Raw genomic sequence first — 72089 nt, 5'->3', positions numbered from 1 at the left:
TAATGTGTCACTACTGAAAGTTGTTTAATCATTTCAGTATTGTAAGCTGTAAGATCCCATAAAACAATACCACCGCCTTTATCGGCTGGTTTTATGATTGTCTCTGATAGAGATCGTAGATTTCTTAGGGCCTGATGTTCCTCATGAGTCAGATTAGGTCTGATGTATGTGGGCTTCTGGAAAAGGTTCTCTATCTCTGTCAAGATAGCGTTTTCAAAAGTGATAACTTCTTTTGCTATCATTGTGTTAATCGGGAAGAAGGTCGACGGGTGGTGTAGACCTGTGGTGTCTGAGTCATGTGCAATGTTCTTATTTGCATAAAATTTTTTAAGTCTAACGGAGCGAAAAAACTTATAAAGCTCCAGTTTCGTTTGAAACAGATCGTTTCTATTGGTGGGTACAAAAGACAGCCCTGTTGAGAGCACCGATATTTCAGCTTCAGAGAGTTTGTGTTTTGATAAGTTAAAGATGGGAATGGTTTCGTTTGAATTTACCATTCGTAATACTGATTCCGGGTTTGTCGAAAGCCCGGTGTGTAGTGATTGCGGGACCAACCTCTCCTTGCACCTCGTTGTCTCCGCGTTTGACCGGATCCTCTCCGGTCTTGCCCTAAAAAAGACTGCCTTGATGTTGAAGGCTGTTGGTCAAAAACTTGACGATAGCTGTTTTCAGATGTCTGATCACTGTCCGTGTCAGAGTTAGTGTCTGAAAATGTCACTTTTTTACGTTGATCTTGCCTAGAGTTATGATTTAAACCTTGCGGTTGGTAGAAGTCTTTCTGAAGATAGGGGTAGGTTCTCTCTTTGCTATATCTTCGGATATCTTTGTGTAATTTATCTGTTTTTTTGTGGGAGTTGAACTCTTCAAAGTCTTTTATTGTCAGTGCAATTTTGTCTAGTAGTGCTTTTGCATTGACTATATTCGAGTCGGTGTTAATTTTATTCTCTAGGTTCTCAATTTCTTTTGTGAGCTGCTTGATATGTTTGATGGCTGTCTCTATGCTGAGCACCATCCATGTACGTGAGCATTTATTGGATGCAAAACTAAACCCAATCTTGAATTCTTCATCATCGACGAAGATAATTGGAATGTTTCTGATTTGCAAACCGCCAGGTATGATGTTCTCATTTAAACAGTCGGTTAAGAATTTTGCATGCAGCTCTGTTCGGACCAATTTCTTTTTCAGTCTCTCTAGTTGATTAAGATCTGATTCATAAGGTAAAGACGCTACTGAGCCTTTGGTGCCTAGCAAAGAAGGTCCTGCAGCTATCTTTGAAAGATATTCATCTGTATAAGACAATGTCTCTGCTTCAGACATGAATGTCAGTGAGGTTAAGTATTGGAGCAAAAAGAGAAAGAAGAAAAGGGGAGACTAAGACGCAATCTAAAGTTCTTTCTAACAACCACTTCAAAGAAGTGACCCAAAACAGACAATCGTCTGCGCAGTAGTGGGATTGAATAAGGGACAAACCCAATATACCCTTGAGGGCTTGGGCAGATAAATTCAGAAGGGTAAACTTGCCAACAAGGGATTTTATTTGAAATAAAAAAATTATTTGAAAGTTTCAAAGAGCTTAATTTATGAATGTGTTGAAATGAATTAACACCACAGTGAAATCAATCAACTTATCTAATCATCAGTCATTAACAACAACACACAAGGGGATTTTATCTGTGATTTAAACACAATGATCTTTATATATTCATCAAGGATAAAAAGGAGTACAGATGGAACAAAAGTTTGAGCAATGTTTCATGAAAGCAGGGAACGATATTAAGTCCACATTTCATCAAGAAAACATCTATTCCAACTTAGTTTGAACAGAGACAAAACTCATTGTTGAGAAGATAGTCTACTGTGCATAACAAATATACTGGAAGTAGATGGTATAGTCGACGTTTCGGTCTTGGGTGGTGTCAATCCGTCAGACCATCTTCAGGACAATAATTGCATAAACAAGACTCCTAAATGAACATAATACAAACAGTTACATCCATGTAAACATAATTTGTGCTGTCAGACTTAAGTACATAATCTAAAACATAAAATCCAACCCATGTGTGAGAGATGGAACTATAAATGTTATCATCTAGCAAATCTGAGCTATGTCCAACACCTATTGTTGGCAAAGCAGTTATTATTGATTTATATTAAAAGGTTACATTTTGAAACAGAGAATTTCATTGAAGAAATAGAATGTGCTTACTTTTTGAATCTTTTTAGTGTTCTCACGAAACTTTGATTAAAATCGTGAAAATATTTTCAGTGGTACTGCAATAGAGGAAGACGAAAACTTAGCATGTACTTACAAAGTTTCATTATTATTTCAAAGAAAAAACGAATTTGTATCCTACCAGGTAGTCTTTGACAATTTTGACTGCCAATTTGTTTATAAATGGGAGTTAATCCTCCTGTAGTTTCGCAGCTGTGTAATAAAGCGAAAAGAAAATATTATACAGTGACTATCCTCTACGTTAATTGTTCTAATCATAGCTGCGCTGTTTATCACCAAAGTCTGAGTTTAGCTTGCGGTCACGATTCACTTGTTCTGCCTCTAGTATCTAACCATACACATTAATGTGCAGTGTTATGGTAGATATATTTTTGTTTTTGGGAATGTTAACTAAATCTGAAGAAAATCTACAAAACGTGTGTTTACATTGATAGTTTTGAGCCCAGAAAAACAATGTTAATACCGCAACCTGAGCATTAATCTAAATATAAGTCTATTGCTGGTCATAGTGTAATATGGACCATCAATGCTAGAGTCATCACTGCATAATTGTTTATTTTAAAATGGAGCCAACATTGCCGAGACTGAATTGAAGCGTCATTCGCTTATGTAAAGGGACAGCCTGTGAGGGTCAACCAATTGAATTAAACGGCACGCTCGGTTGAAAATGTTCTGGCTAATCCTTGCATTCAAACAAACAAGCTAGGGGTCATAGAGTTAATTTAGCTCGTGCAGCAACATCAGTTGATCCGAATCACACAGAAACTTGCGAACAAGGCAGGGGCCAAAGTCTACTTACATTTCTGACGTCTGTATCAAAGTACGTATAGGGGTCCGTCCGAGTCCAAAAAGCCTAATTTTACTCGCCGCAATCGGTTGCTTATAAAGGCTGACCGTAGCTAAAACGGGGAAGTTAGTGCAACTGAGGCCGGAAACGCATCAATGGTTTTGGCATTGAAATGGGGCGGCCATCTTGGAGTGCCCTATATATAATGGTTTCGTATGTTATTGTTACAGCATTATTGCTGCATCCTGTCGATTAAGACCACAGCTTTAAATATTAGAGCTATATTGTTGATAATCATGTATCACTAGAATTAAAAACACGAGAAATAAATCAGCTCGTAGTTTTTAGATGTGGGAGAACATTCGGGTCTCTCTGAATCAGAGTCTGTAATTGGTGATTGTGCTTTTAATTATACGCCATCATGTGAGGGAGGCTTCCGGATATTCTAGGTACTTTCCAATTACTCGAAATTTGGACAGTGCCATTTACCCTAATGTATGGTTATATAGTAGAAGATATGATCAGTGTGTGTCAACATTACTTAAAAACATTTGCCGACCTATACATTTGTCAGAGATCGTGTACACCTTGGACAGGTTGTGTGTTACATTAGTGAAGATTAAAAGAGGTATCCGGTGCAATGCTTTGAATTTCCTTCCTATATACATTCTACTTAAACAGAATTGCTTTGATCTAGTTTGGACCTTGACAGCAAATCTTTATATAGGCGACATCGCAGCTATCTCATGGATTATACAGTGTACATTTCAAACGACATCTCAAAAAACATTACCAATCATACATTAGAGCATAAGGTAAATGTTGGTTATAGACATCCTGATCACATAAACATCAAATAATGAGCAATGTATATGCAAGAAAAAATATTCACATTATCATTTTAGGAAGGAAATCACCTAACCCTGGTGGAATTATGCGTTCAATGATATGCATGATGTATAGTCTAACAACAGGGGTCTTGGGAATACAAATCTGCAAAAGCGTTTTTGAAACCTCACTTTACAATAAGGACCAGTGTATATCTAACTAAGACATCTTAAGGTTGAGGAAACAAAACGGTCAACTGCTTATAGGTTAAGTATCAAAAATGTAGTTAGTGTATGATTCTAACATCAACGACTTAGGCAGGCCAAAGAATGCCATTCAGTGGCAGAGTTCAGGCCATGTTTGATGTTGTCAGTGCGACAAATCCAGCGATTTTCCCTCAAGGTCAGTATGTGATCCACATTAGTCTGTCTTATCGTGGGTTTAACCACTCCGATAACCCACCAGAGCAAAGCCAAATCTTTCTCAAATTGTAACACCAGCAACGTGGTCTACTGTATACAATGCCCGTGTAGCTTAAAATATATAGGCAAGACTACACAAATGGTGAAAAAACGGATCCTACAACACCAATCGAGAATCAGATGCAAAGTGGAGAATGCACCACTAGTAGAGCACTATATTAAATTGAAACATACCGAGAAAGAAATGCTCTGGTGGGTTATCAAAGTGGTTAAACCCACGATAAGACAGACTAATGTGGATCACATACTGACCTTGAGGGAAAATCGCTGGATTTGTCGCACTGACAACATCAAACATGGCCTGAACTCTGCCACTGAATGGCATTCTTTGGCCTGCCTAAGTCGTTGATGTTAGAATCATACACTAACTACATTTTTGATACTTAACCTATAAGCAGTTGACCATTTTGTTTCCTCAACCTTAAGATGTCTTAGTTAGATATACACTGGTCCTTATTGTAAAGTGAGGTTTCAAAAACGCTTTTGCAGATTTGTATTCCCAAGACCCCTGTTGTTAGACTATACATCATGCATATCATTGAACGCATAATTCCACCAGGGTTAGGTGATTTCCTTCCTAACATGATAATGTGAATATTTTTTCTTGCATATACATTGCTCAATATTTGATGTTTATGTGATCAGGATGTCTATAACCAACATTTACCTTATGCTCTAATGTATGATTGGTAATGTTTTTTGAGATGTCGTTTGAAATGTACACTGTATAATCCATGAGATAGCTACGATGTCGCCTATATAAAGATTTGCTGTCAAGGTCCAAACTAGATCAAAGCAATTCTGTTTAAGTAGAATGTATATAGGAAGGAAATTCAAAGCATTGCACTGGATACCTCTTTTAATCTTCACTAATGTAACACACAACCTGTCCAAGGTGTACACGATCTCTGACAAATGTATAGGTCGGCAAATGTTTTTAAGTAATGTTGACACACACTGATCATATCTTCTACTATATAACCATACATTAGGGTAAATGGCACTGTCCAAATTTCGAGTAATTGGAAAGTACCTAGAATATCTGGAAGCCTCCCTCACATGATGGCGTATAATTAAAAGCACAATCACCAATTACAGACTCTGATTCAGAGAGACCCGAATGTTCTCCCACATCTAAAAACTACGAGCTGATTTATTTCTCGTGTTTTTAATTCTAGTGATACATGATTATCAACAATATAGCTCTAATATCTAAAGCTGTGGTCTTAATCGACAGGATGCAGCAATAATGCTGTAACAATAACATACGAAACCATTATATATAGGGCACTCCAAGATGGCCGCCCCATTTCAATGCCAAAACCATTGATGCGTTTCCGGCCTCAGCTGCACTAACTTCCCCGTTTTAGCTACGGTCAGCCTTTATAAGCAACCGATTGCGGCGAGTAAAATTAGGCTTTTTGGACTCGGACGGACCCCTATACGTACTTTGATACAGACGTCAGAAATGTAAGTAGACTTTGGCCCCTGCCTTGTTCGCAAGTTTCTGTGTGATTCGGATCAACTGATGTTGCTGCACGAGCTAAATTAACTCTATGACCCCTAGCTTGTTTGTTTGAATGCCAGGATTAGCCAGAACATTTTCAACCGAGCGTGCCGTTTAATTCAATTGGTTGACCCTCACAGGCTGTCCCTTTACATAAGCGAATGACGCTTCAATTCAGTCTCGGGAATGTTGGCTCCATTTTAAAATAAACAATTATGCAGTGATGACTCTAGCATTGATGGTCCATATTACACTATGACCAGCAATAGACTTATATTTAGATTAATGCTCAGGTTGCGGTATTAACATTGTTTTTCTGGGCTCAAAACTATCAATGTAAACACACGGTTTGTAGATTTTCTTCAGATTTAGTTAACATTCCCAAAAACAAAAATATATCTACCATAACACTGCACATTAATGTGTATGGTTAGATACTAGAGGCACAACAAGTGAATCGTGACCGCAAGCTAAACTCAGACTTTGGTGATAAACAGTGCAGCTATGATTAGAACAATTAACATAGAGGATAGACACTGTATAATATTTTCTTTTCGCTTTATTACACAGCTGCGAAACTACAGGAGGATTAACTCCCATTTATAAACAAATTGGCAGTCAAAATTGTCAAAGACTACCTGGTAGGATACAAATTTGTTTTTTCTTTGAAATAATAATGAAACTTTGTAAGTACATGCTAAGTTTTCGTCTTCCTCTATTGCAGTACCACTGAAAATATTTTCACGATTTTAATCAAAGTTGCGTGAGAACACTAAAAAGATTCAAAAAGTAAGCACATTCTATTTCTTCAATGAAATTCTCCGTTTCAAAATGTAACCTTTTAATATAAATCAATAATAACTGCTTTGCCAACAATAGGTGTTGGACATAGCTCAGATTTGCTAGATGATAACATTTATAGTTCCATCTCTCACACACGGGTTGGATTTTATGTTTTAGATTATGTACTTAAGTCTGACAGCACAAATTATGTTTACATGGATGTAACTGTTTGTATTATGTTCATTTAGGAGTCTTGTTTATGCAATTATTGTCCTGAAGATGGTCTGACGGATTGACACCACCCAAGACCGAAACGTCGACTATACCATCTACTTCCAGTATATTTGTTATGCACAGTAGACTATCTTCTCAACAATGAGTTTTGTCTCTGTTCAAACTAAGTTGGAATAGATGTTTTCTTGATGAAATGTGGACTTAATATCGTTCCCTGCTTTCATGAAACATTGCTCAAACTTTTGTTCCATCTGTACTCCTTTTTATCCTTGATGAATATATAAAGATCATTGTGTTTAAATCACAGATAAAATACCCTTGTGTGTTGTTGTTAATGACTGATGATTAGATAAGTTGATTGATTTCACTGTGGTGTTAATTCATTTCAACACATTCATAAATTAAGCTCTTTGAAACTTTCAAATAATTTTTTTATTTCAAATAAAATCCCTTGTTGGCAAGTTTACCCTTCTGAATTTATCTGCCCAAGCCCTCAAGGGTATATTGGGTTTGTCCCTTATTCAATCCCAATATTTAAATCAGGCCCATAATTCTAGAAGCATATATAGAAAAAGGACAAAATGAGCAAAAACAAAAGAAAGCTCCACTCCCAAAGGGCTATTTCTTGAGAACACTTCTAAAAGGGGTAAAACTGGCAAATAATCAATGATCAGACACATACACTGGTTTCACAAAACTGTGAATGAGCACATGGCAAAAAAGGAAGAGGCATGGAGAACAAAGGCAAAATGGACGCCTGAAACACACACAAAATTGTGGACTGGCACTTTTAGAAGGAAGAAGGAGGCGTTTTCACGTGGTTACTAGAGATATTATTGACATCTTTAAGTTAGCATGAGCCCTGTAGCCATGATGCTGTTTTTGCACACAACACTGCTTGTCTTTTTTTTGCATGATTCTGTTTATGCTCGTTCTGTGCCTGTTCCTGGAGTTTAGCTTGAACATAGCGAGCAAGGTCGATAAACACTGACTCTTGTTATTCTGTTCTGGTCAGGCCCAATCACTTAGACAAAACATAATAACGCAGCTGTTTTTGCTGGAGACTCATACTTCGATATTATCAAGATGCATGTTTAGGTAACAGACACTTGGGGAGAGACCTTTCCAGGGAGAAGAGCAATGCGCACCTGTGATGTAGAAATACTATCTATATCCTGAGGTATGGGGTCTGCTGACAAAGCCCAGAGATCTTCTATTATATAATAATAATTTTGCTTACCAAGGGGAGGGTGGTTAGGCCTTTTAGTCCTTTATCTACTGTCTTTATAAAATGATATCTCCCTTCATGATATATGGCCTTGCTGCAATGTTAACTGTATTGATATTATGCATTTTTCTGCTGGTGGTGGCTCGTATACTGCATTTTAGAGCACGTTAGTTAAAATAAACATTTTAAACTAATTTTATGTTTCTTTCAGATCTTCTTGTGGACAAGTACGAGAATGTGAGCGAAAAGGTGTGTCTTGTTACCGCGATTCCTGAGAGATATGGGAGTGTTGTGTTCTAGGGTGTCTAAACATTGGTGTCTCCATTTGTGAGTAGGAGAGCAAATGAGACACTATAGCTAAACTGTCCTGGGTTTGTGGGCACTAAGGTGGTGGGAAGGCTTAGCCCCTATACACCAAGGTCCCATTTTCCTGCGCATAGTTCTGTGTATGTGCAGAATCCCTGCAACATGGTGCCGCCAATGTTTGGTCTGGTACTTATTCGCGAGACCCCTGAGTAGTTCTTGTGCTTGTCCATAATACCCTACCACCAATTACCGAAGACGTCCGTTGTGCAAGGGAATAACCTCCTTTATTAGAGTTTATAGGTTTTCGAAGCTTGGAAATTGAATAGGTTTTGCTTTTCAGTTTTACTACCCAGTATTGCGTTACAGTTTTCCTTCTGTTCCTCTCTGCTGGATAATGGCTATAGCAGTCACTGCTCATAAAAGAGCAGCGCTGACTGCTCATTTGACTAATCAGGGAGTCCCAACTATGGGGGCAGACATTATCTTTGTAGTTAAAGCGAACGCTGCTTTTCGCTTCCAGTATTTTTTGACTCAGTATTTCTTTACTTTTGCATAGTTAACTAAAACCATTTGCAATATTAACACTTAACAGAATAAAATGTTGACAACATTCAATATAATTTCATCCACCCTTGCTGCCTTTTTAGTTGTTGTAATTGTAAAAGAAAAAAAACTTCGAATAAAACCAGTTAAAATCCAAAGATAGAGAATTTTTTATAGTTTAATTTCAGAATTATTTGTAGTCAGTAATGAATGCCATTAGCTCGCTGGATACTGTAAAGTGCCATCTCAGGTTTTTTGCTCCAACCATGCTTGCCAATTTATCAAATCGTATTAAGTGTGTTGTTCAAATTGTCTCTACTTATATTAAGAATTATCCCTGTGCTGCTGATGGTCTATCCTTAACTTAGTCCAACCAAGGCCTCTCCCCGTCAGCAAGACAGCCTGTGGCGGCAACGCTTTGTGGCACAATTTTTTGTATTTTGGAAATTTTTTGTTCAGCCAACATGAGGAATTTTACCAGTCTGCAATTCAATTGTCTATTTTCAGGGTTTAAGCAGGCCAGCACTGCTTGCCTCCTGGTGCGGTTGTCTTTCTGTTTAAGAGGTTCTTTTAGAAGCTTTTGCCGTACTTGGTGCAGTTCCTTACATAAGCAGATTAGGTGTAAAATATCGCTGTTCTTGGTGTTACACAGCCTGCACATGTCCTGTGCTGTTGTCCTCAGCCATGGTGGAAGATTCTGAGCACATAGAAAAATCCCCAATCTGTGCCTTAAAAAGTTCATATTTATGGCCTTAGGATAGCCCTGATTAAAGAATGATTGTGGGACAAGTGATTTGTAGGAGTTGAGGGTCATCCAGGCGTGAGATATGTTTGAAAAGCTTGCCTTGTCCTCCACCAAGGAAATTTGTTTTATGGTTTTCCAAACTAGTTTTTAAAGTTAAGGTAGCTGAGTTGCGCATCCCAATGTCCCGTTGGTAGATTCCAGGGCTAGCTGAAGGATGCTTCTAGCTTGGGAGAGCTCCCTGTACTGTATGTCGTGCCACAGCAAATAATTTAGCGTGTTTATAGTGGCACTTCTAATCCTATGCCAACAGATGATGTAAGCGCCATACCTTGCTAAGACTTGTTGTAAAAGACCAAACTCCAACCTTATTTGAGCAGGTGATGTGTAGGGCGGAACGCAGAACATAGTTGTATAAGCTTTGACCTGCGTCTTGTCCAGATCCTTAGCGTCTCTTCCCCGCATTGCCTTGCTGCCATAAGCAACCGAGGGGAGAAGTTTAGCCTGGACTACCTTCAGGAGCGGGGTCAAAGTCGGCCCCATCAATTTATTTGCAAGGTTTTTCATCGTTAGAGCAATTAGCAGACCTTTCCTTCTTATTTCCTCTTTCTGACGCCTAAACGATCCCTCCTTGTCGAATGTGACTCCTAGATACTTGTACTCGTGAGCTGGATCGAGTTTGGTACCGCCCAGGAACCAGTTCCTCTGTAGGTTCTTTTTTTATTTATTGACATTGTCCGAGTGTTACTCAGATTTATTTTTAAGTTGTTTTCTGTTGCATAGTTCTGCATTTCCATCAGTAGATGTTGGAGGCCGACATAAGTATGACTGAGCAGAACTACGTCATCTGAGTACATGAGATTGGTCAATGTTTTTCCTCCTATCCTGGGTGAATGGGAATTGCAGACATCAAGCCCCTTTGGAAGATCAGCCATGAATAGATTGAACAGGGTTGGGGCAAGCACACAACCCTGTTTAATCCTTTTGTTGAAGGGACTTTGGAGGAGAGGTGAGTGCCGCCGCCTAATTTCACCTGCACCCATGTATCTGTGTGTAGAAGCGACAGCATATTTAAAATAGGCTGTGGTATACCCCATCACGCCAGTTTTACTCACAGTCCACCCCTCTCTACGTTATCAAAGGTAGTGCTAAAGTCAATATAACATAGATGTAAAGGTAATTTAGAGGCTTTTGTTGCGTCGATTATTAGAGAAATTGTGAGGATGTTTGTTGTTGTGCTGGCCATTTTGCGAAACCCGGTCTGGATCAATGGTATTACCTGATTCGCCTCAGCCCAGGATGTGAGCTCCTCTAGTATGATGCCGGCAAAGTATTTCGCTTCATTATCTATCAGAGCTACTAGGCGGTAGTTGTTGGGCTCAGCCTTGTCTCCTTTTTTGTAGATTGGCACTATTGTCGAGCCCTTTCAAAATTCCGGTATTCTATTTAGCAGTCGGACTTCCAGAAAGAAAGGTTGCAGGATATCCGCCCAGTCTTCACACTTTGCTCTTGAACAGGGAAGGTGGAATGCAGTTCGGTCCCGGAGCTCCTTCCTTCCTCCCTTTGGCGATCTGCTTTTTGATTAAGAGTGACAGAGAGCAGCTGGCTTCACCTGATGGTATGTTTTCTGTGGCTGGAAGCTCCTGATCTCTTATCTCAATTGTGCTTGCTCCAGCTTGTCCTTCTGGCGTCCAGCTGTTAATAATTTGTACTCCGGCATTTTCTATTTGGTCATTGGAATGAGTAGTAAGAAATTTTACCCAGTTTGCTTCCGAGACATGTGACCCAATGCCCTTATCATGTGGGCGCATAATCCCATTCACAGTTTTCCAAAAACGGGCACTGTTGTTACAATTTGTGTTGTATAAGAGTTTTGCCCAGATTTCATTCTCACGATCTCTGTTGGTCCTTCAGAGATAATCGTTCGCTGGTATTCCCTGGGAATCTTCTCAGCCTGCGCAGCGTTGAATTTATTGATTTTTTAAGGAACTTGAGCTGTATTCTTTGGCCTTTCCAAGTTTTATTTTTTACGCATGCTTTCTGAGCGTTGTCTTTTGTAGGGAGAGTATCTGCAAGTTGTTCTAGTAGTATGGCAGTAAACTGACCCCAGTAAGCAATTTGGTCTTCTGTGCTGGATGCTTGCAAATTGAAAAGTTGAATTGCAGATTCAGCCTGAGAATTTGTGTTATTTGCTGTACATTTGATCCTTCTTAAATTGGAGGTGTAAATAGGCCCCAAGTTTACATCTGACCTAAATAATCTAGGTATAGTGTCTGTTAGTTGAAATTCCTGGGGGCGATGGTCACTATCACCCTTACCCCCATTCTGAACCCTAGAATGTATGGGAACAGAGCGAGGCTTGCAATGGTGTAGTCTAATATGGAGCTTGTTGTTGCAGACTAAAATTAATCGATTGGAGGTGAGTCATCCGGGAATCTTCCGTTTAATGCTCAAAGGTTTAGATGTTCTAAATCATCAAGAAAATGGCTATTGCAGCATTTCTTTTTTCCTTGCAGTAAAACACAATGTGTGGGGATATCGTAGATTCCAGTTTGAGCAGATACCTCCTCCTCTTCTGCTGAACCGATGAGATAGTGGTTTAAGTCCCCTGTCAAGATAAACTTTGGATTTTCCATCTTTGTGAGGTACTTAGCCACTTGGTTAGTACGTTTTTTAAATCTTTCGCTTTGTGTTTGGGATGGACATACGAGTTGATTAGGCACACCTCCGTTTCTTCTTCCTCAAGGGAGATAATAATTGTGACTGCTATTGTTACATTTGACGTCAAGTCCCTGAGAGTTCCTGAAGATAGCCTCGTCATGGAAACGTAGGTGGCCAGCCCACCAGAGCAATGGCCAAATCTGCCAGTCTTTGTTGCTAAGGTGAAAAAGCATGTATAACCCTCAATGTGCTGAGGATCCATGAGCCAGGTTTCTTGCAGCAGGATTATATCGAAGGTTGTAACGTAGTTCAAGAAATCTGGGTCCTCTTTTCTAGATGCTAAGCCATTCGTTTTTCACTTCCAGGTGTTTTATTCCTGGGTTAAGTTCTCGGCGGTAGATAAGAATGATAATTTCTTTCATGAATATGAGCAAGCCACGGTTCCCCAGGATTATAGACCATATCAGTCACTTGAAGTTCTGTTATCAGCGTGGGAGCACACCATCTGGTTTAATAGCGCCCTACCTCACCCTGTTACATGGGTCCGTTTAGGCCCATTATCGGTCTATGGAGCCACAATGGCCCATGTTGGCAGGTTTTTGCACCACACCCAAATTATCATGGTGTTACACATGCAGAGCTGCGTCAATTAAATGAGACTTTAGTTCATATACATAGAAGTGTGATACAATATTTGTCTTGCATGGTACAGGCAGCTCCGGCTGGGGCTCCTCCTCAGCAACCAGGTCATGGAGGAATGGTAATCAGCCCAATCATGATTAATTTAGTGATGGGGAAGCGTCCTCAAAATAGAGATGAATTACCATTCTGGTTGGCTGAGCAGTTTGAGCAACTCGAAGCTGTATTTCCCAATACTACTTCATTGGATAAACACAGAATCCTAACAATGAGTTTACCAAAGGTCTTATTGCAAATGTGGCTGATTGCACCACCCGGGGAAGGTGTTTGCAGCGCTGTATTCTCTATGCTTTGGCACCCCCCTATGACAGTGCTTCTGACAGTGCTTAAAAAAGTTCAGGAAGAGCATGGGGCGGAGGCTGCCCTGGAGTTAGGGATGAGACTGTTGGAGGTATTCCCTATAGTCTCAGATATGATCCTAGCCAATATAAAAGGTAATGCAGTGAGTTTGCAAGTCAGTCAGTGCCTTTAGGCAGTCACAGATATTGATAAACAATGCAAATTGCCTAAGATTATTGCTAAAGTGTATAAAGCGTTAGGGCGAAAACATTTGGGTAAGAAACCTATTCCTCAGCCACAGAATAAACCCCCTCCTGGGAAGGAGGGGCTTCCTTTCTTTCCTAAAAGGAATTGGAACAAGAATAAACAACAGCAACAAACACAACAACAAATGCCAGGTTTGGGTGCTGGTTCACCGACCCCTGATGCTTCAGAGCGTAGGTATGATATGCGTGACCGCTCTAAGCTTAAGGCGCCCGAGAGATTTCAAGTTCCTGATCCCCGTTCTCATCATTCCTTGCATGACTCGTCAGATCAACAGTCCGGTGGAGGGGAACGTCAGAATCGTAGAAAAGGCGAGACCAGGCATCAATGACGTTACCCGCCGCACCAGTTTGACATAAAAGCCAAACCGGTGGGACAACTGCCATATCGTGCACCGTTTCAGAAGAAAAACGTTGTCACTTTAATTGCGAAGTATGCCTCGGACGGTGAGAACCCTGCTCCTGGATTGGAGATTGGCTGTGACCCTCCTTGACAGCGTGGCGGAAGTTACCGTAGTACAAGAGGTTTTCCATACTTGTCTGGAGGTGAGAGCAACTTACACATTCATTATAGTGGAAACAGCTGATACACAAGTTTCACCCCCTGATAGACTTTATGAGATAGTCCTCCAAATTGAACAATTAAGGGTATCTTTTGGGATAACCTTACCTCATCTTATGACATTTTGTTGGCAGAGGTGGATTGGCTTCCTCCATTTGTTTTAGCTTCTTCTTGAGGTGAAGATGTGATACTCCCGAGTTTTTTTGTGTTATGTCCCAGAGGAGACTAAGCAGGTGTATGCATCAGAAGGGGCTTTGGCCCTAGCGCCGGCAGTGTATTGCAATCAGGTGGGCTGGGATAGAGATTCTTTGGCACATGAAATTCCTTTGCATTCAATGCCGCAGCCTCAGGCGCAGTATCCGATCAAACACGAGGTGAAATCGTCTGTTAGTGACTTTTTGACTTTTTGGCCCAGTTGTAATATCAGGGTGTAATTGAACCTAGTGTTTCGTCAATGAATAATCATCTCTTTCTGATATCAAAACCGGATGGTTCATCTTGCATGGTTTTGGATTATTGAAATTTGAACAGTCATGTTCGCACGTTTGCCGTACAAAACACTCACAGCTCTGCGTTAATAAACAATATTGTCCGTAAAAAGTATAAAACAACTTTAGACATTTCCAGTGGATTTTATAGTCACAATTTGGCTCCTTAGAGCCGTAACTGGACCACAATTACAGTAGTCGGCAATCAGAAAAGATTTAGAAAGATTACCTATGTGTTATATGAATAGCCCTGGTGTGTTTGCTGCGCGTGTTGTGTCACTTTTACATGACATAGATCCTGATGCTTTCTCTTATGTCGACGACATTTATTTGACTGACGACGAATTGATGCTGCATCGGATTCGCGTTGACTGCCTCATCTTGTCCTTTGCAGACTCAGGGTACAAATTTAATTTTGCTAACTCGCACATCACCTATTTGCCCTTTCTCTTTTTGGGTTACAAACTCAACAATGAAGAGAGGGGGTTAGCCCCCCACTTTCTGGAAATATTTGCTCAATTGCAGCCTCCTTTTACTCTTAAGAAGTTGCAATCTTTGCTGAATTTTTTTTATTTTAGGAGGACATACAATCTTGATTATGCCCAGCATATCAAATCGCTTTCCGTGTTGATACAACCTTCTTTTTCATCTTCCAGCTGGCTTCCGGAACATACAGAAATTCTACGGTCCTTGCAGTCTGATCTGCTTGCAACCAACTTCTTGTTAACTCGTGACAACACAACTAACTTAGTCATACAGATTGTACCGGGTACAGTGGGATTGACTCACCTAACTTTCAACGAGGGTGATACGGTCCCCATTGCCTACAAATCGCATTTGTACACCTCAGCAGAGATGCGTTTTTCACCAGTTGATAAAACTCTCCCAGCAGTACAGATGACGATCCTTAAGGAATGCTCATTGGCTCAGGGTAAACGCATTCTTATGGTATCGCCTGTGCCTGCTCTAAAGTGGTCACAAAGGCGAGTGTATCGAATTCTAAAGCCTTACACCTGCGTTGGATTCAGATTGCAAGTTCTTTGACATCGGCTGATGTCACTTTTAGCTTTTAACCATCCTTGCAGATGCAGGAATTTTTACAGTACAATCAGGTTCATCCCGCACTGCAGTTTTTGCTTCCTCTTGACCAATACAAATGTATAGTTTATACCGACGGATTTGCACAAATGACCGTTGGTTCCAAACATGCTTACTCAGCCCCCTGTGCTATTGTGGCGGGATCTATGGTGGACGGTGTGTTTAAGTCTTCCTAAGTTCACACAGATTCTCTTGGAGACTGCAGAGCTCAGTTGGCTGAGCTGCGGGCTTTAGTATTGGCTCTTGAATTCGCTGATCCAGATGTACCTACAAGTATAGTGTACAATTCTTTCAATTATGTACAGTCCTTTAATGACACTCTGTTCTTTTGGTCTCAAAATGATTATCAAGACTCTAAAGGTAGCGCAGTTAAGCATAAAATGCTTTGGGTTCGAGTGGCATGGTAGCTCTTAAGGAGAGTCTGCCACTCACACATGTTGTTCAAAGCGTTAGGGCGAAAACATTTGGGTAAGAAACCTATTCCTCAGCCACAGAATAAACCCCCTCCTGGGAAGGAGGGGCTTCCTTTCTTTCCTAAAAGGAATTGGAACAAGAATAAACAACAGCAACAAACACAACAACAAATGCCAGGTTTGGGTGCTGGTTCACCGACCCCTGATGCTTCAGAGCGTAGGTATGATATGCGTGACCGCTCTAAGCTTAAGGCGCCCGAGAGATTTCAAGTTCCTGATCCCCGTTCTCATCATTCCTTGCATGACTCGTCAGATCAACAGTCCGGTGGAGGGGAACGTCAGAATCGTAGAAAAGGCGAGACCAGGCATCAATGACGTTACCCGCCGCACCAGTTTGACATAAAAGCCAAACCGGTGGGACAACTGCCATATCGTGCACCGTTTCAGAAGAAAAACGTTGTCACTTTAATTGCGAAGTATGCCTCGGACGGTGAGAACCCTGCTCCTGGATTGGAGATTGGCTGTGACCCTCCTTGACAGCGTGGCGGAAGTTACCGTAGTACAAGAGGTTTTCCATACTTGTCTGGAGGTGAGAGCAACTTACACATTCATTATAGTGGAAACAGCTGATACACAAGTTTCACCCCCTGATAGACTTTATGAGATAGTCCTCCAAATTGAACAATTAAGGGTATCTTTTGGGATAACCTTACCTCATCTTATGACATTTTGTTGGCAGAGGTGGATTGGCTTCCTCCATTTGTTTTAGCTTCTTCTTGAGGTGAAGATGTGATACTCCCGAGTTTTTTTGTGTTATGTCCCAGAGGAGACTAAGCAGGTGTATGCATCAGAAGGGGCTTTGGCCCTAGCGCCGGCAGTGTATTGCAATCAGGTGGGCTGGGATAGAGATTCTTTGGCACATGAAATTCCTTTGCATTCAATGCCGCAGCCTCAGGCGCAGTATCCGATCAAACACGAGGTGAAATCGTCTGTTAGTGACTTTTTGACTTTTTGGCCCAGTTGGAATATCAGGGTGTAATTGAACTTAGTGTTTCGTCAATGAATAATCATCTCTTTCTGATATCAAAACCGGATGGTTCATCTTGCATGGTTTTGGATTATTGAAATTTGAACAGTCATGTTCGCACGTTTGCCGTACAAAACACTCACAGCTCTGCGTTAATAAACAATATTGTCCGTAAAAAGTATAAAACAACTTTAGACATTTCCAGTGGATTTTATAGTCACAATTTGGCTCCTTAGAGCCGTAACTGGACCACAATTACAGTAGTCGGCAATCAGAAAAGATTTAGAAAGATTACCTATGTGTTATATGAATAGCCCTGGTGTGTTTGCTGCGCGTGTTGTGTCACTTTTACATGACATAGATCCTGATGCTTTCTCTTATGTCGACGACATTTATTTGACTGACGACGAATTGATGCTGCATCGGATTCGCGTTACTGCCTCATCTTGTCCTTTGCAGACTCAGGGTACAAATTTAATTTTGCTAACTCGCACATCACCTATTTGCCCTTTCTCTTTTTGGGTTACAAACTCAACAATGAAGAGAGGGGGTTAGCCCCCCACTTTCTGGAAATATTTGCTCAATTGCAGCCTCCTTTTACTCTTAAGAAGTTGCAATCTTTGCTGAATTTTTTTTATTTTAGGAGGACATACAATCTTGATTATGCCCAGCATATCAAATCGCTTTCCGTGTTGATACAACCTTCTTTTTCATCTTCCAGCTGGCTTCCGGAACATACAGAAATTCTACGGTCCTTGCAGTCTGATCTGCTTGCAACCAACTTCTTGTTAACTCGTGACAACACAACTAACTTAGTCATACAGATTGTACCGGGTACAGTGGGATTGACTCACCTAACTTTCAACGAGGGTGATACGGTCCCCATTGCCTACAAATCGCATTTGTACACCTCAGCAGAGATGCGTTTTTCACCAGTTGATAAAACTCTCCCAGCAGTACAGATGACGATCCTTAAGGAATGCTCATTGGCTCAGGGTAAACGCATTCTTATGGTATCGCCTGTGCCTGCTCTAAAGTGGTCACAAAGGCGAGTGTATCGAATTCTAAAGCCTTACACCTGCGTTGGATTCAGATTGCAAGTTCTTTGACATCGGCTGATGTCACTTTTAGCTTTTAACCATCCTTGCAGATGCAGGAATTTTTACAGTACAATCAGGTTCATCCCGCACTGCAGTTTTTGCTTCCTCTTGACCAATACAAATGTATAGTTTATACCGACGGATTTGCACAAATGACCGTTGGTTCCAAACATGCTTACTCAGCCCCCTGTGCTATTGTGGCGGGATCTATGGTGGACGGTGTGTTTAAGTCTTCCTAAGTTCACACAGATTCTCTTGGAGACTGCAGAGCTCAGTTGGCTGAGCTGCGGGCTTTAGTATTTGCTCTTGAATTCGCTGATCCAGATGTACCTACAAGTATAGTGTACAATTCTTTCAATTATGTACAGTCCTTTAATGACACTCTGTTCTTTTGGTCTCAAAATGATTATCAAGACTATAAAGGTAGCGCAGTTAAGCATAAAATGCTTTGGGTTCGAGTGGCATGGTAGCTCTTAAGGAGAGTCTGCCACTCACACATGTTGTTCATACTCTGGGCCATCAGTGTGTGGGAGCACATGCTGTTGGCAATTCTTTGGTTGACGAAGCAGCCAAATCTGCAGTTGCCACATGTTCAGTAGCAGCAGTTACAAGGTCCATGACTAAAATTGATAAGGAAATTCTGGCAGATATAGCTGCTACGAGGGATGGGACGGCATTCCCACAAGGGTTCCCTTCTAAGTATTCTTATCATTTATCACCGGAGCAAGTTCCCTTTGCTTCTATACCGTCCATTGGGGATCGGCTGATTCCCAATGAGGACCTCAGGCTTCCTTTGATCATTGCCGAGCATGAAGCCATGGCTTCTGCTCATGCTGGAGTTTCAGCGACAGTGTCTCTTTTAACAACAGCGATATTGGTGGCATGGTCTGTATAGACAGACACGTAGTTGTGTACTTTTTTGTGATATTTGTAAGCAGAATAAACCATCCACGGTTGCACGTCCACCTCACACACAGCAATACATCTCAAATCAACAATTTGGATGTATTTATCTTGATCACCGTGATACTTTGATGTCTGACACTGCCTATAACATATTTTGGTTGCAGTGGATTTGTGCACTAGATTCCTTTGGGTTTGGGCGCAACGTAGTGCTGATGCTCAAAATGTCATTAGAGATTTGCGTGTCTTTATCGGAACATTTGCTTGTGACACCTTCCATTATGACCAGGGTCCAGAGTTCACCTCTATGACTTACAAGGATGCTATGAGGTTGCTGGGGGTGCTATTGCAATTTTCATCGCCATACATGGCTGAGGGCAATTCAATAGTGGAACGAATGAACCATGACTTAAAGCAATCTTTAACATCTAGAGTCTTAGGTACTGGCAGGGGTTGGCTAACTCATTTATATGGGGTTCAAGGTGCACTTACTAATCTCCCACGAAGATAACTGGGTGGGAGGACCCCATACGAAATGCTCTTTGGCATCAAAATGTTTTTGCCAGACCTTGATGGTCTAGACGTTGTGATGGCTGCCGCAATGTTTGATGTAGATAAGCATTGTGCTATGTTACAGGATCTACAAAAGACTCGAGACCCTCTTGCTAGAGCTGAGTTGCACTCATCCGAAGACACAGCGGTGGTGATCCCGGTCACAGGGTGGCACCTAAAGTTGGAGATCTGGTCCGGGAAAAGATAGAGAACAAAAAAGAATTTGGTCCCTCTTACCGTACGCCAGTCCCTGTTCATGGATTGAAGGGCACTCGTACTGTGATTTTGCCTCCACTACCTGGACACAAGGAGATTCGCTACATTTCCATTGAACATGTCAAGTTGCACCATTTGGCCGATACTAAATAGTATGCTCACAGCCGTCCCAAGGAGAGATGTATCTCTTCCTGTGACGTCTTCAACGACAGCGACCGTGAAGTAGAAACCTCAATTGACTTGCTGCCTGTTTTGTTCTCCTCTACGATGGCTACACCTCAACATGTTGACTCACCGTCAATGGAGCTTACTGTGGACATTCCTACACGTGCGCTCCAATCATCTTTTAATGCTGACCATCCGCCTTTATATTGACTTGGAACTGTGGATTATTATATGGATGGAGACAATTTTTCTTTGCCTTCATCGTCTTCTTCATCAAATTCAACTACGGAGGAACCCCCCAGTCGATTCTACATTTCCTTTTCCTGGTTTCGCAAAACTTATTTGGTTCCTCCTTGGACCTACATTTGGATAGTGCTTACAATGGTATTTCTTTTCATGTGGATTGGATTTGTCACAGTTTTTTCCTTTTGATTAATGGTCATTTCTTACCTAAACGCTCTGATGTACATTTGGTCGATGGTGTTTTGGCCCCACTCACCTCATCTCATATAGTGAAAAGGGATCAATCCCACTTTAACATTTCTGCTGTGCCAGTAGTAGATGGCATAGTTTGGGATAAGGTTCAATACAAAATATACGGCCCGACAGAGACGATTAGAATGCCAAACATCTTACGTGTTTTATTAGGTGATGTCATCAAACCTAGACTGCATTCCAACGAGTGGGATGATAATGCAGTACATTCCTAATTTTCTGATTTAAAATAATACACTACTTTTGAAACTGAGGATTTGTATTTAAATTCTGCAAATTATGCTGATTTATTCTGTTTCCAAAACTATGGTCATCATTTTTTACATAAATCAAACACAGTGCATAAACAGGTTAATTATACACAATAGGAACATTGTCCTGTCCCATTTCACGGTAGTTCGCAGACACAGAAAAATAAGTTTGTGTACTTTGCGGGGTATAATCTGTCAGACCTGAGATCCTATTATTATAAATTGACTGCACAAACACACACGAAATTCATGCTGCCCCATACTAAATTGGTATATTCTTCAAATTTCATAACCGATTTATCCTTGAAAGGTTATGATTATTGGAAAGACACAAATCATTTGAAATCGATTTGGGGTACCAAGTTTTGGCAGGTGCAGGGAACTGAATAATTACATCATACATGTTTGATACTGTCACCGCTTTTATTTTTTAATCAGACAGTGCAACAAACTTCATGTTTTGGTTTAGCTACAGCTAAGACTTTGAATTTTCCATCGTTTCCTTCCTTAGCCACTTCTGACGATATGCAACGATATATAAATTATACTCTGGAGCATTTACAAAATATGGTCCAGAATGGTACATTAAATTCAACCAGTATTGCACCATTGGGATGGTTTATTTGGCCACTCAGTACTAATGCTTGCCAGTTGCGTTTTTCAAATTCAACAGGGGGTTTATGCTCAGTAGACCTAACCCTCTCTTTCCACAGTCACATACAGTTACTACATATTCTGTGGGTAAATTGTGTCAACAGTGGTTTGGACAGTCATCGTTATCATCTGTGAAACAACATCTCTCACGTTTAAATGCTGACATTGATTTGGCAGATTTCCTGTGAGGACCCCGGTCTCCTTGTCTGAGACGTTTTGCATATGCAGCATATAATGAAAACTGGAAGCTGTCTCAAGCGTAGGCTACTTTCAGATTACCCCAAATCAACCTGCTTAAAGTTTTGGATGTAGTTGACAACAGCATACTTACTCTGTCTTCTCGTACTTACACTTTAGACAATATTGTTTCATCTGTTATTGACATTGCACAGAATGATGTATCTGTTTTGTATCATGGTCAGAACAGTTGCATTCCGTAATGCAATTCGGCCAGACTTTGCAAACATTGAAAAGTGGGAAAGTGCCTTGAGATGTTTTGAATACAACTACCCTGTTTTTACCATATAATTTGACCGATAAACAAAAGCGTATGTCAATGAGAGATTCCACATACACCTTTTACATATTGAAACATTTTCCTATCTGTAGGTTTGAACCCCTGGGTAGTACTTTTCTGCATGAAATCTGGTCTTTACCATTTACGTTTCACTGTTTGCGTGATGACAAAGAGGTTTTCCTGACAGGGGAGGAATGTGATTCTACAGTGGGACAAACTTTAGTTTGTGCACAAGTTCAATTGCACGGCGCTTGCAACATATCAGTGCCTAACTTAGCCTGTTTTCTAAAAGGAACACCTGTTCCCTCCAGAATTCCTACACTAATATTGATTTCTAACTGTAGTTATCTTCTCTTAAATAACCACAACCGCTACGGGTTACCAGCAGGGATTCCGTATATAGTTACGGCTTCTAAAAGAATTACATGTTGCAGCAATGTTCTTTTTCCTTCCCCACATGGGAGTGTAGATAGCTCACGGTGGCCTTCCATTCCCACTTTGAAAACAGACTTCAATAAACTAAGCAGACTCAAAGAGCTATTGCATCAACGAGAAGTCACTCTCACTTCGGCTCGAGAGACCTTCAAATTGCAGGTGGCTAGAACGTCCAGTGAAATTCAGTCACTACATTTTGGGTAACTGATTCACCAAATCTTGAATGTGTCTGATACTGAAGGCCTTGCACATTTTTTTTAACTTGTAGGCTCTGGCCTTGTTTAATCGTTTTAGACTATTTTTGGAGTGATACCGGCCTATATACATTCCATTTTTTCCAGCGCCTTTGGTGGTTTTCCCCTTATCCTGTTATTGGCGTGTGGAGTGCTGGTACTTCTGCTCCTGTTACGCAGTGGATGTCCATCCTGTGGTTCTCCACAGACCAGGCCTATTGCGACTTTAAAATGAACGAATGCAGCAACTCGTTGGATGATTGCCATTGGCAACACTGAGCGTGAGTTACAGGCTTACCTTTTGCTTGCTTATTTCACTTGCGTGCAACCAGTGTTTTACTGTTGACGGTGCCTGTTCTACTGGGCCTTGGATATCTGCCTCTCCACAACATCAGGCGCTGACCCAGATTATGATCTGTTGGTGTGCCCCTTGCTGGCCCATGACCAGGACTGTTCTGGGGACGCCCATATGATGTGTGCGGCTGCACTTGGAGTGTTGGCATGTTGGCATAACTGTGAGGCAGCCCAGTGCCTCTTGCAGGAGAGTTTTATCGAATATCACGCAATTTGCCCTTTTCTGCGGCTGGATGCATTGGATTATGAAGAACATGAATGTTCCTTTGCTCTGCTCAATTGGATGGCATCCCTCTTTTTTCATAATGACAATGATGCCTTTTTGGAGAGCCTTGCATTCCACGGCGCAAGTAACCTTTTGGATTTGTTTGACTGAAGTACGTATAGATATATATATTTTTTCAATTTGCCCATTTTGTTGATTGGCTGTATTTCCAATGAAACATAATGCAATTTGGCTCTGCTTATCTTTGGAACCTGTTTGTCTATGCACTACGACATGGCCAAGGGGGAGGTGTCACATGGTTACTAGAGATATTATCGACATCTTTAAGTTAGCATGCGCCCGGTAGCCATAATGCTGCTTTTGCACACAACACTGCATGTCTTTATTTTGCACGATTCTGTTTATGCTTTTCACATGAGAACTCTCTGCTGTGCTCGTTATCTGCCTGATCCTGGAGTTTAGCTCGAACATAGCGAGCAAGGTCGATAAACACCGACTCTTGTTATTCTGTTCTGGTCAGGACCTAGCACTTAGACAAAACATACTAATGCAGCTGTTTTTGCTGGAGACTCATACTTCGATATTATCAAGATGCATGTTTAGGTAACAGACACTTGGAGAGGGACCTTTCCAGGGAGAAGAGCAATGCGCACTTGTGATGTAGAAATACAATCTATGTCCTGAGGTATGGGGTCTGCTGACAAAGCCCAGGGATCTTCTATTATATACTAATAATTTTGCTTACCAAGGGGATAGGGGTTAGGCCTTATAGTCCTTTATCCACTGTCTTTATAAAATTATATCTCCCTTCATGATATATGGCCTTGCTGCATTTGGTAACTGTATTGGTATTATGCATTGTGCTGGTGGTGGTGGCTCTTATACTGCATTTTAGAGCACGTTAGTTAAAGTAAACATTTTAGATGAATTTCGTGTTTCTGTCAGATCTTATTGTGGACAAGTACGAAAATGTGAGCGAAAAGGTGTGTCTTCTTACCGCGATTCCTGAGAGATACGAGATTGTTGTGTTCTGGGCTGTCTAATCATTGGTTTCTCCATTTGTGAGTAGGAGAGCGAATGAGACAATACAGCTAGTCGGTCCTGGGTTCGTGGACACTAAGATGGTGGGAAGGCCTAGCCCCTATACACCAAGGTCCCATTTTCCTGCGCATAGTTCTGTGTAAGTGCAGAATCCCTGCAGCAGCTTGGAGGATAAAGTGAGCATGACTGCCTGCCCTGGATTACATTCCCATTCCCCACCACCAACAAACAAAGTAAGTGTTACAGGGAAAGGAATGCATAAATATACACCCAAAGTGTGCCTGGGTTAATCCAGGGACCTATACATCACAGGCCCCAAAATACTTGGAGCACTGCAGCACTGAGAATGTAAACAGCATTTTAAAAGACAACCAACAGATTAAGCCCCAAACAATGAAACTCCGGTATATAATAAACTTTCTGAATGAAACAATAAGGAACCAGAGGAAATATATATAATTGCATGCCTCCACCATTCCAAAATGCTTATTGCCTTTACACTGTTATCCCTTAATCCCAAAAAGGCCTGTACTGCACATTCTAGTCCAAGGTCCAGGTCATCCAGCAACAAACAAGCAACATGAACAAAAATCAAAAACTGGAAAGGAATGTGGTGCTTGTCCTCTCTCAAACCTCAAACATTTTGTAAAGTTCTGCATTAAACTTACATTATTTTCCCCCCAAAAATAAAAAAAATTGTACAGGTGAATTATGTAGTAGAGATTGCAGAAAAAAGGTGAGTGATGTTTTCCCTCTAAATCAAAATCCAAAATGGCTAAGGGCTCAACAGAGAACAGGGAGGAGCATTCAGGGTAGGAAGAGGAAGTTGATATTCTATGGCACCTTCTCCTATAATTAACAACAAAACAAACATCCTTAGTTAGCAATTCAATTCAAAATGAAGTTTCAAATCAACCAGTGGTAAATCAACAGGACCTACTTGGCATTAACCCACGCTGCCCTGAGTTACTCCAAGGGTCAGTTGGCTGACATCCTCAATCAGCTACAGGGACACAACAAGCTTCCAGGGGACTGCCTGCAACTGCCCAGTTGACCAGCTCCAGATAGACCTGCCGGTGTCCTGCTGCTGGCCTCTGCTGGAGTGAGTTCTGATCCCCATGAGGTGCCCATTACCTCTTGGATCCTTGACTGGCATCAGTTTGAAATGTTCCTGAAGAAAAGGTGAAGTTACAGAGGTTTTGGACTAACAACCACAAAGTGATTTCTTTGAGCCGAGAATCGACAGACAGGGACAACTGCCTATCTGAAGGCATAGAAGGCAAGTCAATGTCCTCCAGCAATAGAGTTATTAAAATGCCTCTTTACATATGCAGTGATAACAGATATTGCAAAATTGTTCACTGTAGAATCGTCTATTCTCAATCTGTAGTTGACATATATTAAGCACCCAAGCATGTGAGTTTAAAAGGCACACTGCAATGGTGACTTGGCCAATATATGTGTGTGTATATATATATGCTCCTGGAATATAACAAATAATGGCATAGACACAGTGCAATCTGCGAGGTATGGAGATTTTTCCCATTACGACAATGGAAGTTTACTTAAAAGTGTGTTTATTATGGAATTCAAAGATACCACTATGGGACTGTAATGCAATTTACATACACTCAATGATGGCGGTGTGCTATAATGAATGGACTATGTGAAAGTGCAGTCCTTCCTTGCTTGCCACTATGGAGGGAGAGCGAAATGAACTATATAAACACTTTCAATGCTACTGATTTGTTTCACTCAACAGCATTTGATAAAGGCCTGGCGGCTGAAACGCGTCATGCGGGATGAAATAAATGTTTTTGCAAAGCTTTTGAGTGCTCTGATGGTGTTCCTGAATGGAGGCACAATTGTGGTTTATATATATATATATATATATATATATATATATATATATATATATATATATATAATTTTTGGCGGGCTTATGGATGCCAAAGAGCAAAGTGGATAATGCTTATCTGGAGTAGGTTTTTTGATGCTTACAGGATTCTCAGCACAGACAATACTAGAACTGTGGTACATTATATCTTGAGATTCATTTTGTTGGCTTGGATCTGGCATATAGCTAATGATATTTACATAATGTTAAAGGTGTTTTGAATACTGCTACTTTTGTACATATTTTAGATTTTAATGGTCTGGTAGTTGGAGCCCATATGAACATTTTGCACTTTATTGTTAAGCTGACTGCTGCAATTTCACAGATGTTCCTAGAGTTTAAAAGGATCACTAGTCTGGGCTTATATGAGGAACTTATGAAGAATTTGCACTTTAGTGCTAATATGCACGTCTATTTGTATAACAGAAGAGGGGGATTAGCAAGACGCTTTGCATGCGATTAATCTGACACTATTGTACAAATGTTGGCATATGTGATGTTTTGATATGTATGACGGTTTATATAATGATCTGTTGGTCTTATTGTGATTCCTGTGTATTGTATTGCTAATTTGCACAAGTTTATCTGTATAGCAGAAGAGGGTACTGGTCGACAGCCTTGTAGTTGATCAATCCCCCTATTGTACAATGCTTACACCTTTGAATCTGTGATCTGTATGGTTTTGATGTATAATGATTTGCTGGTCCTAGTGTGTTGTTATGCTTACTTTTATGATCCTTGGTGGTACTTGTATTTTACATGCAGTGCCACCTCCCCTTTATCAGTGATGTCATCAATGATGTCATTTGAGATGTCATGAGTGATGTCATAAATGATGTCACAGAACATGCCATGAGTGATGTAATATGTGGAGTTATACGTAGTGAATGGTGAGGGATCTATGAATGGTGAATTTCTTTGTTTTTTTTGTTCAAAACATTAATGATGTATCCAACATATTCACCTAACCATAACATTAATTAACCTTTTTGTGTGTGAATATATATCTATATTTATATTTATCTATATCTATATATAAAACCCCGTTGAAATGCATTGTAGTGAATCGCAGATTTTGAGCATCACAAAAAGGTGAAATCATCTGTTGATGGTATCATATTGATTTTAGAAACTGTTGTGTGTTTAAGGTGATTTTACACTGCGGTTATTGAAGGTGCACAAGAACCTAATTTGAGAGCATATTTTCTGTAAAATCACATTATGTTTCTCAGCCATATGTGAATGAAGTCTGACATTCTCAGTAAAACATGTACTTCCAACAGGAGCAAGCCTATCAGTTGATTCCTGTGTGTTCTACTGCAGCCTTCCAGAGTGTTCTAAAGAACAACTAGAGTACTTGCAGTCTTACTTATGACAAACGTATGGCACAACAGAAGCCATCTTGATTGAATACAACTGGTAAAACTAAAAAATTTATTTAGAAAGAAACACCATGAGGGTGTTCATTTTGTCAAAGAAATTATAGTTGATGCTGTAGAAAGAAAAAGTAGGACACATTTTAAGTGAGACATCAAATAGCTTCCAGTTGTACTTCAATTGGAGCAGCCTGTCAATTGATTCCCTTGTGCTCTACTGCAGCTGCCCAGAGTATTCTAAAGAGCAACTAGAACACTAACTGGACATGTTTTAAGTGAGTTCTCAAATATCTTCCTCTTCTATTTCAATAAAACATTCTGACATGCACTTTCAACAACAGCCAGTTAAATCTTTGTGATCAGCAGTTTACGACAGTGTTATGATGAGCAACTAGAGTGCTAACATTCTGAAATTATGCCAAAAGTGTGGCCCATCTGCCTGCCATCTTGATGGAATCAAAATGAAAAGCTGAAAGCATTTTCTAATGAGGATACTGCAGTAAATGAGGAGATTAGGGAGCTTCATAACAAATAAGTCTCCCAAGTTGGCCACCGGAGACAAAAGAGGCCAAATACAATCACCCAAATGTAGCCCACAAATAGCCCAATGTCAGAAGTGTGCAAAACACCCACACATATTGGGCTTATTTATAAATGTGCAGGTAAGAGTTAACACAGACTACCCATTCAGCAATGGAGTGATAACATTAACATTCAAAGGTATGTTTTTATTTGCTGCCTTCCGCATTATCAGAGGATGCAAAGCTGATTAATGGTCGCATTCTGTGAGAGTGGTGTGCCATTCTTATGCCTAGTTTTTACATTTACTGTCAGTATTATATCTATATGATAAGACCAAAAAATAATATTTGATCACCAAATTCAATTTTCAGGTATGTGAATTGAATTTAATATGGAGAAAAAAAAAGATTGAAAGGATATCTGTTGATGTGAGAATGTTACAAGAGATTATCAAATATTTTTGAGATAATATTGTAAATATTTGAGGTAATGTATGAGTGGTTTTGTAAGTGGCTTTGTATGTTTATTAACAGGTGAGTAAGACACTTTATGAGTGTATGTTAAAGGGGCATTATATTTAGGCTCACATTTTACTTCCACAAAGCCAGTGAATTTCAGCAGCTTTAGTTGCCTGAGCTAACTATAACTAACGCCTCTTCAATGCACTGCTTATGACCTCGCATATGACGTCACTCATTTCATGGTTAGGGACATCACTGATGACATCTTAAATAACATCACTGATGATATTATCCATGAAGGTGAAACACAAAAAGCAAGTTTATTTGCATGTTTTATTGACCTCAAATCGGCCTTCGACCGTCTGCCTAGAGGTTGCCTATGGAAAAATCTGGAAGAATAAGGAGTTTCCAAAGAACTCCTAAGGGCTATTATGGAATTATATACACAAACTTGGACACAAATTCAAATAGGAAATGGTAGCCAAGTAACAACCAAATAATCCAGATAAATAACGGCCATAAACAAGGATGCGTCTTAGCTCCAAGCCTGTTTAACTTATATCTAGCAGATCTGGCCGACGCTATGGATTTGGAAAATACTCCTTTACCAATTCTTGCTGCTTAGAAGTTGGGCTGTTTACAATATGTGGACGATATAGTCCTACAAAGTTAAGTACCAATAGGCCTACAATGGAGTATGAATGTCCTAAAGAAGTGAATAGCAAATCAAGGGCTAAATCTAAGTCTGGGCAAAACCAGTGATTTGGCTGTTGGATTTTAAGTTTAAAAATCATATGTGGCTGTTGGAAGCGAAAAAACTGGAGAAAGTAAGTTCATATAAATATCTCGGATTTACTATGGATAAGAAAATGACTGGTAAACCCCATCTGTTAGCCATCCAGGTTAAAGCACAATCACTAATGTATGGATTCAAACTATTAAAACAGGAATTGATTTGTCAGTCACTAGCTCATTTACTCACGGTTATGGAGGCTCAGCTACTACCTTCACTATCTTACGGTACAGAAATTATGCAGGGTTGGAAATAGACATTTTGAACAAGAGCCAAACAAAAGTTGATAGATCCGTATTCAATATTAAAAAATGTGTCTCACCAGGCCAAATATGTTTATAGTTTGGTTTAAAAATCAAGTACATCAGTGTGTAAATGCTTTTATAAAATTATGTTGGAGATAGCGAGCAACGGGAAGGGGATGTATTAGCAATTTATGCTGGAAAGAAATAGAGGAACAGCAATATACTAAAATAAAAGAGTCCTGGGGAAGTCACTTAAATCTGGCTATAAAGGATTTAGGCATAAAAGAAGCTTGGGAAAGAAAAAGTGGTGTTACTGACAGGAGGTATTTAATGAATATTTGATATTTTTACTCAATTGTATACAATTTATAGAAATAGTTTTATGCTATTTTCGAACTGTAGATTTACAATAACGATACTTATTTTGCATCATTGTAAAGGTTTTAAATAACAATATACAATAAAGAATCTTCTTCTTCACGTCACATAGCATTCACAAGATTGGAGTTGAAGATACCAAAAGTATGAAAGAAAATGGTTATTCAGACAAGTTGACTGTCTTGCCTAAAGTAGCACTTGAGGAGAACATTTTTGAAGATAAAAGCTGCAATGCTTGTGAGAATGGAAGTGTTTCTAGAGGAGATAATAAGACTCAAAGAAGTGTTGTTCATGAGGGTATTGACAGTAGTCTGTTGAATGGTGTGAAGACCAGCACTTTTGGTAGAAGTATCAAGAAACTTAAGATTTTGGAAGATTACAATTGTAGTACTTAGAGAACTTTAGTTTTAAGGGTTTAACATGTTTACATTGTATTTTGGTTTTTGTTTCAGCAGATGGAGGGGATGTGTTGTAATGAGCTTAAGCTATTTTGTCATAGTAGAATGTAGAACAATAGTGTGTTCCCCTATTTAAGTTGGGTGGTTGGAATGTTGGGGAGAGTTGGAGAACTGTAGTAGGACATGTATGACTTGTATTTACTCATGTCCTTTGAGGTTGTTCGAGGTTTTGACTTACCCGTTGGTCCGTCATCTGTCATTACTACACAGTCTCAGAGTCCTCAAGAGAGTGGACTATGCCAGCCTCTTTGAACTTAGCTTGAAAGTGAATAAAATGGGCAGGAAAGGAAAAAGAAAGAAAATAGCACTGCATTCATAAAGCTTATGAAAGGTGTGACCAAATATTTAAACAGAGATATAGGGAGAGTTATAGATAACCTAATGAAGCTTAAAGCTCATTTGTGAATAGTTACCAAATATGTCTTGCTGGAAGCTGTCAGGTCCAATGTTCGATGAGCCTTTTTAAGTGAAGTTATTTGTGTGCCCCTCCATGACACCTCAGCGCATGGGGTCACTTGGCCCATTTCATACATTAGCTTGAACGTAAGAGCAGAGAAGGACTGCCAGCCATAGAAATCCAAAGCTACTATAGTAGAACTTAACTAGCCCCATGACTCTTCAGTTTTGATTTCCATCACTATCCTTGAGCAAATGAGATTACAGATTATTCACATATTCTTAGTAAACAGAGGGAAAACATTTCACATCACGGCCTGGCTAGACAATACTGGGATTGCACTGTAAAATGTAGGTCTATTTGTAATGGGATTTGGAAAATTTTCTGGAAACCCTGTATATTAAAAACTATAAGCTACATTTAGCACAACCCCCCCCTTCTACTGGACTCACACCCATCGTGAGCTAGTTTTGTAATTTCCTTTGAGAGGTCTTCCAGGAAAAGATCAGGAGCTAAGTGGCCACTACTAGATACCAAAGGTGATCCTCAAAGTTGATAGTGTTACACGCATATCCTTTCTCAATTATTAAACAATACAAAGAAGATTGCTTTCCATCAATTCAAAACAAAGCAATCCAGGAAACGTTTGGTGAATCTATTATCTTTAGCAGTCATATAAACTTCTTGTTTTCCTTGTAGTCTTGTTTATTGAAACGTAACCAGATCAATAACTTGTTCCTTGATGCAGCTATAAATTCATGACAGAATAGAGTTGGAATGTTGGTGATTATGATACCTGCAACCTGCTCTCCTGTCCCTCCAATTACTGGTCTTCCTTCTTTTTCTATGTATAATTGCAGGGACATTGTACAACTTCCTGTGACATTGCTTCTGGCTTAATTTCAATGGTTTTATGTGATGGCCTTTCTTCTGAATATTTCTAGAGCCAGTTTAGAATAGCTGAGCCTGCCTCTCTCTAGGTGTTGGAGAAGTTTATTGTGGTTGGCTGTACTCATTCCTCCTTGACAACTGAGAGCAGGTATTATTTGAGGCTCACAAAGCTTGAAAGTGGCACTACACATTTCCTTCAATAATCTCCCTAAGCTCTTCCTCCGGTTTCTTAGGCTCCTCATTTTTAGCCTTGCTTTCCTCTACAACCAATGTTTACTGCATTTGCCACCTATATTCTCATTCAGTTCGACCACCTATAGCCCTATTTCAGATAACCTTTCCAAAGCTGCGCCCTGCATAAACAAAGAGAGTGCAACATATTATAATGAATGCACTGACCCCAGGGCTGTCGTAAAGTGACACTGCCCTGGGGCAGTGTGTTCAAGTAAAGTAAGGAGCCGCTTTGAAGCAGCTGCTCTGAGTTTTACGGTGAAGGTAGCAATTCATCTGCAATTTTAAGGGAGATTCGAGATCTCCTTGCAGGTGGGTGCAGTGAGTGACTAAATTTCCTGCCATGGGATATCTGGGGGGTCCAAAGGGCCCTTTTTCCCCCTCAAAAGGACTAATATGGGGGGAGACTGACAGTGCTACACCTTTTAGGTGGCACAATGTCAGTACACCTCCTGACAGCTTCTTTGCCTCTGCGCCCTCATCTATAATACGGCACTGCCCCAGAGGCAAAGGGATTCCCTAATTTGCAAGGGGCCACGCCCTCTGGTCATGTCGCTGGTGCTGTATGTTTGCCAGGGCTATCTGTACTGCAAAAAGGGCTGAACAAGCATCTGCCACCATTTCTGTAATATCAAAGTGACTGTTGCGACCCCGGGGCACTTTCCATAATGCGACCCCTGGTGTGTATTTTTGTACCTCTGCATCTGTAATATTTGCTTATGTCCCTTATAGCACCATTTAGAAATCCCTCATTACACACTTGGCAGTTCTTGAATTGTAATGTCTCAGTATTGGCTCCTTCAGTTTGGATACAGTTTCCTGAAGTTAGTTGTGATTAAACTAAAAATCAGGTATTGGGAAGAGCTTTACACAAGTCATCCTGTGTAGAGAGCATGCATTTCTGTTCTCCCACTTCCACTATCCCCAACAATAGGCATGCTAGAAGGTTGCTTAGTGGAATGATGTCAGCTGGGATTTTGAGCTATATTGTGTCATCATTCACTGGCGAGCCTCTACAGAGCACCGAATTCTGGCAGAATTGCTGCCGTCTGCGCTGCTACCTTAACACTTTACCACTATTCGCAACCCGATTACCCACACACGGGTGCGCTATTGCGACAGCCGATCCCATACAATGCTCTTTTGAGTGTCACTACTCACTAGTTGAATGACAGCAGCAAACATCTTTATCTCATGGATCAAACAAACATTTCCGAGACGAGGCATTGACTGACAGGAGTGAGCTAGAAATCACGTGAGGTAAAACTATACGGCCCTATTCATAGCTGTTGACACTTCATTTATGACATATAGCGGGAAAAGCCTATAATTTTGCTAAAGGTAGGAGTCTGATGATATCATAATTTACTACTTATTGAGCTTGTGACAATACTCGAAGCTCTCTTGAAGAATACTGCTTCTGAGCAATGTGATTCTGACCTGTCATGGTTTTTAAATGCATCCATCCTCTGTGGACTACTTTATAAGTATCAATCACAGTGGCATAGTCAGTGGCCTCTAATTAAACACTGCACTAGCATCACTCCCTGGAGTGCATGAAGGTCTGTGCTCATGTCAATACTAAGACACTCTTTGACACCTCTCGAGGAGGGAAAACGAATGTCTTTTTAATGCTCATTATAACAAGCATTCCTCTTTTCTTTTTGTGGCTACCAACATTACAGTCAGGCGAGCCTTTCTTCTGAAAGTGGATTTTATATCACTTTCACTTCCCTCCCTTTCTTCGGTGTTTTTTTTAAACGGGATTCACAGATAGTTTTTTTCATGCGTGTACCAATATCAGATGCCTCGTGCTGCCCCTTTAAGGGACGATCTATTGAATGATTTTAAAATAGGATTTACAATCCAACCAGACGTTATCAAATAAAAGGGCATGCTAAAACCTCTATTGTTGGTGATTGTTGTTGTTGTAAGATTAAGTAAGTGGACTTTTTTTTTTTTTTACTATTCCCTGGTGTCGACTGGGCGCAACCATTGGGATTGAGGCTTTTTAATCCTAATGCAGTCTTTTAATCCTGATTCCCCGGGGCCAACTCAGCACTTGAGTCTCAGCGATTGAAAGGATCGAACATTCCAAAGCTTCTCGGGAGACATAGACACAGAGCGGCAAACACATGCTCACAACTCAAAATATGTTTTATATTCCAGCAATAAATGATTGTGAGTCAAATGCTTTCTTTTAGACGCCTCGGCATTGGTGCGCTCTATAAGCATAATACTTACTATGACAAAAGAAGTTTTATGTATGACTATCAAGTGAAATACAACATACACTATAAAAGTACACAGTCCATTGAGGGCGGGGCTCTATGTTTTTAATGGCAGTCTCCTGAGTCCCACTACCCTCTCGCTGGCCATAGTGGTTATTCCCCATTCGCTATAGGCGCCATTCAGGTTAGGCCCCACTATCAGTCTGAGCCTCAGTAGTCCTACTCTGACTCTGTTAAAAAAGTCAAAAATGTTCTAACATCAAAGCACTATCTGGCTTTAATCTTCCCACAATGAGGAAAAGGGATTTCAGTGGCTTCTGGATTTGACTGTCAATCGGGGCACAGGTCACAACGACAGCCTCTCCTCACGATGATGGCATCCATAAGGCTGCAATCTTTGTCTTCCTCTGGAGGCTCCTCTTCACGTGTGACCTGGCATACGGGAGTCACTAACTTACATACCTAACACTGGCGATGGCCCAATCGGCATGGCATACTTCATGGCGGCCCCATCTGGAATATGGGTCACCAACTTGAACACTTCACAAGGGCGATGGCCCGATTGGCACAGCACTCTTTATGGCATGCCTCTCTGACCTATGGGGTTCCCGACTTATACTCTGCAGTATGGCTAACTAACCGGCTGTCACTGACTTAAATCGGCATAGGAGCAACAACCCGATTGGTGCAGACGTCAAACTTCTCACACCTTGCTGCAGGGATTCGCTCACCTCGATCTTTCACTGGACCTCGCTGCCTCCAGTGCTCTCCTCTTCTTCACAGGGCTCACTGGTCTTGGCAAGCAGGCAGGCACTGGTGTTCCAGGCTCCAGTGGCAGGTAGTCTTGGATGTCCATTAGTGGTGTCCCCTCTCCCAGCTGTGAGATTGGCAGACCTTAGCCACCAGTCGTGGTCACAGGCAGAAGTCTTGCACAGCTTCTCTTCCTAGAACAGCCCATCCGACTGCTTGACAGTTGGCAATGTTGGGGATGTTGCACTTCTCTTCTTATAGGCTATTTAGGGACAGCAGATGTGATTTAGGGTCTGAGTCTTCAAAGTTTGTGTTGGGGTTCCTCTTCCTTTTGAAGTGCCATCTAACCTGCCCTGCCTTTCTCGAAAAAGCAGTCTGTTACAGCAAGAGCGACTTCAGGGTTGAACTGGAAAAGAACATAGGCCCAGGCACCAAAGTTAAAGTGGCCCCCGTTAGTGAATCAAATAGCTTAGAAAGTGGCCCGGATTTTCAAATCAGGGCAGTATTGAACATGTAAAGACCAGCACCATAGGTGTTCTGCAAGATAGTGAGGACTGAATGCTTTTATGAACACTGCAGGCATTGGTGTGGGGAAATCAACTGTGCAAACTGGCCCACCAGACCATAAAGGAGGCACACAAAGAGCTCCCAAAAAAAGGCCCCCACCTTGACCTGCTAGACCAGCCCATCGGACACTGCCTAATTGCCAGATAGGCCAGTCCAAAACTAAGCGACTCCAAATCTTATAGCCCCACAACATAGAACATGGGGTACACACCTAGGTGTCAGACAAAGTTATATGTGTATCAAATGGTTACCCCAAGGTCTCAGCCCTGCTCTTTAGGATTCTTTTATCAACCCCATATCCATCCTGAGATGTACCCAGGCCCCTTTCCAGTGACCTCTCTCAAAATCAAAGAACACCATTTGAGTCTGGATCTCCTTCCTCTAGTGTGTGTCCAACCAAGTTCACAGGATTGCAGCAATCCCCCATCTGTCTGTGAGTATGCCTCTACCTCCTCATGCTCCTCCAGCCAGATATCTCCAAATGGAACCCAGAATCTTTTATGTATTTTAATGGAGCAACATGATCTTGGCCCCATCCTTTTACATTTAAAAGTACAGTATCCTTTATTTGATTATATGCAGGTTGTAGAAATAAAATGCACTTCAAGCAAACTCTTAAATTAGCATAATTGTGGGTTTTAAGCTTACAGTCGAGATATTTAATTCTAACATAAAAGCTATTTTCTGCATGTTTTTCTCTTCTGCAGGTGCAGACCAAAGGTGTTCATTAGCTAGTAAAAAGCACAATGCATTTCAGAGAGAGTGAGGCAAGGTAGAACTGGCATGGTCAAATAATTGTAATGAAGAACAAAGGAAGTGTTACCAGTTGACACTATCAGACGAAGGGAGAATATCAAGGATGCCTTGGAAGAGGAGACTGGAATACAGGAGTATCGTTTGAGGCACTAAGTTCTTTCTGGGAACTGGAAAAGTACTGCAATGTGTATGAGGTCATGTTTCTTGAATGCTATTTGTGTATTTTAATCAATGAACCCATCTTGCATTTGAACAGATCTCCTTCAGACTTGGAGAGGTGCAAACCTTTCTTTTCCTCTCTGATTGTGTGGCTTTTTGTTATACACGAGTCCTTACCTATAGAACTTCTACAGAGATTCAGATGCTGATACTTTTCTTGTTTCCTTGAACAATTAGGGTTTCCCTATTTTAGTGTCGGGTTTAGTAGATGTTACTAATCTTTCCCATGTATGGGTAAAAGGATTGACACCATTAGTGTAGTCATCAAACCCTTTTCCTTTCCTTTTTTTCCCATTGCTGCCACCAAAATACTTATATGCTCCTTGCTGTTGAGGACCAATATTGTATGTTGCTTTGGTCTTCCTTTGATAATCCTGTAATCTTATAGAATGTTCATGAGATTGATTTATATTAGTCTGGCTTTGAGTTTGTAATAAACCTTTTAACTTCAAGTTACTAACTCAGACATTTACTGTGTGGTCCTGAGGTTCACACTGTACCTTAAGACTCAAATTAGTTACTAACCCCTTTTCCTCTCAGGCTACTACCAAGGTCTATTGACCAGCCCTATATTGGAAGAAACATCCCAGGGTGTTCTCAAATAGTAGCATACCAAGGAAGGTTAGTACCTGAAGTAGAGGGGTTAGAAATTTGTTACTTTAGAATAGTCCAGATCCAATCTCTATCCCTAGGGCTCATGTTTCGACTGGGAGAATCTGTGTTTGTGATGTTCCAGTGGGTCGATAGCGAGTTGTAACAGTCAAGGAGTTAGTATCAATAGGGTTGTGTGTAAGCGTCTCATGCTTAGGTTTCAGTGTTGGCAGCATTGTATGGTGTCTTGTGGAGATTGTGTGATATGATGTGCTAATGTTTTAGATGATGGTGTGAGTGTAGCGCTTATTGTGGAGAAGTTGTTGTTCGGTCCGAAGCTGCGTAAGATCCCAGGAAGATATTAAGAAGTGTAGAAGACACTGTATTATCATTGTCTGCTGAGGTTTTGTGGAAGTTTTTGTGAGGCGTGGTCAACAAGCCCAAACTAGATAGGGACGTTTATCTTTGTGTAAAAGTGAGGTGTGATTAGCCTGGCAGATCTTTTGTGCAGTGGAAAGCTGCACAGATCAGAGTGATTTCCTGCAGGACCAGGTTTAATTTGAATGCGTGTTTGTGTTATTTTTGCATGATGGATTTCTGTTGATTTTAGTAAAGCAGACAATTGTTACTTGTAACTATGGTGTTTAGTTGCAAGCCTGTTGGTGAAAAAAGTGCATTCATGATAATTGTAAAGGAAGGTGATCTACTGCGAGGAGTTAGTTTGTAGTCACAGCGTGCCGCATTAGGATAGGTTGGGTGGTGTAAAGCTGTGCTGTCATTGGCTGTTCACATCACCAGCTGCTGCACTGTTATTGGTTGATGGTTTGAAATGAGATTTGTGAGTAAAATATTTTTTTTTTGTTGAAACAAATACATTTTAATTGAAAATGAACAAATGAAATGTTTTCAAGTTGTATGAGATTTGTTTAGAGAAGATGGCCAGATACCTCTTGGGGGGTGAGAAGTCCCACTGGAAGACACTACATGACATTAGAGGGTGATAAATGTAAGAATTTGGCTAGAACAATGGCACAAGATCACTGAGAAAAAAGGTGCACTGGCGTTTCTATGTTATGGTACATTTAATCTGAGAATTGTTGGAAATTTGAGGGGAAATCTATATGAAATGAAACCACAGCCTAGCCCCACACAATTTGAATAATTTAACTCTTGGGAGTGTGTGGCTTACGCAAAGGAAAATGAAAGATATTAGGATTGAGTGATAAAGGCAGTGCGTACTTCTGCAGATTCAGGGTGGGATGCAGAGCAGAAAGGTGACTAACTGAAATGACAGAATGGGCAAAATTATATCCTTTATTACAAAGAGGAGAAGTGGAAAGAGGGACTGAAAATAGAAAGAAAGATAAAATAAGAGAGTCTGGAGAGAAAAACTAAGATAGTGATAGTGATACTAGTGACACTCTTCAGGATGGATTAATGTCCGAGCGACCACCTAAGTATAATCAGATTCGAACAGAGGGAGTTGGGAGTGATGATGCAGGTGGGAATAATGGATTGCCCACTGCACCAGTAAGTACAAGTTCTGATATGGTAGGGGTTTCTCCTGCAAAGAAGAACCAGAGCTTGATGGAGACTATTACAGTGAATCAAAATGTGATGGGAGGAAAGTCAGTGACTTCAGTTTCTGGGACCTTCACTGTTTGTACAGTCCAAGATGCACATACCGTCCCATTGGCCCAGTGGTTTCTATATATTAACCTGGTTCTGGGGGAAAGGTGTTTAACAAAACCAGATGTCCCAGCTAAAAAACAAGCATCAGAAGTTACACCGATGAGTTAGAGGGTGAGAGAATTTGCTTCTTTAAGTCTAATTAATGCAGTTTCTCTGTGTGGTGGAAGTACAGACCCATCTGTGTATTAGACTGGATTTGAACTATTAAAGTCATTCCTGAGGTTACCAGACCTGTGTTTACTTACTTGGGAACTGCCTTTAAATATGCAGAGTAGCACACAAAAGCTAAAGGTTGTATCTAAATCCCCTGAGGTACATCCTGTTCTTAATGTCCAGCAACTGGAAGACTTTTTGTAAGCTCTTAATGCTACGTCGAAGGAGAGTTGGCGAGTGGAAGTGAGACAGGAAACTCTTCAGTCTACCTTAAAAATAAATTTGGTGGATGGGGAAAATTAAATTTGGAATTGGATGAGCGGATAAGTGGCGGTCTTGCATTGGTTCGGGTAGCAACGTAACAGCAGAGTGAACATTTGTTCATGAGCAAGGATGTTACTAGGAGAGAAAGACAAGCTCATGATAAATTATCTTAATTAGCTCAGAAATACGAGGTAGATTTGATTTTGACAAAGGCTTTACAGAAAAGCCACTGACTCACATTTAGTGATCAGGACATGCAAATTCAGGAATGAATTCACAATATCCAAATTTGAACTAAATTAGAGAAGTGCGAAGTTAAATGGTCAAAAAGAACAACTCCCAAGGGAACAATGGGAGAGCTGCCTCCTCCTAGAGGGGATTAAAGATGGGAGCTACAAGCTTTCCTTTACAGGAGGTACCTTGTGGAGCTTACCTATATGTACCGGAGAGTAGGAGTGATCTTGCGTCATTTACAAATGGATTTCCCAAATTAAGAGAGAAGCGTGTGAAGTGGTGCAAACAAGCTGAGCGGTTTGTGACATTTTTTAAGGATTTGTGGACTGATTTGAATACCTTGTTTAATATTGTGGCCCCAAGTGATTTGTGTAAGGTGCGCAAAATAGACATGGGGCCCGATTCACAGAACTAACTTAAGACAAAATCCTAAACTTACTACCATTTTGGTATTCACAGAAGGCACTTACTCATTTTGGTATTCACAGAAGGCACTTACTCATTTCGGTATTCACAGAAGTTAGGAGTCCTAACTTTAGGACTCCTAAATGCCTTCTGTGAATACCGAACGTCTTAAAATAAGGATTTTTCTCAGTTTAGGAGTCCTAAAGTTAGGACTCCTAACTTTACTACCTCTAAACTGAGAAAAATCCTAATTTTAAGGCTTTCGGTATTCACAGAAGGCATTTAGGAGTCCTAAAGTTAGGAGTCCTAACTTTACTACTACTAAATTGAGAAAAATCCTAATTTTAAGACTTTCGGTATTCACAGAAGGCATTTAGGAGTCCTAAAGTTAGGAGTCCTAACTATACTACAACTAAACTGAGAAAAATCCTAATTTTAAGACTTTGGGTATTCACAAAAGGCATTTAGGGGTCTTAAAGTTAGGACTCCTAACTTCTGTGAATACCGAAATGAGTAAGTGCCTTCTGTGAATACCAAAATGAGTAAGTGCCTTCTGTGAATACCAAAATGGTAGTAAGTTTAGGATTTTGTCTTAAGTTAGTTCTGTGAATCGGGCCCATAAAGTCTTCAGAGAGAGAGCCAACAAGAGATCCTGTGACTAATTGTCCTTCAGCTATAGTGATGAGGAAGTATGATCAGGTAATGACATGGTTGAAGTCTAAGGTCCCACCCCAAGATATTGACTGGGTCAAGATCGATCGGACGACCCAGAACCCGAAAGAGACGATACAAGCATGCTATGAGAGATTGTTAGAGGCATTTAAGCCATATAGTGTTACGTAAACACTGGAGCCTAAAGACATGGGACATTTTGGGGCCGATTCACAAAGGTAATGTGAGCCAAAAGTCTAACTTAATGACTTTTCGTATTCACAAAAGTCATTTAAGACATCTGGTATTCACATAAGTCATTTACGACTTGTATCTTTATGTCCGCACCCGGCCGGAATCTCCACACCCGGATTGGAAGGTCATTCTCTTTAATGCTAAACATCTTTGTAAGTGCTTACCATCCCCCTGCTCCGTCTGAAACACTCCAGCCCAACAGCTAATCCCAGCCCTGCAGCAAACATAAAAGCAGAGTTAACACATACACACCTTCCAACATGTCGCTGAATATGTTTGTTCCTCTGGCCGTTGCCATGTGGCCAGAAGAGTTGAGGAGGAGGAGGATAAGGAGAGTAGAGAGGATTTTCACACAAAGGATTAGCCTATTTGAGATGTGTAGCCAAGATGTCAGGGCCAGATACCGTTTCCTCCCAGATGTCATCCTGGAGATGGTTTGTGATTGGGAGCAGGAACTTGACTCTCTGACCTGTCGCTCCCATGCCATCCCAGCCTATCTCAAGATCCTTGCTGCTCTCCATTTTTTTGCTACTGGGTCATTCCAAAGGGTCTCCAGTGATCTTGTGGGCATCTTACAGGTAAGCCAGTCCTGGTGCTTACATCCGGTACTGACCTGCATCAATCGGAGAGCCCACCTCCACATACAAATGCCCCATACACCTGACCAGAGACAAAGCGTAGCTAGGGATTTCTACCTAATTTCCCGCTTCCCACATGTGCAGTTGATTGTACCCATGTGGCTCTTCAGCCACCCTACTGCATTGCACACATCTTCTGCAACAGACACCAATGGCATTCCATCAATGTGCTGGGTGTCTATGATTAATCCCGGGTGGGTAACTCTGCTCCGCCAGTGGAGTTTACGGAGTTTTGCCTACTCTGCGTTCCGTTGCAAACGCGGAGCTTAGGCAAAACTCTGACTCTGTGGCAGAGCGGAGTTAGCCGGCCCCTCCACACTCCCAAAGTAATTATAATGTTTAAAAAAAGGCACTTACCTGCCGTGGCTGCCTCCTCCTCAACATGGCCACTCTCCTTCCTCGTCCTCACCGTCCTTCTTCTTAGATAACCCCTATGTTGTACGTCTCGCATGTACGCATGCGCAGGACATACAGCATATGGGTATCTAAGAAGAAGGACAGCGTGGACGAGGCCATGGCGAGCAGGAGGCAGCCATGGCAGGTGAGTGCCTTTTTTTAAACATTATAATTACTTTGGGAGGGTGAAGAGAGTGGAGCGGAGTTGTTTTTCAACTCCGTGAAACTCCGCGTAGAGGCACTACACCTGCTCCACCCAGTCTTATCTATGATGCCAGTGGTAAATTCATTGATGTGCATGCAGTGTTTCCAGGCAGTACCCATGACAGCTTTGTATTCCGCAGGTCACCTCTAGCCCGGCGGATGGCTGCAGGAGAATTTGGCAACATGTTGCAACTGGGCAAGTACCTGGCACAAAATATGTGTGATATGTATAAAAGTTATGTAGAAATGCCATCTCACATGAACAACCATTTCACACTAATATTCATCATGCCACATACACGGCCTCAACACTGTATGTGCCAAATTATAAATCATGTTCTGCACAGATGCAAGAGAGAGATGTAATCAAGTTCCCTATTTTACCTCCTCAGGTGATTATGGGTATGCACTCTCCCCCAACTCCTCACACTTAATGTATGACGTTACATCACATACATTTACAGCGCAAGCCTTTACAACGCAGTTTTCACATCGCAACATCCTTTACAACACATACATTTACATCGCATGCCACTACAACGAATGTTTTAAAACTACATTTACAATGCATTCCATAACATCGCATTATACCTTTACAACGCATACCATTACAACGCATACCATTACATTGCATTTAAGATAAGTGTTGGATAGTGTAGGGGCAAAAATTACTATTCTAACTCCAGGGGGTGCAACAGTAGGGTAAGTGTTGGATAGTTGCAGGGATAAACTCCGGGGGGTGCAACAGTAGGATAAGTGTTGGATAGTGTAGGGGTAAAAATTACTATTCAAACTCCAAGGGGTGCAACAGTAGGGTAAGTGTTGGATTGTGTAGGGGTACTATGCGTTGTAATGGTATGCATTGTAATGACATGCGATGTAATGACTGCGTTGTAGTGACATGCGTTGTAGTGTCATGCGTTGTAGTGACACGCAATGTAATGGCTGCATTTTAGTGGCATGCGTTGTAAAGGATGTTGCGATGTAATGACTGCATTGTAAATGTAGTGCGATGTAATGACTACGTTGTAAAGGTTGTTTCCCCCTCACACCATACAGCTGTGCAGCCACTTTACCTCAGCATAGGTACAATAGGGCACACATATAAACTCAATCCATCATAGAGTGCACTTTTGGTCTCCTGAAGTTGCGATTCAGATGTCTTAATCATACGGGGGTGCTGATATATTCCCCTGAAGTTGTTTGCAAGATCATATTAGCCTGTTGCGTCTTGCACAACACAGCTTTAAGTCATGACTTACAAATACCTCTGGACCCTCAGCTAGGTCTCAATCCAGGCAACCATGCCGTTGCACAGAACAGAGGGTGGGGTATGCTAGTCCGTGATCATCTGATTGACACTTTTTTCACCTGAGCAACCTCTTGCGGCCAAAATGTGGTTTGCAGTCTGTTGTCAATGATCACTGTCAAAATATTTCACCCTGACACTACTTTGCAAGCCACATTCACATTTTGTAAACCACTGCTGCTGATAGGAGTTGTTAGAAATGGGAGTATCTAGTTGGCAATGGTTTGCACCGTTGTCCAAGTAGGGACCCTTCTTCCTAGTCAGGGTAAGGGGGATACATTCTAAAATAACCCCTGCTCACCCCCCTGGTAGTTTGGCATGAGCAGACAGGCTTATCTCAGAGGCAGTGTGTAAAGCATTTGTGCACACATACAGTAATACATTGGAAACACTCCAAATGAGCACCACACTAGTTTAGAAAAATAAGTAATAGCTAACTAAACCAAAAAAGACCAAATTGACAAAACTCCAACATACAATAATCAAAATAGGACTTTTCAACATAAAGTTGCGACACTTTCAACATAAAGTACCTTGGATGCCTCAAAATCATTAAAAAAAAAACTGCAGCAGGGAAGGTGATACGTCGTTTCCTTACACCCAGGGAAGGTGATGCATCAGTTCCATACTCCAGGGGAAGTGATGCATTGGTTTCTTATTGCGGCTCTAACTATGTTGTAGACTTGGCACCCAGTGCGATGCGTGGGGATTCGGTGATGCGGCAGTTCTCAATGCAGAAACAGTGCTACGTTGATCTCTCCGGCCGTGGTCCAATAATGCGTTGGTTCTTTAAGTCGCACTGCAGGGCCTGCATCAGAATCAGTGCGGTGATCTGGGACTTCGGAGATCGGTGCATGAGATTCGGTGTGCAGCGATTTCTTCAGCCGCGATTTCTTCATGCAAGCGTTGCACCTGTTTCTTCAGCAGCACAGTGGCGATGCATTGGAAACAGGTGCGAATGCATCACGCTTCTTTAGTTACTTCTCTTTTCCCAACTCCCAGCAGCAGGAACAACCTCCAGAGGCCCAACATAGGAACAGGTACCTCTTTGAAGGTCAGAACTCCCAGCAAGGAAGTTCAGGGGAGCTGTTGGTGAAGTCTTTGTGTCCCTGAGACTTCAGAACAGGAGGCAAGCTCTACTTTAAGTCCTTGGAGATCTTCAAGCAGGATACACAGCACATAGCAATGTCTTTGTCCTCTCTTTGGCAGAAACAGCCACAGCTGGCCACTACAGCCACTGCCGGCTAACCACAGGCAGCACACAGCAATGGAGCAGTAACTCTCCTTCAGTTATCCTGGCTCTTCTCCTTGGCAGAGGTTCCTCTTGAGTCCCAAAGTATTCTAAAGTTCTGGGGTCTGGGCGCCAATATTTATACAGCATTTTCCTTTGTTCTCTGGTGGCAGAGGGGCTCTGTGCTCTGTCAAAACCAAAGTTCTGGTGTGGCACCGGGTGTGGCAGCCTTTGGGCCCAATCACCCCTAGTGCCAGCATCTTGGAGACTTCCTCCTTGATGCTAGCTTTGACCCTGACACTCCAGCTGTAAATTGTGTGTTTAAAAGAAGGACTGTCCCCAGTGTCTACATCACGAACACACCACTAAGTGACACCTGGGGTTAGGGAAAACAGAGTGGCAAACTGTTCCAATGCTTGTGGCAGTCCCTTTGCTGTTCAGGGGTCAGAGCGGAGGAGAGGTTTACACCATTCCACTGACCCATCATTTTTCTTAGCAGACAGGAGGTCAGGGGGAGGCTCAGTATCCTCCTCTGTTCCATCAACTGTCACCAGGAGCATGCCCACTTCGGACCGCTCCAAGTGAAGCTTGAGGCAGTTCATGTGTAGGACCCGCAAAGGGTTCCTAGTAGACTGCAAGTCCACCAGATAGGTGACTTTACTCTTGCTCTCCACCACCTCAAAGGGCTCAGTCCACTTGTCCTAGAAGACACACGGCACCACTGTGACCATGACCCACACTTTTTGGCCTGGCTGAAATTCAACCAGAGTGGCATTGTGATCATACCAACATTTCATCTCCTCACTGGCTTCAAGATTCACCTGAGCAAATTGCCTGAAGCGCTTAGTCTGGTTCCTGCAGGCCAGCATGGCTGGCAGCCATTTTCTGTTCATTCTGAGTCATCCTCTGTCACAGATAAGATCCACTGCCATCCTGCTACTCTGTACAGTCCAACTCCTCCCAACATGGCTGAGGGACTCGGTTAGAAAGCCCCCCTTTCATTGAAAGGGAATCGGACATTATATCAGAGGGGGTGCTCGAAAAGTCCCCTCAGCTGTATGAGAGTCCCAAGGACCACTTGAGCAATGCAGCGCATGCCAGAGTATGGTCCACCATTGCGGAGCGCTACAGTGCTGTGGGTGTTTATGCCCCATGGGGCAGAGCATGCTCTAAGCACTAGGAGGACCTAAAATGCTGGGCATGGATCAAGGCCCAGGAAATCTTGGGCCAGTCCTCTCAGCACCAGCCTCTCGCCACTGTACAAGAGGGTCCTGAGGGCAGCCTGGCCAGCCCGCCATGCTCAACTTGAAGAGCATGGGGAGCAGAGAGATGATAATTGAATTAACTGCTTTATGTGTCTGAAAGTATGATGTGAGGGATGGCAAAGCTGTACCATCAAGTGCCCCATGCCTTCATGTACCTAATCTGTGCAAATGCAGCAGTCATTATAAGGTCAAAGGCCCACTGCAGCAAATAGAATACACCGAGCAGAGTAGTTTTTGTATGCCACCGGGGGAAAAGAGCCACACACATGCATGTGTATATAAAATTGCACTGGCAGCACCATTACCAATGAATTAAGAGTCTTATAACTGATGTGTGCATTGAGTAGGGAAAGGTACAGACACTGTCAGTGTGTGGATGTGAGGCCTTTTGTTATTGGATGCTGTGACTTGCAGTGCCTTCGGTGTGTGTCTCAGATCTCCTTTACCTAATCTGTGCAAATGCAGCATTCATTATAAGGCCAAAGGCTCACTATAGCACATAGAATGCAATGAGCAGAGTGCACTCTGAGAGCAGTAGTTTTTGTATACCACTGGGGGAATAGAGTCACACAGGTGCATTTGTATATAAAATTGCAATGGCAGCACCATTACCAGTGAACCAAGGGCCTTATAACTGATATGTGCATTGGGTGAGGAATGGTACAGACCCTGTCCAGTGTCTGAATGAGAGGGGTTTGGGTGTTAAATGTAGATTCGCGCATTGCCTTTTGTGAGATTGGGTTCTGATTATGACAGATCATCATGTGCCATGGAGTTAATACAGATTTTGAGATCATTGCCTCACTCTTAAATGATACCAACTTTTCTAAGGGGGTCCACATACACAGGTCTTCCCAACAGTGTCTTGTTAGTCAGCTGTAACAACTAGCCACAACTGTTCACCACGGTATGGCACTACCCGAGCAGTCTCTGAAGGCAAAATGTGGCACTAGGCTGTCTGTTGTGAGGGAATATCAAAATGTTAGAATCCCCACTTAACAAAGCTAATATCCCAGCCTCTACTTGGATATGTACACCCAAATATGCATTTGTGTTGTCTCATACAATGCTTCACAGCAGATGACATTTGTTAGGAAGTGTAAGAGTGCAGAGAGTTCATATCGCAGGATCATTCCAATACCATCCGGACTATATCCGATCTCCTTTTATAGACTGACTTTGAAAGATGCCTAAGTAGCAATGACAGGAAACACAGATTACAAGAATGCAGAAGGTAAGGGTTGGTTAGTACAGAAGTGTAAGCCATACAAATTCAAGTAAGATGTCTATGTGTCAGTCAAATCAGGACATCACAGTGAAAGTACACATACCTTAGGCATCAAGTCACTTTATATTTGTATAGTGTGATCAGAGGAGAACAAAGTCTGCACTTGCTTCATGTAGTTATGTGTGTTATTCTGACTTGTACAACCACTACATTATGATTTGTCTTCCATTTCATTCGGCTCAGCTGACCAAGAGGACCAGGACCCAGGTCAGAGCAGGACATTGTCGGGGCTCTGGCGGCCACGACCTCTCTCCACAACTGAAGAGGATGATGAGGAGGAGGGACCAGCATCAGAAGGCAGGGGAATTACATCCACCCGGACAGAGCAAGACATCACATCTATTGCTACGGACCGGGTGAAGGCTAAGGGCATAGTAGGGCTGTGAAAAACTGAACACCTTTGGCCGGGGGAAGGAGATCAACTCTACCCCTGACAATTCACAACTTTTATTTGGCGAAGAAGCAGGGGCAGGGCAGGGGCAGGTCATACCACAACCTGGGCCTGCCATCAACCCGTCCCTGACTGCAGAGGCCACAATTCTATCAGGGTCTCCAGCTGCATCCCCTGCCACTAGTCCCCCTCCAAGTGGCTGCCATAAAGACCCTAACATAGGCTCTGTCCCCAAGACACCACACCCTTCATTTTCAACCCAAACCCCTCCCTGTATTGTAACTCCTGTGGCTGCATCCCAAGAAGTAAAGGGGGCATGTGAGGGTCAGCCAAACATGTCATCTCGCATCATGCTGCAACTCTATGATGAGGTGCATCTGATACGAGAGGAACTTGAAAAATCTATGGCCACCCTCACTGCCAGTGTCACTTTCTTGGGTGCAGCTCAGTTGTCTGTCCTTGCACAATGTGCCTCCCAAACAACCCTCAATGTTTCCCCTTGTACGTTGCTCCACACTGTTTCCCTTGTACTCCAGGTGTGTTCCATCCCGTGTGGTGTCTGATCCTGCACCAGCCAGCCAGGAGCCTGCATCAGATTCAGAGGATCTGAACATTGTGGAGAATGAAGGTGACCAGAAGGACAGTTGACTTGTTGCACTATGACTTTACACGTGTCACTCACACACATTCATCCTCACATCTCTAGGGCACCACATGAGTAAACATTTGGCCATCAGTACATAATGCAAAACTTAGTCTTGACTTGTGAGGACATTAATCTTTTATTTACACATATTCAGGTTGATATTTTTTTCCTGTGATCAAGTGGGATCATGCTTGTGACTTCACAAATTTGGTAGTGAGGATCACTGTGAGTAAGTGTTTGTGTTGGTGCAGAGGTGCAGGTTGGTGTGGTGTATCTGCCTGTTCAGGGGGAAGTTCCTGGGCAGGGGCTGATGGTGTCTGTACAGTTGGGGGGTGCCTGGACAGGGGGGTGATGGTAGATGTGCAGGTGGGGGGAGTTCCTGGACAGGGGGTGGTGGTGGATTTACAGATGGGTCAAGTGCCTGAACAGGGTGCGGTGGTAGATATGTATTCTTGCTGTGAGCCTGTGCAGTTTGTGGTACAGGTGTGAGGCTGTGATGTTCAGGTAGATGTGATGGCTACCCTACCTGTGTTGACCTTGAAGGGAGACTTTGGATACGTTTCAGCATGCCCTCCATCATCTTCATGGCCAAGACATGGTGTCTTGCACTCTCTTTCCTAATGGATGAATATAATGTCAATAATCTTTATGGACATGTCTTGCCAAGATTTATTCATCCGGTCCAACACCTGGGTCAGTCTGTCCACCAGCTGAGGGATTTGGCCTATGTCCTGCATTGCCTCAGTCATGTCTGACAGGGTAGCCGCAATGGCACAAATGCCCTGCCTCACAACAACATACTGTTGGAAGAAGTCTTCCTCCCACTGGCCACCACAACCATCTGCTAACCCCCTCTGCATGGGATGGCCATTGATAAGACCATCAGGTCTGCCAGCAGGGAGGAGGGTGCCAGGTGGTAGTCTGTGGACAGGAGATTGGTGCCCAGGGGATACCTGCACTGCAAAAGGGGTGGAGAGAATGCCTGGGATGCACTGTATAGGGAGGGGTGTGTGGGGGAATCACCATAGGCAATCATGAGCTTTGGACATTGAAACACTTTGCTGGGTGGAGGGGGTTGGACTTACACATTTCGGCAAGTGTTTTGGTCAGGGCATCTGAATCCTTATCCTCTATGAAAATTGTCAGATAGTCTCCATCAGCCTCAAATTCAATAGCCTCCTCTGGTATTTCCTTCTCCTCTTCCTCTTACACAGTACTGGCAGCAGAAATTGCTGTTTGCAACAGAAGTGGGTTCTCCCCTTTGATAGCTCATCACCCACCAATGGTGGAAGGTCCATTGTCCTCCTCGTCCTCATCACCAGGAAGACAGGGGTTGCAGCAGGATAAGTAATTGACCTATTATATGATGTGGTGCAACACAAGGGTTGATTCTACTGTACTTTGCATCAACAGATGTTGCACATGTGACCCGGTTTTGGTAGACCTACACTTCACAGCCCACACCATAGCACTGAGGTGTTGAATGGAGATGTACAATGCACAAGCAAACTCACCAGCTCCAGCCACAGCTCTGTTTTGCTTTGTCTTCCCTCCTGATGTCAACTGCTGAACCTGGCTCGTCATAGGTGTAGCTGAAGATGTGGTCCGCGTTCCAGCAGCTTGAGATGGAAGTGACACCATCCTTAATGATCAGTATGACTAATATGCTAACAGGCACATTTGACACTCACATCACTGAAATAGTGTGTATGTAACTTTTTACACACCAACTACAGATGCTCTGCAGAAGGGTATTTGGATCTTTCAAATTAATTTTGAATCCATAATAGGGAAACACGTTATGGCACTCTTACCTGATGAACAGATGCAAATGGGATGTCTTACATACCCCTGGATGGTGTCGCTGCAGCACTGATGGTAATCTGCCAGCAGTTGTTATGAGACATGCAGTCTACATTCATGTACACAGGATGATAGCAATGAGTTAACATGTATATGTCATTTTCATAGACCATTGATATGCTATTTCTGGCCAGTGTGCGGCATGTTTACCTCCTGAACTTTACATGTGGGCCCCTGCTCACAAGCAGCAGTCTCCAGCAGTTACCTTCACATAGCACTGACGTCGAGATAACACATTACCAGACAAACGTGTATGAGAAGGTCAGTGATATTTGAAGGGAGGGTATAATTATGCTGAACGCCTCTGCCTACCTATGGTTACATCTTCATTGTTAGGCCCATCATGCCTCATGAGTAGGATGTCGTCTGTTGACAAATCTATAGGAGTGTGCATCATCAGGCAGACCAGTTTCACATTTGCACATCAGATGATTTCATTGCATTGGAGAGTTACTATGTGGGATGTTCGATAGTAAGGTACATTTTGTGGTGCATTTGTGCTTCCCTCTCCATGAAGTCACAACACCCATTTAGGACTGGGAGATCATGCATTTGTTATGTTCAATCATTGTGTGACCTCTGTTCCCATTATACATGTAAGACATCATGGTAGATCTTAGCTGTCAATGGATGATGTCTTGTACAGCACACATCCTAACCTCATATATTATCCTGTGACTTATACATGGAAATACGGTAGGAGAGGAGGAAGCTGAAATCAACATTTGACTAGGATCACATTTTGTATTAAAATGTAGAAGCTTGGATGGCTGCCGCCTACACTGGATTTGCGTTGTGCTGTTCAGCCATAAGATATATATGTTTCACTTCCCCTACATCCACCTTAGCAGCCCATACACCCCTCCCAAAACAGCACAGCCTAACTGGCATCAGTGCGACCCTCATTCACATCAATTTACATACATTTTGTGCCCTGTGATTTTTCTTGAGAGTTTTCATATCATTGACTTAAAATACACTTGTGGCTACTCCACTTCATATTACACAATATAGTCTATTATGTACATACTGCACTCACTTGCCATACATTTAGTGTCATCCATTCACTAGCCACCATGGTGTGGAATAGTGTGCTGTAAGATGCCATATGTGGGCATATTGAGATGAGCGACAACAGTGATTTTGAACACATACAACATATATCGGACATTAAATCCACATTCTATGAGCATGAGCATTCAGGTGCATCAATCTTGGGTTTACTTCCCAGTGTGTGGTTCCTGACCAGATGTAATAAGCAACTTTATAGCAGATGGTTCACTTATATAATATCAATGCCTAAAATATACCCATACTCAAATATTGAGACATAAATATTGATATCAAAAATATTGACATCCTATATTTATAAAGGTAAGTATTAAATTATCGAGGAAAAACATATCAATTTTTTTTTAAGTGTAAAAAATAAAGTTAAATATATTAAATAATAAAATTAACTTTACAAATTTGTTTGGATTTAAAATACATTTTACCAAATATAACAAATAAATTTAATTTGAAAACAATTTAAACATACATATATAAGATGTAATATACATATATATATATATATAAATCAACAAACTCGGGTCCTTCCGGGAACAGTCCCTAGTCAGGTGGTGCGTTTCGCCGGCGTACCCAAGCCGGTCACGTTAATTGTCCAAAAACCAAAGTAACTCACTCTCAGAGGTCAGCTCTTTATTTCATCCAACAATCGTTACGCATTTCGACACGAATGTGTCTTGCTCACACGATGTTTGAAACTTTACTTAGCGTGCATATATAGAGACAATGTAAAAATAGAAGAAGCACTTGTGATTTCGATGTTTTCGTACAGTACATAACATGGCAGCCATATTGGAACTGGAATTGTAAATGCATAAACATGCAAATACTGGGTTGCTGCAGTTCATAATCTATCTTAAGCATTGTTACAGTACTGCCAAATCATTCGTAAACAGAAAACCCAGTTGTACATGACGCTGAATTAAATGAATTACAGTGATCCGTGTTATAGCCTTAGATTGAAGGAACTAAAGCTTTATGCGTTATTGAAACAGACAGTTGCTACAATGCGTCATAGTTGCATATGTGAGATCTCATTTCAATCGGCCTAGTGCCATTATATACCTACGCATTGATGTATACGTGGTGAAATTAATATGTAGGTAACGCATATATGCTTATTGTTTATATATCACCTTATTGAGTTAGCGTTACTGAAGTGTTGCATTATACTCATTTTAATCATTTTAAAGCTCACAGTGTGTAGTTAATAGGACCATTCTCCCCATTTGTACTGTTAGGTTCCCACCTATTCAGATATTTCTTTGCCTCTGGTTGTCAGAAAATCCAGGGCTGATACACGTGATTGTATATATATCACTGGACTAATGCCCGTAAATCACAGTTGCCATGTAACAGAAATACTTATGAGCACCAAATGGTAAAAACAATTAAAGAATGTGCTGCTCTATTCAACATGTCGCCACACAAGAGTTATACTACCCAAGATTCCAATAATAGTGCGATGATAATTTATGTAAAAAATTATCAAAAGTAAGAAGAAGTGAAAACATTTTATATCCGACATAATCAAAAAGTGCAGTTCTTATCTTATTGGACGTGCAGTGGTTATCCTGGTGAAGAAAAGGGTAGGGAACCCGTGCTGTGCCGTGGAAAGTGATGGGTCCCTTCCTTTCCTCCTAAACAATAAGAAAAGAACAGTTAAAATCAAAGACAACTCAAACATTGATCAATATTGCATTACTGACAAAGCGTCTTTGTTTCTATAAAAACAACATTTACGGAGAAAAAACTTATATTATAAAGAGACACACTTTTAGTCATCATGTCAAAACAGAAACGACTCAAGCTCCGACAAAGGAGAAACAAGCAAAGTACCCGTGAGAACCAAGAGAGGGGGACAAAGAAAGATGTATTAACCATGGATGATGCAATGGTAAACAGAACTATCATAAATTTATCTTCCAGATTTCTAACACCTATGGAAAAAACCACACTGTGCTTGGGATTGACTTTCTGTCCTACTGAGCTATATAACTATGCCAATACCAGAGTAGACATTTTTAAATTTATAAGGAAACTTAAATTTAAAAAGTGGCATACTCTGAGGAATGATAGACCCCCAGACAATTCCACATGGCAAGCAGATAATTTGTCCCAACCCATTTTGACTGTAGACGATGCAAATGTACTTGAAACAATGTAAGAACTGCACTTTTTGATTATGTCGGATATTTTGTTTAAAAAAATAAAAAAATAAAAATTTCACTTCTTACTTTTTGAAAATTCTGAAAACAGCAAAAAAAGGGCAAAAAATTGCTTTGTAAAATATGTAAAAACATGTAATGCTTTTTGAAATGTATGATTGAATATTAATACTTTTTTCCTTTTTTTGCAGAACTAGAAAGAAAAATTTAAAAACGAAATTCTGTTCCCTTGCAAAATACTAAAATTTTTTATTTTTTTTTAAAGTGAAAAATATTTCTCAATCCTCCCTTTTCATGCTTCCATTTCTTCACCTCACTTTGTACTTTAAATTTAAAAAAAAAAAAATTTTTTTAAAAACATCCTAGGGTGCGCGCAGGGTGCGCGCACCCTAAAAAAAAAAAAAACATTTTTTGGGGTTTAGTTTTTAAGTGGCTCTTAAAAGAGCCCTTGAGTTAGTGTAGGGAAACAGGAAGAGAAAAACGAAAAAAATGAAAAAACATCTATGGCCTACTGCACTCATGCGCATCAAATTTTCTCTGAATAAGATCAAGACTGGTCTCACCCACAGAAATAAGTCGACCGCAATCAGTGCAGCATGTGGACAACCTCGCCAAACAAGGTGGTCCAATAAGAGGTGTGGAAGAAGGCAAAGGCACCACTGCAGAAGAAGTGCTCGCCTGAGCTGCCGAAGATGTGCTCGGCTGAGCTGCTGCAGATGTCGTCGGCTGAGCAGGTGGAGGGTTTGCTCCAGAAGCTCGACGAAAAGATACTGGATGCATTGCCTCAACATGCCTCGTCATTGTGTGTATGCTAAAAGAATACTTCTTGTTAGCATTCCCACGTGATAAGACTTTTTGACACAATGTACAAGTAACTTTCGGTGCATTTACCTTTTTTTGTCCCTCTGGGAAAGTAAAGAACTGCCATATAAAGCTGTCTTTCTGCTTCCTGTTCCTCTGCCTCTCAAGAGTGTCCTGGTCAGTGTCTGAAGATGGTTGCTGTTCAGCCATTGTCTCTCAACAACAGAATAGCTCCTTCTCCAGAGGAATCAGAACTAATAATGAGGGGAGTAGGTGTGGTTTGCGAAGAATCTGGAACTGAAAGTACTTCAAACCAATCAAAAGTGATGATTCTTGATCACATGACTTGCCATGAGGGGATTGGGTATGGTGTTGAAACAATCAGAAACTGAAAGTAATGTTAACCAATTAGAAGTGTTGTTTTATTATGCATATAACCCGAGGTGCGCGCACTGAGCAAGCTCCGAGCGCGCACCTTGTGATTACGCATGCGTGAACGCGTAGGAGCGCATGTGCATACGTCATATGCGCGTACGTAACGCGCATACGTTGCATACGCGTATACGCGAACGTAAACGCGCGTAATTTAAGCGTATACGGAAGTGAACCGCGTGGAGCGCGTACGACGCACACACGCATGCGTACGTACGCATACGTACGTACGCATGCGTACTGGGTGCGCGCTCCCAGCGCGCACTAAAACGTATGTATGCGTACGTAAATAACGTACGACGGTATTCATAAAAAACTTACGAAAACGTACTAGGTGCGCGCTCTGAGCGCGCACCCCAAGAATTGATATAAAAATAAAAAGAAAGTGGAGAAAAATTAATTGCAAAAATTAAATAAACTGTTCAACTTTATCCTAATTGAAAGTTAAAAAAAAAGAGCAAAAACAAATAAAAGGATACAGATAATATATAAATGAATACATAGGAATTTTTTTTTTATAAAAAAAAATAATATATAATTTAATAAATTCAAAAATTAGCATTTAAAAAACCATACAAATTCACTGAAAAAACCATAGGTTTCACACACGTTATAGTTAGGAATTAGCATTTAAAAAACCTTGCAAATTCACTGAAAAAACCATAGGTTTCACACACGTTATAGTTAGCTGGACATTTCTCTCGTAAAAAACCAATGAAATTCCCCCGTTATAGTTAGTACAGCTAACTATAAGTTGCGCGACCGCAATGCACTGCTGATGACGTCACATATTACATCACTCATGACATGGTCAGTGACATCACTCATGACATCACTGATGACATCTCAAATGACATCACTGATGACATCACTGATGATATCAATCAGTGAATGTCTGTTTTTCTGAAAATTAAATATGTTTTATATATGTATATCTCAAGGTCGATGGAAGAATAAATGGGTATATAAGTGTCTAAATGGATGATATTTTTTTGAAAAATTGATTGTGTAACTGACTGATTAAGTGTATGATAGTGAACACATGGCTTAGTGAGTAATGTTTAAATATGTAAATATCTGTATCAGTCTCTCACTTTGTGTATAAGAGGCTGCATGGGTTGGTGAGTAGCTACATGGGTGTCTATATAGGTTATTAGTTGGTTTTTTGAGTATCAGTCTGAGTGTCTGCATGGTTCTTTGGGGGGTATTACGTAGTGCATAGGTGCATGAATGAGTGATTCACTGTTTGTATGTGTTGAAGACAGCATGTGTGCAGGACTGTATGGGTGGATGAGTGTGTGTATGGGTGTGTTAGTGAGTGAATGACTGTCTCAATAGTGTCTTTATGAGTAACTACATATGTTTTAAACTAGTATATGTGACTATTGGTGTATATAAGAGAGTATATGTGAGAGTGAGAGATTGAAAGAGTTCCTGTATGAATAAGTATGTGCTTCTATAAGTGATTGTTTAAAAGACTAAGTATGTGTAAGTTTCCGTAGAAGTAAGTGTGGTGGTGTGTGTATAACTGTATATGCAAGTAAATGTATGTTTGATTCTTTATTAGCATGAGTGACTATGTGTGTGAGTAACTCTATGGATGAGTGGCATTGTGTAACAGGATGTATAGGTGTATGAGTACATATGATGAGTGAGTACATGTATGAGTGACTGTATAGGACTGTTGGTGAATGAGTGGATGTGTATGTGGATCTTAGAATTACTGAAGAGGTTGTTGTAACTGGTATTGGTATGTCCATTGTTTTGAAAATTTTAGTCTCTATTTTTGAATGTGTGTATCAAAGGTTATATTAGGGTGAGAGGAGGTCTGCCACTCTATCACACGGATGATGTCATCAGTGATGTCATCAGTGATGTCATTTGAGATGTCATCAGTGATGTCATGAGTGATGTCACTGACCATGTCATGAGTGATGTAATATGTGACGTCATCAGCAGTGCATTGCGGGCGCGCGAGTTATAGTTAGTTGAACTAACTATAACGGGGGAATTTCAATGGTTTTGTACAAGTGAAAAGTCGAGCTAACTATAACACCCCTGAAACCTATGGTTTTTTCAGTGAATTTCTGAGGTTTTTTTAATGCTAAGTCCTAACTATAACGTGCCTGAAACCTATGGATTTTTCTGTGAATTTCAAAGGTTTTTTAAATGCTAATTTCTAAATATGCCTACAGAGATAGGACATGTGAAGAAAGAAGAAAACATGCACAGAAAGAAAAAAAAGAAGAGCAGAAAGAAGCAACAGAAGTCCTCAAAGACGAAGAAAAGTGCAGGAAGAAGGATAACGTGCAGAAAGAACAAAAAGAAGAGCAGAAAGAATCCTTGTTGCAAAACCATCCTGTACCCCCAACTTTTTCAGACGGATACTGATGGTAACTAAGTCTGACTAACCAGTCCTAGAGCCAGTGCTATGTTAAAAGACACTTAGAATACAGTGAAAACACCTACATACACTAGGGAACATTATGCGTTCGGGTCCCCATGTGATTAGCATGACCTCCTCTGTAAGCCCCTAGTATATAATAGGGCAGGGGGATTAAAACTACCTCTTAAAACAGGCCACAGGGCATTTTTGCACACGTTAACTCAGGCCCCGTCCCCTCCCTTCACCATTGTGTAAACATGCCCTGTGTCCGTTTTTAGTTGGGAGATTAAGTTCATTTGAATCCTGAGGGTCCCTAGGGTCCAACTAGCCCACTAGGTACCTCCAGTAAGTGCCACAGAGCTGCGTTGCAGAGAGGTGTAAAAAGTGGCACGGCCTGGACCACCTCTCTGCAATGCAGCTCAGTGGCGCTTACTGGAAGCACTTGGTGGGCTAGTTAGCCCCCAGGGGCCCTCAGTGTTGAAGGGAAATTATATCCCCAATTTAAAACATTCCATAGTGCGTGTTTGCACTCGTCACCTCAGGCTCCGTCCCCTCCCTTCACCACTGTGTAAACGCGCCCTGTGGCTGTTCTAAGTTGAGAGATTAAGTCCCCTTGAATCCTAAGGGTCCCTAGGGTCAAACAAGACCACTAGGTACCTCCAGTAAGTGCCACAGAGCTGCGTTGCAGAGAGGTGTAAAAAGGGGCTTGGCCTCAGAACACCTGTCTGTAGCGCAGCTCCCTGGCGCATACTGGAGATGCCTGTTGGGCTAGTTGGCCCTCAGGGACCCTCAGTATTGAAGAGGAATTAATTCCCCAACTTACAACTCGCCAGGGGGCGCGTTTGCAGAGTGCTGCAAGGAGGGGGCGTGGCCTCCGGCACGATGCCAGTCTTTTATTTATTTTAATTTTTTAAGAAGGGGGGCTTTGTGGTTCCCCTTCTTATTCTAATTTATTGGCCCTGATGACCCCATCCCCCAGGGCCTGTCTCCTAATTATATTTTTTTGACCCCAATCCCCAGGGCCGGCCACTGTTTTTTATTATTTTTTAAAAATATATATTTATAGACACACCTAGGACATGCTGGAAAAACCGTACGTACCTATCACCATGACGATTTGCGTAATATTCATTAAAAGGCGACTATGCATACAATGAATCAACATGGAATGTATTTACACCACTAGTGAAGCTCTGACATGTCTGATGCCCTACCGTGCCTAATCCCGGTAGACACCCTTGTCGTTTATTTATACAAACATGGGTAGCTATTGACGGGCACATTTAATACACATGCACACCAAGCCATTCAAAGGGGATTCAACAAAAATTTGACCAAAACTATGCAAGAAACCCCCCTCGCGGTTAATAAAACACACATCCACTGCCGGATGTGTAATAATTTTTATTTTACTCTCTGGAAAGGGGACGAACATCACTTGAGAGTCACAGCGCGCTCCTGGCAGAGCCCAATGCTGTGTTACACCCACCATTGCCTGCCGAGTGCCACACACCTCTGTGTTGTTGTATTCCACCAGCTAGTGCATATGCTATGACACTCTCTAGTCCAAGTGCACTGTAACACCACCCCGTGAATATGTCATGCCACACTTGTCTTCGCACGGGTTATATTGCCCCATCTAACGTGCCTTCCTCGATGCCTATGTTATAACGCACAGTGCTATGCCATACATATTACAATCTGGGATCCATATCTTTGTCACAGTGCATATGCAACGTTACACTCCCCAGCACATATTTTATATTACAACTTTAAAGACTAGTTAGGTTACACAACACTGCCCTGTGCATATTACACTCCAAGGCGCATATCGCATTGCACGCGCTAGTGCCTGTGCTATCTCGCGCTCTCCAATGAATCTGTCATTGCGCACAATGTATTGCATATTATATTTCACGCCCGGTTCATCTCATATCACACTTTTTGGTGCATAGTTTATACCATAAACTATATCTAGTTTTCATTTTCAATCGTGCTCTCAGGACTATGTTTTATATAACACTGTGTTCACCTACCCTTTTCACGGGCATTACATTTTGCGATAGGGGGTGGAGGGTCAGGGGGTGTTTCTGCCAAGTGAGCCTGGAGTCACAGTCACAAACGTCCTCTTCTTCCTGAATAAAAGTGAGATTATGCTGCATACTTGTTCATATTTTAAGTAGTTCACACAGACACACGTTTTAAAAACAATAAAGTTCCTAATACCCGCCTTCTCTGAACAGTTAGCTTGCTGCCCCATCCCCCTCCTCCCTATCCTCTGTTGTGTGAATCCATGGACTAGCCTCCTCCCTCCTGCCATGCATGGTCTGATGTGCTGCCACTGCCCTCAATTTAGTATGATGTACCAGTCCACTCCTCCTGCCCTCCATTGCCCAATTCTATGCCCCATCATTGACCTCCTGCTTAAACTCTGTGCTTAGCTTGCTGCTCCTATTCTCCTTCCCCCTGCACTCCGATGTCTTTGTGCATGCCCCTGCTCCATCCTTTTTGCCCACCATGTTCCATGGACCTGCCACTCCTAGCTACTCTGAGTGTTCTGTTGAGCTGCCACTCCCCTCCCACCTGCCTAGCATTGTCAGATGACTGTAACCTGTCCCTGCCACCTCCACCCTGCCTGTCCACATGCCATGCCCCTATCCTCTTCCTCCTGTCCTACATGGTCCATTGTACTGCCACACCCTTCTGCCCTCCCTGGTATGTTGTGCTGCAACTGCTCCTCCTGCCTGCCCCGTGCGGTCTGTTGTGAGGCCCCTTCCCCTGAACTTTCTTGTCTGTGCACAGGTCCTGACCCTCCCTTCTATCCTCCATCGTCCTTTGTGCATGCCCCTGCACCCTCCTTCTTGCCCATCATAGCCATTGTGCTGCACTAACCCTCCCACTTGCCATGCATGGTCTTCTGTGCTGCCATGGCCCCTCCCACCTTCCCTGTGTGGTCAGTTAGCTGCCCCTGACCCCCTCCCACCTTCCCTCCATGGTCTGTGGGTATGCCATCACAGTCTCACTGTTGCTCTTCATGTTGTGTCTTGCTTCTAGTGCCCATCCTGCCTGACCTCCATGGCTATCTTGCTGCTCCTGCCCTGCCCCCTTGCCCCCAGCCCTCTGTTTACATGTGCAGACCCCTACTCCCCCCCTCCTGGCTTGTCTGTTCCATTGTAGTGCCCCTGATCCGTCCCTCCTGCTCTTTATGGTCTGTTATGCTGCAGCTTTCTCTCCTGTCTGTCCATTATGGTCAGCTAGCTACCATTGCCTCTTGCCCCTCTGTTCTCTGTTGTCCATGTGCATGGTCCTGTCCCCTCCCTCTTACTTTCTATGGATTGTTGTGCTGCACTCCCATCCCGCATGCCCTGTGTGGTGTATTGTGCTGCTGCAAACCCTGATGCCTGCCCTGCAGGGTCAGTTTGCTGCACCTCTCCATGTCCCTCCTGTCCTCTGTTATCCAAGTCCATGTCCCTACCCCATTTCCTTCCATGATCCAATGTACCATACTTGCGAACATTTTGAACTTGGTAAGAGGGAGATTTTGAAAAAAAACTGGGGTATTGATTTTCCCCTTTGAGTTACATTGAAAAAGAGGAGATTGTAGACAGGAGACAGATCAAATAAAGCCCATTTGAGCTTAAAAACATTGGACGTTTCCTGTCTATTACATTGCCACAGCCTCTCTTGCAAGTCCTGTATTGTTGGTTTGTTGCTCCTGCCCCCCTTTCCACTGCCCTCCATAGTCTGTTGTGCTGCCACGGCCCTTCCTGCCTGCTCAGTGTGGTTAAATTGTTGCCTTTGCACCCCCCTACCTGCCTTCAATTTTCAGAGTCCGTGCCCCTGGCCTCTGCCTCTCAACAGTATCCTAATAAACAACTAGATTGCTAACATTCTATATTTATTACAAAACTGTGGAACGCCTGACGTCATCTTGATGTAATCAAAACTTTAATACCTAGAGCATTTCCTTTAGAAATTACATATATGAGAGGGTCTTATTGGCCTCAAAATTATGGTTAGTGCTCTAAAAGACTAAAATAAGGACATATTTTCTGAGTTTTCAAATAGCGACAAAGCACTTTTAAATTATTTGTTATCTTTATGTTTTTTTATCCAGTTGACCACTTGATTAAATGTTGCACTTAGGGGAGAGGATGTGGTGTTACTTCCAGAACTGCAGACTTTGCCACTGGGGAACCAGGTTGGAGTTTCTGCTTCAGCTTGACATTCTGTGATTCTGGTCAAATCACTTAGTCTCCTCTTGTCTACAACCAAAATGAATTTGTTCTTGTGTGATGTAACCAATGCTCATGTAAAGCACTCCAATACCTGACAAGTCTGCACTATATAACACTGCAAAACACAAAATAATAAGTGTTTTGCACACTTCTGTCATTGGGCTATATTTGGGCTACATCTGGGTGATTTTGGGCTACATTTGGTCTCTTTTCTCTCCGGTGGCCATCTTGGGAGATTTATTTGTTATGAAGTTTCCTAATTTCCTCATTTACTGCAGTCTCCTCAGTAGGAAATACTTTCAGTTTTTTACTTTGATTCCATCAAGAAGGCATTCAGATGTGTCACACATTTGCCATAAATTCAGAATGTTAGCACTCTTTTTGCTCATTAGATCACTGTAGTAAAGCTACTGCTCACCAGGGAAAACTGCTGCTGGTATTGAAAGTGCAAGTTTCAGTCTGCATGTCAGAATTTTTTAATGAAACAGAAGAGGATTTGAGAAGTCACTCAAAATGTGCCCTAATTTTTCTTTCTGCAGCACTAATCATACTTTTTATGGAAAAATGAACCCCCTCATTTTGTTCCTTTTTAAATTAAATGTTTTAAGAGTTACCACTTTAATCCAAGCAAGATGGCTTCAGGTGTGCCATACGTTTATCATAAGTAGGACTGTTAGCGCTCTAGTTGTTCTTTGGAACACTCTGGGAAGCTGCAGTAGAACACAAAGGAATCAACTGACAGTCTCTGCCCTTGTTGGATGTACATGTTTTACTGAGAATGTCAGACTTCATTCTCATATGACTGAGAAAGATAATGTGAATTTACAGAAAATATGCTCTCAGTTTAGCTTATAGATCACCTTCCAAACCTCTGTGGGAAAATATTTTTCTCTCAATCATGATATCCCAGCAGAAGGCTTTTTCACATGGTGAAATCACCTTAGAACATACCACAATTCCTAAAATTAGTATGGTACCATCAACAAATGATTTATAATGTAACTAAAGTCTTAAAACCTTCTATTAACTGCAATGCGTTTTAATGAGGTGCTATCATGTATATTGGTCCCAAGATGGCTGCCAACACTTCTTGGATGAAGTGCTGACAGCCAATCAGATCTCAGGATGAGATGTGTGGTTAGGCTCCGCCCACATATATATATGATTTTACTTTTGATTTTCTCAGGAACTACTGAACAGATTGACACCAGACCTGCAGAAGGCACTTCCCTGAGCTGAGGACTACCTCTCTGCCAAATTTCAAGTAATTCCGTTCAGCCGTTCGGGCTGTACCTTGGACTAAAGGTCTCTATGGTAAATTGCATGGGGAAAACGCATTTTGGGACCCCCCTTTTTTCTCAGCCCCCGCTTGACGAAATCCCCCCGAGACTTTCAGGGTAGGAGCGGAGCGGAGCGCCCCACCTATTTTGAAAATTTCGCGAGGATTCGTCAACCAGCGCCAAAGTTATTCCAAATAGAATGTTGCGGATTTCCTATGGAAACACGGTCCTAACTATAACTATCTACTGGCGACCGCCAGTAGATAATATATATATATATATATATATATATACATATACCTATAACATAAAATCTAATACAAAATACATTATATTATAAATTAAAACATTAAAATATTTAATAGTCTTTAAACTTACTTTTTGCACTCCATTGGGTGCAACAGTAGGGAAAATGTTGGATAGCTAAGGGGTAAAAAATACTATTTCCACTCCAGTGACTGCAACAGTAGGTAAAGTGTTGGATGAGGAGGGTAAAAATTATTACTCCCACTACAGTGAGTGCAACAGTAGAGGAAATGTTGGATAGTGGAGGGGTACAAATTACTACTTCCACTCCAGTATGTGCAACAGTAGGGAAAGTGTTGGATAGTGGAGGGGGAAAAATTTATATTCTCACTACAGTGAGTGCAACAGTAGAGATAGTGTTGGAGAGCGCAGGGGTAAAACTTAATATTCCCACTCCAGTGAGTCCAACAGTAGGGAAATTGTTGGATAGCGAAGGGGTAAAAAATACTATTCCCACTCCAGTGAGTGCAACAGTAGGTAAAGTGTTGGATAGCGGCATGGGGAAATTTACTATTCCCATTCGTGACTGCAACAGTAGAGAAAGGGTTGGATAGTGGAGGGGTAAAATTTACTTTCCCACTCCAGTGAGTGCAACAGTAGGGAAAATGTTGGATAGTGGAGGGGTAAAAATTACTATTCCCACTCCAGTAAGTGCAACAGTAGGGAAAGCGTTGGATAGCGGAGGGGGAAAAATTACTATTCCCACTCCTTTTTTATTTTTTATTTTATTTGTATCCATATCCAGAAAATGCCCCTTACAAAAAATACTGATCAGCTAATCATATCATAAAGCAATTGTTTCAGTACACAAGAATAAATATCAGCTAAACAGATCATAAAAGAGTTCAAAATAAAAAAATAAAATTTAGTGCAATACAAAGCGGATCAGAGAAGCAGGAACATCTTTTAACACCAAATCCAAATTAAGATAGACTAATCAGATCATAAAACAATTAACACAGTACACAAGTATAAATATCAGCTAAGCAGATCATAAAAGAGTTCAAAATAAAAAAATAAAATTTAGTGCAATACAAAACGGTTCAGAGAAGCAGGAACAACTTTTGGCATCAAATCCAGATTAAGATCACTTACTAAAATAACATTTCGAGAAGCTTTGGAATTAAGGGAGTCAAAACCAGAATGTAAATCATGAAGTTTAACAATTTATTCTTATGAAACCCAACTTATTGGATCATGCAAAAATGCTGGAACAAGTACTACCATTAGGCGAATACTCGCCATGGAAACCTGACTTGACATGTATTTACAATTTACAATTAATGTGTTAACCCCTGGACAGATAATATTATACTTCAAACCTTTAGGACACAACACTTCTTAAACCCCTTTAATTCTTAATACGCAGGAGCATTTTATTGACGAAAAGCCTTCCATCTTCTTACTTAAAATCCCCTGGCTTCTCTGCTCCATTCGGAAATAAGTGCCCATATTATCCTCACCTGAATTCTAGCCTGCTTGCCCCTGCTGGCATACAAAACAGTCTCTTGATTGCATACCCCCAGAAGCCTAGCAAGCCACATCTGAAATGTTGGAGGTTCTACATCTTTCCACCTGGCGGCTAACATTATCCTAAATATCGCTGCCCCCAGAAAAAGGCAATATTCATGAGCGGTGTTGAGGCCCAAGGAGCTATCATATCCCAAAATCAGCAATGTAGGGGTCAATTCCAATCTGAATCCAAATAATCCCTCCCAAAAGCCAAGCAGCCCTTCTTTCAATAAAAGCAGTTTATCACAATCATAAAACATATGTATCAATGTGGCTGGTCCTGCCCCACATCTGAGACACTTATCATCCAGCCTTTTCCCCACATATATAATTTAGAAGGTGTAAAATATAAATTAAATATAGTTTTATACAGTTGTGCTTTTAAGCTTGTGAATAGAAGTATTGTGATAGTCAGAGATAAGTTCATATAAATGTCCACATCTGGATTATCTAGTTTCACTGCCCAAGTTGTTTCAGTTCTTTCTAAGTCGTCTGGTAATTTTTCAAGTAATAAGCTGTAGATGTTCCTAATTCTACTTCACTTCTTAGTAATAACTTCCATCAATGGTATCTTATCTAATTTGATCGTTGGTCCACATAAGGTAAGAATACTCCTTATCTGCACATATTTAAAATATTGGTTATCTGGCACTCCAAAGTCTTGCAGGAGCCTAGAATATTGAGACGCTTGCTCTCCCCATGACCATCTCCAATCGTACCTACACCCAGTCCTTCCCAGCTTTTCCCCTTAGCGTTATTAACCTGGGGTGAGAATAACGATGAACGCCACAGGGGAGTATATCTACAAACTTTCGGAATTGCCATACATTTTGAAACCTGTTTCAAAATCTTCCATGAGCTATATATTACTTTAAAGCGTACCTTTTTGTAATAGCTCTGCTCTGTTTGTCTTAATAACAGCCCTTGCGCTTCTTTCCCAATAGCAAGTTCATAAATTGTAGGTATTCTCAGATCTCGATCTATTTAGCTATTTTTATCTGCTACAAACAGGGAGATCATCTGGTGTAGAAGAGCCAACCAGTAATATAATGTAATATTGGGGACTGCAAGCCCTCCTCTATTTTGTGGTAGGGCTAAATATTTTAAGGCCCTCCTCACCTTCCCATACTGCCAAATAAAATTAGAGAAGGTAGAGTCCAGAGTCCTCAATAGGTGGTCTTCCACTGTGAGCGGTATTGAGCGAAACAGATACAGGGTTTTAGGCAACATAGTCATTTTTAAAAAGTTCCCTCTCCCTATAATAGAAAAATGCAACCCATTAACTCTCCTTAAATCCGTGGCTATTGACTTGACCAGAGGGTCAAAGTTGCATTTAACAATGTAAATGTAAATGTAAATGTCAAGGTACTTATAGAGCGCACTGTCACCAGACGGCCACCTTGCGGTGTCGCCTTTGCGGTTTCCTGGCGCTGATACTCATACCGCTGTGGAACCCCTCCTGGCTTTCCCTGTGAAGTGTCCACTCCTGGGCACCCCCAGGGTGAAGCCAGGCATCCTTAGCGCTGTTGGGGCCGGTGTGGAGGCTAAGCAAGCTATTGCCCAGAGTTGCAGCGTGGGGCCCGTGATTAGAATAGGCACCGAGGCGAGAATAGACAGGTCGGAGGAAATTGAGCCCGAGCCCCGCCGAGGCGGGAATCAAACCCTGGTCCCTGGCCAGAACTCTGCTTCAGGGTCTGCCGCTCTAACCATTGAGCCAATCTCGTCCACCTTTGGGCTAATTCGGACCCCTAGGTAGACTGCTGATTCTGCTCATCTAGGATCGTTAAAATCAATATTGTCTGTACAAATAACAATTGTCTTCCCTTTATTCAAAGCATAGCCTGAAATAAGCCCATATCTCTCAGCTATCTGAATAATTTCCTCAATTGCCTCAGTTGGATCAGTAGTTAACACTGCAACGTCATTGGCATTAGCCAAAGCTTTAGTCCCCTGGTTACTATTGGCTTAATCTTCTCGGACTGCTAAAGCTCAACCACCAGAGGGTTGATATACAAAGCAAATAAGATGGGGGAACAGGGACACCCTTGCCTGGTCCCCCTAGATATTACGATATTGCTAGACTCCTTCTCCATCAGTTGTAGCCAGGCTCTTGGTTCACAATACATTGCTTTAATTGTCCTTATAAATTGTGATCAAAAACCATTTAGCTCCAGTAACCCCCATAAAAACTTCCAAGACACCAGATTGAATGCCTTCTCAGCATCAAAGAGGATCATAGCCATCTGGCCCCCCATCCCGATTATGATGTCAAATAATGAAATAACCCTGCGAATATGTTCTGTTGTTTCTTTTCCAGCGATAAAACCATGTTGCCGGGGGGAGCCCAGATGTCCTATGACCCTCCCTAACCGATTGGCCAATATCTTTGAATAGATTTATGTATCTGAATTAATCAAATAAATTGGCCTAAATGAAGCTGGGTTGGCTTCTGGTTTTCCTTTCTTTGGGAAGATTTACAATATCCGTCTCTCTCCAGAATTCAGGCGGTCTTCCACTATACTGAACAACCCTGAACAGGTCTAGTAAAAGAGGTGTTATCACTGTTCCTAAAATCTTATATACTTCCAACAGAATCTTATCGGGGCCAGCAGCTTTCCCTGACGTCATTCCTTGCAGTGCTACATGGACTTCCTCTAGTGAGATTTCTTTTTCTAGATCTTCTTTAGATGAGCTGTGCAGCCCCTCTCCGAGTTCAATGTTAATCCCCATGCAAGATATATCCTGTATTATCCGGCTGTATCCTTGTCAATATCATCTTGATACAATGTTTGATAGTAATCCTGAAACACCTTGATAATATCATTTGGATTGGTGTATGTTTGTCCATTTACTTTAATAGAGTATATTAAATTCAAAGATTTCTTCTGCCTGGAACGAAGAGCTAGCCTCCTACCAACTAGCTCTCCATTTTCATAGAAATTATTTCAGTGGGATTGATATTCCTCTGCAGATCTTTGTGTTAACCAACTATTTATTACCGCTTTAAGAGCAATTATTTGATACTGAGTTTGAACCCCCTCCCACCCCTGTGCTATTAAAGAGACATGTTCCTCTTCTGCCTCCACTAGATCATGCATTAATTGTTGGTTCATAGTCTCACGCAGAGTCCTCGGCCTGGCAACAAAGCTAATGGTTTCCCCACTAAGGGCAGTCTTAAAAGAGTGCCACATAGCCCCCCTGCCAGCGCTGTATCTATTTATGTCGAAGAATTCTTGTGTCCAGTTCTTAATGTGTTCAATATAATCACTATTTGTAAGAAGTTTCCTGTCAAATGTCCATTTACTCCACGTTCTCTTAAAGCTTGCAATTTTAATCTCTAAGATCAGAGGGTTATGATCAGAAATCACCTTTGGGAATTTCCTAATGCCAGCTCCATCTAATACATCTCTTGTGCCATAAAAATAATCAATCCTAACATATTTCCTATGCGGACAGGAGTAATACGTATATCCGGGGTTGTTCGGATTTTTTGTAGCCCAGATATCAACCAAACCGTAACTAGTATTAAGAGAGGTTAATGCCCTATAGACTCTTGGCTTCCGACCATATTATCCCCCTTGGTTATGCTGTCTAGGTCGTGAATCCAGAGAGATATTGAAATCTCCACAAAGAATTAATGGGCTAGGCCATGCGGCAAGTTCCAACTCCAGATCTTCAAATATCCGAGGATCGTCCTGGTTTGATCCATAGATCGAGCACACTGTAACCCCTACCGCTAATTCTACAATAGCCCACCTCCCTAGTGTATCCACGGCCTTCCGTTTAGCCTGCCCCAAAGTGGTCCTTGCTAATATAGCCATTCCTCGAATATTTGAGGTTTGGGATGTACACACCAATATGTTATATCCTCCAATACTCAGCAATTCTCTTTTCCCCCAAGGGATGTGGGTCTCTTGTAAACACACTACATCAAAAACATTTATCCTCACTAATTCGGGCAGTCTTGCCCTTTTCGCACTATTGTTCAACCCCTCTACATTCCATGAACAGATAGTTATCTACGCCATCTCAATTTAAATTCAAGTACCCTTGTTAGTCATCATGATGGTCCTCTACTCCTTTTCTCTCCCACCTTTCGTAGAATGATCTGTTTTCTATCTTTTCCTTTTAAATGTACACATGATTCATTATTAATTCTGGATATGTTTTTTTTCCTGAGTTTTCACCTCCCCCTTCCCTGCACTCCCTCCACCCACCCTTCTACCCACCCCCAACCCGTAACTCCCATCCGCTTGCCCAACCCTCCCCACGAGAGACATTCAGACTCAAACTTGAGTCTGATCATAATGGATGGGCTGCACAGAGCAGAGAGCCCTGAAATTTGTGACCCTTATGTTTCTTACTACATGCTGCGTTTCCAATCCAGAAACCAAAGAGATCCCCTCCCCCACTGTACACCCCACACATAATCCTTAAATACATATTTTTCACTTTTCTTTTTAAATGTTTCTATTTCCCATGATTTCCTGTGATAACAAGTGAAATTGCCCTTGATCTACATAGCCTGTGATCTACATTCTCTTTGCTGAATTAATGCTAATCTGTATCTAGACTGAAAGGTCATCCAGGTACTCTTTAGCTTTCATTTCAGACACAAAAAATCGTGTTTGCCCCCCCAAATCACTTTGAGTCAAGCTGGATTACTCAGAAAGGCTTGTGCATTTTTGTCCTGAAATGGTTTGATCAACTGCCGCAACCTCCACCGCCTTTCGACAGTAGTGTGACAAAAATCTGGTCGGACAAAATAGGAAACCTCATTCCTTGTTCTCTTTGCTTCTGGCCTAGCTTTATCAGAAATAGCTTGGTGTAGCAAAAAGTTGCCAAAGTATACCATGATAGCGTGTTAGAGAGCTCCTGCCCTCGCTGGCTGTTTCTGTACAAAAGGGACACAATGTGCATGTTGCACCTCTTGAGCCCAATTCCTGTCTGTAAGTTCCAGGAGCGTGTCTTTTAACAGGTCCACAACATACGAGCAGACATCAGCCCCCTCAACCCCTTCGGGAACCCCAAGCACCCGCAGGTTGTTCTGCCGCTGGTGGTTTTCATGCTCTTCTAGCTTCCATTGTATATCGACAAGCTGAGCCTCATGGGATTTCCTTAACACCTGGTTGGTAGTAAGATCCGATTCTGTAGAGACAATCCTTGACTCAAAGTCAGTCAGCCGTTCCCCAAATGCACTACAGGTCTTGGTCAACTTTCGAACCACCCCCTTGACCTTTCGCATCGCCGCCTGGGCTTTACGTCCATCTTGTCGCGTCTTGTCGCGATGCATCTATATGGTCTGAAAAATAGCTTACAGCGTTGGGGGGGTAGGCCCACACAAATCAGAAACAGGATGACCATTAGACAAAGGATTAGTAAGTTGATTTATAGGGGTGTAATCCCAGGTAAGATCCTTATCTCCCTGTTTCCTTTTTTTCCCTCAATACAGTTTTTCCAGATCACTATTGCTCAGATCCGTAGTATTGACCGAGGAATCCTCCAACCACTCACACCCATCTGATACAGAGAAAAAATTATTACTGGGTTCTATGTCTGGCTCTTTGTCCATGTTTCCATTCTTGGCCTTACAAGCTCCTTGAAGCTCCTCTATCTTGGTAATGCATATAGCGCTTGATAAATGTTCCTGGGAAGGAGTCATTGCATCATCCTGCAGGGAAGCCTGTTCACCCCTACCCATATTAGCCTCGCAAGAATTATCGATGTTGAAATCAGAATCGGAAATATACAAATTATTCCCTCCCTCCCCCCCCTTAGCGGTCGATAGGAGAGGGGGGTTGTCTCCAGGCCCACCTTTTGTCCAGACTGATTTTGCATATTGACAGTCAACAACCAGTGCGGGGAAGCTCTCCTCCACTCTCAGCTCCTCTCTCAGCTCCTTCACACCTCGCTCTGGGCTGATTCTGTTCTCACCTGTCTCACGGCGACCCAGAGCCGATTTCCCCGCTGTGCCTCTCAGCAGATCAACCACTGTGGAGCGGCTGAGCGTCCATTCGGTGCAGCCCGCCTCTTCCTCTGTTCTCCAAGCTTGGATCAGCTGGTTGCCCTCAGTGCCCCTGCCTGGGTGTCTGTACTGGTGATGCCGCTACAACTGCCGTCGTGGCGTCCCGACTCGTATCTCCAGCCTCCGACAGTCCCCTCTGGGCTAGACGCACCGTCCTCGATTTGGCGGCACCACCCGCTGATTTCGGTCCCATCTACACAGCCTCAGCCTCCACGGACGTTGTTGAAACCAGGTATGAACCGCCGCTGTGATGTTCAGATGCTGCCATAATCGCTTTGCTGAAATGTCCTAAAACCTCCAGTCCAATAATGGTCCCTATTAGGTGCAGATAACGCCCGCAACTCTTTGAGGAATGTTTTAAGTCCTTGTTGAGGATCTCTGGAGTCATTACTGTAATGCTCTTAACGCAGCATTTAAGTTTCTGGTTCTATGTCGGTCTGTGCGCCTCTACGGTCTTAGACGACCGCCATCTTGCCTCTATCCCGCGCTCTGCACACTCCAGTGAGTGTAACAGTAGAGAAAGTGTTGGATAGCGCAGGGGTAAAATTAATATCCCACTCCAGTGAGTGCAACAATAGGGAAAATGTTGGATAGCGGAGAGGTAAAAATTACGATTTCCACTCCAGTGAGTGCAACAGTAGGGAAAATGTTGGATAGCATAGGGGTAAAAAATACTATTCCCACTCCAGTGAGTGCAACAGTAGGTAAAGTGCTGGATAGAGTAGGGATGAAAATTACTTTTCCCACTCCAGTAAGTGCAACAGTAGGGAAAGTGTTGGATAGCGGAGGGGTAAAAATGCCTATTCCCACTCCAGTGAGTGCAACAGTAGGGAAAGTGTTGGATAGCAGAGGGGTGAAAATAACTATTCACACTCCAGTGAGCGCAACAGTATGGAAAATGTTGGATAGCGAAGGGGTACAAAAATACTATTCCCACTCCAGTGAGTGCAACAGTACAGGAAGTGTTGGATAGTGGAGGGGTAAAAATTAGTATTCCCACTCCAGTGATTGCAACAGTAGGGAAAGTGTTGGATAGAGGAGAGGTATGAATTACTATTCCCACTATAGTGACTGCAACAGTAGAGAAAGTGTTGGATAGCGGAGGGGTAAATATTACTATACTTATTCCAGTCAGTGCAACAGTAGGTAAAGTTTTGGATAGTCGAGGGGTAAACATTACTATTCCCACTCCAGTGAGTGCAACAGTAGGGAAAGTCTTGGATAGATGAGGGGTAAAATTACTATTCCGAGTCAAGTGACTGCAACAGTAGAGAAAGTTTTGGATAGCAGAGGGGTAAAAATTACTATTCCCACTCCAGTGAGTGCAACAGTAGGGAATGTGTTGGATAGCGGAGGGGTAAGAATAACTATTCCCACTCCAGTGAGTGCAACAGTAAGGAAAATGTTGGATAGCTAAGGGGTAAAAAATACTATTCCTACTCCAGTGAGTGCAACAGTAGGGAAAGTGTTTGCTAGGGGAGGGGTAAAAATTTACTCCCACTTTAGTGAGAGTAACAGTAGAGAAAGTGTTGGATAGCGGAGGGGTAAAAATTACTATTCCCACTTCAGTGTCTGCAACAGTAGAGAAAGTGTTGGATAGTGGAGGGGTAAAAATTACTATTCCCACTCCAGTGAGTGCAACAGTGGGGAAAGTGTTGGATAGCGGAGGGGTAAAAATACCTAGTCCCAGTCCAGTGAGTGCAACTGTAGGGAAAATGTTGGATAGCGAAGGGGTAAAAAATACTATTCCCACTTCAGTGAGTGCAACAGTAGATAAAGTGTTGGCTAGCAGAGGGGTAAAAATTACTATACCCACTCGTGACAGCAACAGTAGAGAAAGGGTTGGATAGCGGAGCAGTAAAAATTACTATTTCCACTCCAGTGAGTGCAACAGTAGGGAAAATGTTGGATTTCGGAGG

This window comes from Triturus cristatus, chromosome 11 (genome assembly GCF_964204655.1).
Source record: "Triturus cristatus chromosome 11, aTriCri1.1, whole genome shotgun sequence".
NCBI classification, from domain to species: Eukaryota; Metazoa; Chordata; class Amphibia; order Caudata; family Salamandridae; genus Triturus; species Triturus cristatus.
Note: the sequence above shows the minus strand (reverse complement) of the source record.